At 35.6% G+C, this 72,089-nt stretch overlaps 4 protein-coding genes across 4 annotated transcripts; all 4 read right to left on the bottom strand.

Annotated features, from left to right (window-relative positions):
* Positions 1-15,882: 15,882 nt before the first annotated feature.
* Positions 15,883-27,457, bottom strand: LOC131633214 (uncharacterized). Its single transcript, XM_058903929.1, has 16 exons — positions 27,170-27,457; positions 26,835-26,902; positions 26,327-26,482; positions 25,707-25,874; positions 25,129-25,279; positions 24,631-24,710; positions 21,181-21,450; positions 20,961-21,104; positions 19,554-19,688; positions 18,883-18,981; positions 18,417-18,464; positions 17,496-17,700; positions 17,160-17,278; positions 16,781-16,849; positions 16,403-16,501; positions 15,883-16,323 (listed from the first exon to the last, which is right to left on the bottom strand). The coding sequence occupies exons 1-16, from the start codon at positions 27,288-27,290 to the stop codon at positions 16,084-16,086; spliced, it is 2,172 nt and encodes a 723-aa protein (XP_058759912.1). The 5' UTR covers positions 27,291-27,457; the 3' UTR covers positions 15,883-16,083.
* Positions 27,458-50,387: 22,930 nt separating this feature from the next.
* On the bottom strand, positions 50,388-51,789 carry LOC131607134 (uncharacterized). Its single transcript, XM_058879193.1, has 2 exons — positions 50,835-51,789; positions 50,388-50,404 (listed from the first exon to the last, which is right to left on the bottom strand). Exons 1-2 carry the CDS (start codon positions 51,787-51,789, stop codon positions 50,388-50,390), a joined length of 972 nt encoding a protein of 323 aa, XP_058735176.1.
* A 4,946-nt stretch (positions 51,790-56,735) lies between these two features.
* Positions 56,736-58,640, bottom strand: LOC131603925 (probable glycosyltransferase At5g20260). Its single transcript, XM_058876401.1, has 4 exons — positions 58,283-58,640; positions 58,027-58,196; positions 57,520-57,886; positions 56,736-57,419 (listed from the first exon to the last, which is right to left on the bottom strand). Exons 1-4 carry the CDS (start codon positions 58,481-58,483, stop codon positions 56,757-56,759), a joined length of 1,401 nt encoding a protein of 466 aa, XP_058732384.1. The 5' UTR covers positions 58,484-58,640; the 3' UTR covers positions 56,736-56,756.
* A 10,894-nt stretch (positions 58,641-69,534) lies between these two features.
* Positions 69,535-71,675, bottom strand: LOC131603918 (probable glycosyltransferase At3g42180). Its single transcript, XM_058876389.1, has 4 exons — positions 71,348-71,675; positions 71,094-71,254; positions 70,458-70,824; positions 69,535-70,318 (listed from the first exon to the last, which is right to left on the bottom strand). The coding sequence occupies exons 1-4, from the start codon at positions 71,573-71,575 to the stop codon at positions 69,650-69,652; spliced, it is 1,425 nt and encodes a 474-aa protein (XP_058732372.1). The 5' UTR covers positions 71,576-71,675; the 3' UTR covers positions 69,535-69,649.
* Between the last annotated feature and the right edge of the window lie 414 nt (positions 71,676-72,089).

The following is a 72,089-nucleotide window of genomic DNA, read 5'->3' as shown; positions in this document are numbered from 1 at the left end:
TGCAGACTTTTATGAAACAGGTTTAAACAGGACGGACATGCCGTTTGTAACCCCTAATTTTTTTGAAAGAATTTTTAAAAGGGGTATCTTAAACAATCAAACATGAAGTACAAGGACTTTTTAAGATCGTAACATGGTTGAATTAGAAAGAATTTTTTTTCTTTGATAAGCAAATGCGCCTATAAGTCTAAGAGAGGAAACTTTCAAAATTAAGTTATTATTCCCAAATCACTTTTACTCTTCTCACAAATTTTACCACTTTCTCAATTTTCTTTTGGTTAATCATTATTTTCTTTCTCCTTCTCAATCACATTTTTTTCTCTTTTCCTTTTATTTGTTTGGGCACAAAAACAACACTGACCATTTCTTAAAATAAGTAAAGCAGGATATAATATTTGTTTTTTTTTTAATATAAAAACTAAACTCAGAAGATAAGTATTCTGTGGAAAATATAATCTTTGACTCTGAATATTTTTTCTTGACTGGAACCTTAAAGTTCATTATGAGATTATTTTATATAGTCATTCAAATTTCAAATAGTTCTAGAAAATAACAAGTTTGGACGAGATATATCTCCAACAAGTGGCTGAAAAAAGTGGTAACATTTTCTACGAAGTGTGGTGATATCCATTAATCATATTGTACTGATGGTGATAGTTTTAGGTGGCTATAAGTTCCTCAATAAGTAAGTACCTTTAGGATTACTCAATCAAGATGAAAAATAAATAAATAAATAGCTTAAATAAAACTCCACAATAACACCAGCTAGCTGATTATTGATTAAGTCCAAATAATTAATTAGAGATTAGTGTATTATATTCCTAGTTTATTGATTACATATATGTATTAAAATGGGGTTAACAACTTTTAAAAAATTCATTAGTTAAAGTGGTGGGAAGGTCCTTTTGAACGCACTCAGAAAATGATTGCCACCATGCATGCACTAAGATTAATTATATTTTTGAACATTAAAAAAAATAATGAAATGAATCAAAGTTTGTTGTGGTTTTTGAATATGAGAGTATGATTTGGATGCTTATGAAACTCGTGAAGAGAATAAGTATTTCTCACACTCGTTTATTGAGAGAGCATCAAATTAAGTAATGTAATGATGAGTTTGGGATTCACCTACCTATAGTCTTGCTAAGTAATCACAATATAAATTAACTAATATTTTAAGCACATGCTATCATGATTTCACTTATACTCTATTCTTTACAAAAGTTATTTTATAAAGTGTTTAGTTCAAGAACGATAAATAGCTAATGATGAAGCGAAATAAGACTAAGTGTAATGAGCGAGGTTTCGGTTTAATTGGGCGGTTTATATCCGTAAAATTTGCACTCTGACACCCAAATTATTAATTGAATGAAAAGTAATATGAGTGTGAGAAAAAATAAACTACTTGAGTCTTGGCGAGTGAAGAGCTTTATATACGAAAAACAATTAGAATCGGCCCGGCATGAAATGCGAAGAATTCTTCGATTAAATTTGACAGGGGGTAATTATTGGAGGAAGACAACCGGGTGTTAGCCCTCTTCCTGCAGGATCACCCGATCTTTAACAATCAGCATATTTGTCTTTGGAACGAGCCTTCTCGCAATTCAGCATCTCCGTCATTGGTCCTAAGCTTGGCCTGAACAATTTCCCCCAAGGTTTACCATTGCGTAGCAGTACGGAGACCTCTGATTATTGGGTCGCTTTCATCCTCTACCTTAGTGCATCTAATTGACTTTTTGCTCTAGTAGAAGTGGAAAACATGTGGTGAGTGAGAGTAATTGACCTTGAGAACAAGCACATTAAATGCCAGTCTTGTCATTAAACGCTTTCGTGGGATTGCTCCTGTCTGTGGCCCTAGATTCTTGTGATAGGGCGTAGTTCTGTCATTTAGAGTGCTCGAGCGCACTCCGGTGTCATATCATTGCGATTTCAAGGCAAATCCACCGGTTCAATTTTGCGTGCTTATCTTCCTTTAGTTTAGACTGTGGATCGGCGTACTTTGCACAATTATAAAGGTTGTTTCCTCTTGTAAGATATGTTTCCATATTTTCTGTTTAATCTATCTCCCCCCCCCCCCCCCTCTCTCCCCCCATTTCTTATAGGTGTTGTACACTATTCTTTTAACAATTACTCAAGAATGAATATTTTGTAGGGGAAATTGGCCACTTTTAAGGAATGCATGTTATATTGTACTTGTAATTATATTTTTCCATGAATATTTTTTAACTTCCTTTTACGATGAGTGATATTTTCTTCCTTCGCATGATCTTCGATTCTTTACTTGAATGATTTTATTTCATCATATCCTCTTGATTGATTTCATTTTATCATATATTTTTGAATGATTTATTTCATCATATAGTCTTGAATGATGTTATTTCATCAGAAATCTTGAATGATTTTATTTCATAATATATAGTCTTGAATGATTTTATTTTATCATAGCTTTGGTGTGATTGGCCTATGTTAGAACAAGAATTGTTCTGATCAATATTCTTAGTTTTGATGATAACAATGTATATGAATTTTGTATAAGACAATGTGGTACTCTAATCCTATGCATTTTCCATTTCAGGAAATATATAAAGAGTATGCACAAAATCAGCGTAAGAAGCACTGACTCAGAAGGTTCAGTATGCAACATCAGAACATGCTCTCGCAAGACATGAGAAGATGGTCAAGAAGAATCAGAACATGGTCTATTGAAGCATCAGAAGAACTTGAGATCAGAAGCAGAAGCACCGAAGTTCTTATGGTATCACGCTAGAAGCACTTCAAAGTCAGAAGACAAGAAGATGCTCTGCACCAAGCTGTATGACTTTGATTAATTCAAACGTTGTATCTACAAAGATCGGATCAGAAGCAAGTACAAGATGGCAGGCTACGCTAACTGACAAAAGGAACGTTAGAAGCTATTAAAGGCAAAGTCAGTTAATGCAGGAAAAGCAAGGCTCGAGGTAGTTGACAAAAGAGTGAAACATTAAATGCAATGCTGTACGGATCACGCAACGCATTAAATGCTCCCAACGGTCATCTTCTCAAAACTCCTATAAATAGAAGTTCTGATGAGAAGCTGAATACAACTCTTGTGCAAAATACAGAAACGCTGTCAAATTCAAAAGCTCTCAAACTTCATCCTCAACCTCACTTCATTACTGTTGTAATATCTTAGTGAGATTAAGCTCAGAACTTAAGAGAAATATCACAGTTGTGATTATAGCTTATTAAGAAGCATTGTAATACTCTTATAAGAATTTGTTTACATTCATTTGTAAAGGAACTAGAGAAGATCAAGTTGTGATCGGATTCTCTAGAAGTCTTAAAGGGTATCTAAGCATTGATTTCCTAGAGTGATCAGGTTGTGATCAGAATACTCTAGAAGACTTGGAGGGTATCTAAGTGGAAAACCATTGTAATCAAGATTGATTAGTGGATTAAATCCTCAGGTGAGGTAAATCACTCTAAGGGGGTGAACTGGAGTAGTTTCGTTAACAACGAACCAGGATAAAAATCATTGTGCAATTGTTTTTATCTTAAGAGTTTTTAAAGTCACACTTATTCAACCCCCCCCCCCCCCTTTCTAAGTGTTTTTCTATCCTTCAGCCTAAACTTTGGCCCGCATTGACCATGTTGAGAGATGAACTTTGCTTTGATGTCCCTTTGGCGGAGTTCGTCAGAGAGCCACAATAAGTAAGAATAATCTTCATCAAATACTGGAGAATGAAACTCTTTATATGTCCTCGGACCAGGATGCATAAGCAATATGCGGTATGGATTCGTCCGCACATAGGGTTGCCCATCTGCGGGCCTAGGCCAGAGACGCTTACGAAGAGGACTCTCATCTCAAACATATTTTAACTCAGGAATGGAGGCTAACATTTCCTCCCTTCCCTAATAAGGAGATGACATAGTTTCATCTACCACGACATGATTATTTGGAGAAAATCAGACCTCATCTCTAGTGCGAGGAGATATAGTTTGCAAGATTTGTCTGACGATCGGGCCATAGGGGGTCCCGCCAGGAGTATATGAGGTAGAAACTCCCCGGATAAAAGGCATGTTCAAAACTACGACCAAAGTGGCAAAAGCCCGAATATCCTTCCTTAACCATCATGTGAGGTCTTAAGTCTTTATGTCATCTCCAAAAATAAGGGAGATGTTTGAAGAAGTATAGGGGAAAAAAGGGGAATAAAATCCTTGGGTCACTCACCAAAGATTATCTTCCTTTCCTCCTCAGGTTTAGCGACCACCAGCTAGTGGGTTTGTATGCACTTCTTCAACCGAGTTCTGGAGGCCATGTAATATGGAACAATTTCCCCGACATAACTAAAATCCTGATAAAAGGACACCAACCAAGTTTTCAAGTATAATTCCTTCTCATACACGTCTTCTTCCCGGTAGAGCTACACCCCGAATCCAAGTTAAGAAGTGATTTTGAATCCAATATTTATGAAAAATGTATGCACATGTAGAGAAGGCGTTAGGCTCCAAGTAGCAGACCTTTGCATGAGTCTCATTGCTAAGAGGGCCAACCAAGAAGAATAGATCATTGAATTGCTTCACACTATCAGAGTAAGTCTCAAAATATTTAACACTTTGTCTCAGAGTAAATAGACCAAAACCATTTGAAAACTTAACATTACTTTGTACCTTGAAGAGGTGGAAAAACAATGTCATAGTCCTTGTTTTCACACCAGTGTTGAAAAACTTTGATGAACACCCAACTCAAAAGGATGAACTACATGGGAGCGATAAGACGATGGTTCAAGACACCAACTTCTAATACGTTTACGAGAAGACGATAACCCATGAGAGAGAATAGGCACTCATTGAATGGAATAACACACCCACTATACTGACTACACATCCTTTGATCCTCATTTAGGGGAAACACACCTCAATATTCTAATGGAGCAATGTTGATTACCACTTAAGTGAAAGCGTCGCCGCGAGAGAAGATACAAGAAACCTCTGATATTTATGAATTTACTTAAACTCTTGAAATGTTGTTATTGGTCTTCTTGGTCAAGATTGATGTAATAACCATGATTAAGTACATTAAGAAACTAATGTGGGTGTGTAGAAGGTGACAAAAACAAACTCAAATGTTCACCGTCCTTAAAACCCTAAAAATGGGTAGAACAAAGGCAAAAGCATAAGGCTCGGATATTAAAACTCAATAGCAGAATAGAAAATCAGATACACAAAGATGAAACCAACAAGCAAAATCTTCTGAGTCTGAATCGACGTTTGCACAAGAATATATCTAGAGAGAAATGAAAGGAACAAAAACATTTTCCTATGCAAAGTCAATAATAGTCAAAAGGGGCAAATACTACACTCTTAGAGTCTTATATGCTTCCTTGGAACGTTGAGGATTGTTTGATCGCTTTACACTATCAACGGTGAAAATTCAACCAAAACATTTCAAAAGACAATCAAACACCATAAATAAAGGAAGAACATTATCACTGACTAGGGTAAGGATACATGTCATCCATTCCTAGCGTCACGTAGTACCTCGTGGGGGTAGTATTTAATATGCTTATTCCCAAGGATGAGAAAGTCCCATCGAAGGTTTGACTTTTATGACTCTGTGGCCGTATAAGGACTCCCATCACAAACCCTCGCACTACAGAAAAGAGACAACGGCTTAGGGGCAACTATTATTAATCGCAGGTAAGGTCCAAAAGCGTATATATATATATATATATATATATATATATATATATATATATATATATATATATATATATATATATATATTGCTTAATTACTATTATAGTAAATAGTGAATATAATCTAAGATATTAAATTGATTTTTTATCATCTTCATATATTGAATTAAAGAAGAAAAATATTTAGTATTAGAGGTGAGCAGAGTCGGTGGGATGTGAAGCTATTATGTGATGGATGCAAGCTGGCAGACAACAATTGGCCATTTTGTGAAATGAACAGCATAAATAAAGATAGTGAAACAAACCAACCAGCTATTTAAGTTCTAATAATTGCAATTCAATCCTTGATTATGCTTTGTAAACAAATCAAATTTATATTTTGCACGTGTTAAGTGCTTGAAAGTTGAAAGTTGAAACTAGCCAATATAACACACAAGCCACACAACATGTCTTAGGTTGAGAATAAAGGCAATTAGAAACATTCTTAATATATGCAGACAACTTGGATTTTTAGTTAATCTGATTATGATATGTTAAATTCATCCAACAAAGAGATCAATATTGACCCCTAATTTAGCATTGTATCTTGTCATATTTATTGTCCAAAAACAATCAATATCACATAAATAGAGTCGTTAGCCTCGTCAAGCATGTAGATTATTAAATTAAAGAGAACAAAGTGAGGTAAGAACTACTATTAAAGTATACAATAATTGAGAAACGAATATTTTGAACATTAAATTTAGAAAGCAAGTGGAACTTGATAAAGTTTGGGAGTGTGAAAAGTAGTCAAAAACAAGTGGAACCTGATAATTCACTATTTTTACTGGTATTTCTCAATTTGATTATCAACAAAAATATTTATCAATCCACCACTATATATAAGTAATTAATAATATAATGAGTAGTCGTCTGAATTTGCACCATAGTAATTTATATAGCTCGGTCCTTGTTTTGAAGGGAAGAAATGAGAGAAACATGAATGTCGCGAAATGGAGGATACATGTCATATTTATGACATTACATATTTTAACTATTGCGAAGAATTACACACCACTTACAAAAATTAAAAAATAAGATTAGATTATGCAGGCCATGAATTTCACAAGCAAAATTAGTTTCATCTATAAATACTTCACTTGTATATTTCATAAAATATATACTCAATCAATCAAAATTAGTCTATTTTCACAAATTTATAATTTATCTTTGGATTTAATATTTTACTTATGCGATTCTTTATTTAGTAACTCACTGATAATTACCTTCATACTTAACACTCTTTGCAATCGTTTAAAGCATAAAGAGAATCACTATCGAGAGTTATTAACCGATCACTATATTAACTTTTATATTTGAGCATAAATTTAAAATGCTAGCAACATGAACCAATGGTTAACTTCAACATTAGAGGCCAAACTTTCATTTATCACAAGAATAACTTTTACGTGGTATTTTTTTTCCTTCAAACTCCATTTAAAATTTGGTAGCAGGGCCGGTCATGAGGAGGAGCAACAAGCTCCTTAGCACAGGGCCACAAAATTTGTAGCGCCCCATAATTTTATTTAGAGTGTTGTGAGCAATCCAATTGTAAAATTACAAGAGACAATTCATAGTATTCTGGAAATGAATATGTAGAGACAATTTAGAATACCTTTAATATTTACAACATACTTTAATTCACATGGAACTATATTGGTGGCCTATTTTATTTATAGCTTCCTATATTTACAACATACTGTAATCCACATAGGACTATATAGGTGGCCTATTTTATTTATACCTTACTTTTACTATGTTTTAATATTTATGAATGTGAAACTTTGTACACTATTAAAGCTGGTCTTCAACAATTAATTCTTTTTGTGTACAAGTGTTTTATGAAGTTTAATCAAAACATAACCATTTTCTCAACATAAAACAATACATTACAATACATTTCATTGTTAATTATTTAATGAATGTCACACAATACACAATATGGTGGTTGCAAGAGAAGTGTGGACAATAAAATAAGAAGAATTAGTTAACAAATTTTCTTAAAAAAATGTTCGAAAGAGGGCTCGTTTTAAATAATTAGAAATAAAAATAAAATTTTATTTATGATTTAAATAATACTTTAAGTATTTTGGTAGTTAATATATAATTTTATTTTTTTATAAGTCATTTTTAATTATTAAAATTGTATTTTTTTATTTAAGCCTATTTTTTTAATTAGAACTGGGTCACCACATTAATTGGGCCGGCCCTGTTTGGTAGACATGGAAATGTGTTTCCATAATCAATTATATTCACCTACATCATAAGTTACAACAATCAACTTGATGAATTTGACACAACAAATTGATGAATTGCTTGCAGACCTCTTTGAAAGATTAATAGAGAAAACAACAAAATGTTTTATCCAAATTCCCTGACGCTAAGAACGATTCGATAAATATATCTTCAACTAAGAGAGAAATTAGTAAGTCAAACTTGTCATAACTTCAATGAATTAGCTTCAGAAAATACCAACATTTGACTATATGAATGTGATTTCATAGAACAATTAATGTTTGAATGTTTTTATTCAAAACTAATTGGGCGGGTGGATTGGAAAAGTGACAATAAGTTTGACTTCCAATTTGTTTTTGACTAGCAACACATTGCCCACTATATAGCATACTCTCTTTTGTCAATATAATTGACTAAATATATTTATTATTTAATATAGAGATGTTCATGGGTGCGGATCAACACAGGAATCCGAATCCGTTGATCTAATTCATTGATGTGACATTACTAATTTTTTATTATTATTATTATTATTATTTTAAAAAGAAATATAAAATTATTAACTCATTACTAACCTTAATTTTTTCAAAAAAGCTTTATTCTCCATCAATAATACTACTAGATTAATGAGTTTATGTAATTCTAAAACTAAATGTTATTTTGTTATTTTCTTTTGTATCATTTTCAACTTACGTATTTTATAAAAATAATGTATCTCGGAGAATTTTATACTATTATCCACTATTATGTCATGTTGATGAATATTATTAAATATTATATGACGTGTTTCATCCATTTTGTATGTTAGAAATAAATATAAATGTATTTAATTTTGTTACAATATTTTTAAATTAAAAAAAACTATTATTTTTTAATTTGAAACACAACCCACGAATCCAACTCAACCCAACCCATAAATGAATGTGTCGGTTCAGATTAATTTTGATAATGAAATTGCGGGTTGGACGGCGAACTCAACTCATTTAAGTTTGAACGGATTGAATAACGGGTTAGGTCAAACCCGGTCCAACCCAACCCACATACACCCCTAATTTAATATATCTAAAAAAGAATAAAAGAATAAATAATAAAGACCAGATAAAATATATAACACACTCCCCCAAATTTTCTCTGATTAAAAGATTATATCCTTGATATGCATTGTAAATGTAAAAAATTGTACACCAGTGGATCACAATCATTCATAATAAATACTTTAGATGCAATAAATATGATTAATTGTCGGTGTAAAAACTTCTTACATTGTTACAATCAATTAAATTCTATTCATTATTTATTAAGCACATATCCATAAGTGATATTAATAAGTGATATTAATAGTAAAAAATAAATATTGTAAAACATTTTCATGTCACTTATAAAATATTTTCAAATATCATCATAAAATTTTATTAATAAAACATACAAAAAAAATTATTTTAAAAAATTATAAATCATTTTCGCGGTATTTATAAAAATATCCTTATTTAATTTTTTTGCCACCACATTAAAATTGTGGTTATTTAGTCTTTGTATAATAAAGTTCTTAATTTTATTATTAAAATAATACAACCCTCATATTTTATCAGACTTACCAAATCTCTCTCCATTCTCTAGTTTTTTCTCTTTCTCGCTTCTTTCTTCAAAAAAAAAAATCTATTATTAATATATATATTTTTATATACAAAAAATGATATTTATGATCGAAATATTTTTTAGTAAAAAATGGTATATGAGAAAAATTTATTCAAAAAATCTATTATTGATATAAAATTTTTTATATACAAAAATTTAATATTGATCCAAATATTTTTGTAAATGATGCCTAAATAAAATAGTATTTGTATAAGGAAAAAAATCTATTATTTATGAAAAATGGTATTTATGATCCAAATATTTTTTATTAAAAAATGATATACGAGAAAAAATCTACTATTGATCTAAATATTTTTATATAAGAAATTTATTATTGATCCAAATATTTATGTAAATGATACCTAAACAAAATGAAGTTTGTATAGGGAAAAAATCTATTAATGATTTAAATATTTTTATATACGAGAAATGATATTTATGATCAGCTATTTTTGATCCAAAAATGGTATACGGAAAAAAATCTACTATTGATCTAAATATTTTTATATACGAAATTTACTATTGATCCAAATATTTTTTATAAATGATACCTAAACAAAAATGAAGTTTGTATACAGAAAAAAATTATTATTGATCTAAATATTTTTATATACGAGAAATGGTATTTATGATCAAATATTTTTTATCCAAAAATGGTATACGAGAAAAAGTATATTATTGATATAAATATTTTTATATACGAATATTTAATATTGATCCAAATATTTTTGTAAATGATACCTAAACAAAAGTAATATTTGTATACGGAAAAAAATCTATTATTTACGAAAAATGATATTTATGATCCAAATATTTTTTATTCAAAAACGGTATACGGGAAAAAATCTACTATTAATCTAAATATTTTTATATACGAAATTTACTATTGATCCAAATATTTTTGTAAATGATACCTAACCAAAAATGAAGTCTATATACGGGGAAAAATCTATTATTAATTTAAATATTTTTATATACGATAAATGATATTTATGATCAACTATTTTTTATCCAAAAATGGTATACGAAAATAAATCTACTATTGATCTAAATATTTTTATATACGAAACTTACTATTGATCCAAATATTTATACCTAAACAAAAATGAAGTCTGTATACAGAAAAAAAATCTATTATTGATCTAAACATTTTTATATACGAAAATTTAATATTGATCCAAATATTTTTGTAAATGATACCTAAAAAATAATAATATTTGTATACGAAAAAAATCTATTATTTACGAAAAATTATATTTATGATTCAAATATTTTTTATTCAAAAATAGTATACGAGAAAAAAATCTAATATTGATCTAAATATTTTTATATACGAAATTTACTATTGATCCAAATATTTTTGTAAATGATACCTAAAGAAAAATGAAGTCTGTATATGGAAAAAAATGTATTATTGATCTAAATATTTTTATATACGAAAAATGGTATTTATGATCAAATGTTTTTCATCCAAAAATGGTATGCATGAGAAACTTATTATTGATCTAAATATTTTTATATAGAAAAATTTTAATATTGATCATCTAAATATTTTTGTAATTGTTACCTAAACAAAAATAATATTTGTATACGGAAAAAAATCTATTATTTACAAAAAATGGTATTTATACTCCAAATATTTTTTATTCAAAAATGGTATATGAGAAAAAAATCTACTATTGATCTAAATATTTTTATATACGAAATTTACAATTGATCCAAATATTTTTGTAAATGATATCTAAACAAAAATGAATTATGTATACAGGAAAGAAAATCTATTATTGATCTAAATATTTTTATATACGAGAAATGGTATTCATGATCAAATATTTTTGATTCAAAAATGGTATACGGGAAAAAATCTATTGTTAACCTAAATATTTTTATATACGAAATAATCAATTATTTATCTAAATATTATTTGTTTTCTTTTTTAACATTTTATTTATAATAAATGATGTATCCAAATGCGCGTAACAGAACAAAATATGTGCCTATGCACGAATTTGTTACTAGTTAATAGTAAAAAATAAATACGGTAAAACATTTTCATGTCACTTATAATATATTTTCAAATATCATCATAAAAAATTTATTAATAAAAGATACAAAAAATTATTTTAAAAAATTATATATCATTTTCACACGCTCTTTGAAAAACTTATAAAATAGGTGTTTATTCCATAATCTAAAATAATTTATAGTATACCATGTTCTTATTGGATATAATTTTTTATTGAAAAAAATAAGTTAAGTATTTTGTTATTTTCATAAAAATTGAATATTTATGAAAGTTTTTCTTTAATTTATTATTTAATAAAAATTGAATATCTCATCATCTATGGATATAAACTATTTGTCCTAAATCTTGAAAGTATCTTTTTAAAGAATTATAACTGGTGATAAATTTAGGAAATTTCTTTGGCCACCTCCCAACTTTCTAGCCCACCTCTGGTGAAAAACCCAAACTACCCCTGACTTCGGAAATGCATCTCTGAAATGCAAGAAAAAGGTGTTTTCGGAGATGCATCTCCGAAAGCGCCTTTTTTTTGAAAAAATTGTCTTGTTTCGGAAGTTCATTTCCGAAAACAGCATTTCAGAAATGAACTTCCGAAATAATGCGCGTTTTGCAGATTAAGCAAAACAGCCCCCCTCCCCCAATTCATTTACCCTAATCTTCTTCCAAACTCAAACTCTTTGCAAAAGCAAGTGTGAAGTATCAGAGGTTGCCAAACTCTTCTTCCAAACTCAACCAAACTCATCTCAAACACTAATTGGTAAGTTTATCATTTTTTTTCAATTTTTAGATCCATTATACATTACTATATTAGGGTGTTTAGAAACTGAAAAAATCACATTAAGATAGGTTGGTACTGATATTAGGTTGTTTAGTAGGCATAAAAGTAGTTTTGGTTTAGGTTTTTGGGGTCTGCCATTGGAGGTTGCAGAGAAGTTCTGCGCAGGGGTGTTTCGGAAGTTCATTTCCGAAAACACCTCCATCCCAGTTTTCGGAAATGAACTTCCGAATTGTATCAGAAGTGCAATTTTTTTATTTTTTTCTTTTGTATCGCATATTAATCGATTTCAATTGTTTACAGGAACATGTCAGGCAACCAACCAGCACGCATCAGACAGGGTAGGGAGACCCAGACTGCGTCGGCTAGACGCGAGCGGGCGGCGGCGCAGCTGGCGTCGACCCAGGGACGGGGGAAGGGTCGGGGACGCCGTGTGCGAGTTCCCGTGGACGTGGGAGAGGGTACCTCTTCATCTGGATCTAGGAGTCGGCTGGCTCGGGTATCTTCTTCCCGCCAGTGAGAGGAGGAGGAGGTGGCAGTTCCATACCTTGAGCCGGAGGGGGTACCGGATGTTGACCCTCCACCTGGGGAGGAGGATGAGCAGGAGGACAGCTACCCGGGAGGGCCCATTGACACTTCCGTGCTGATATCCTACCGCGACCACGTCGCTAAGCGTATTTGGGAGGGAGAGGTATTTTTTTTAATTTAACCGTTTATAATTTAGACGTTTATTCAATTTTTCTTAACGGTCTATTTAACATATGCTTTTATTTGTTTTTTTTGTAACAGGAGAGAGATCCTTTGAAAATGGTGAACCATACCCGAAAGATTTTCCGTCTGTTTAAACCAACAGCTGAGTGGTTTAACGACGCGGTGCAAGGTTCAGGGCTTAGCGGGCTCTGCATGACGGGGTACACCACCATCAGCCACGGCATGCAGGGGGCATTTATGGAGCACTGGCACAAGGAGACGTCTTCTTTCCACTTGCCGGTTGGGGAGATGACGATCACCTTGCATGATGTGCAGTGTCTTCTCCACCTACCCATCAGGGGGCCGCTGTTGACCCACTCCCGGATCCAGAGGGTCGAAGCCATTGAGTGGATGGTGCTCTATTTGGGCATGGAGCCCGAAGTTGCTGATTTTGAGTGCGCCACGACATCTGGGCCTCATATCCGGTTCATCACACTGAGCCGCTACTTCGAGCACCACCTGGTGGCGGCGACCGAGACTGAGGCTGAGGGTGACGAGCTATTTACACAGTATTACCGCGGCTGCGCTCTCCGGTGCTGGTACATGCATGTGGTAGGCGCTGCATGCTTTGTGGACAAGAGTGCAAGGTACGTTGACGTGACCTACCTCCGCTACTTCATGGACCTGGATACCGTTCACCAGTGGAACTGGGGGGCAGCTACTCTGGCATACCTCTACCAGAAGCTGAATGAGGCCTCCAACTGGAGGACGAGGCAGTTGGTCGGATCCTGCACACTACTCACGGTACGTTTCATTTTAATTGTTTCGTATTTATTTATGTTTCGTATTTGTGTTTCGTATTTACTTATGTTTCGTATTTATTTATGTTTCAGAGTTGGATCATCTCCTACTTCTCCCGCATCCACGACTTCCACATCGATCCTGCGTACGTTGACGCCATGCCCAGGGCCGCCAGATACGTTCTCCAGAGGGGGAACAATACGGTGGGACCATACCGTGGGTACCTGGACCGCACGATGCACGACGACATCACCTGGAGGTCGTTCAGCGACTACACTCAGATTGTCCCCTTTGACGGCATATCTCTATATTCTGGCTGGTTGGCATGCGAGACTACCATCATGGTCTGGTATCTCCGTGAGCGGTGCATGCGGCAGTTCGGATTCGTGCAAATGATACCTAGGTCACCCTTCGAGGCTGCTCCCGACACAGTGACCAGAGTGCAGCTCACTGCCATGTGGGCCGATTGGGAGCATCATGTGGTACCGGAGGAGTACCGTCTCATGCGGGTCACCCAGGACTGGCACAGTGTGGAGGGGTACGTCACATGGTTCTACTGGGTGTCTCATCCTCTCTTGACACCCGACGCTCTCGGCGCTCCTAGGCCAGCACACGAGGAGATCCTGGAGAACCAGCAGGCCGAGGATGACCACACCATTGATCTCCTGCCGATCTGCCAGCGGATAGAGATGCTTGGGCGGGACACGTTGGATCGAGGTGTCGTTCATCAGGGCGGTCCAGAGGCAGTCGCCGTGATGGAGATGATCGTCACTGATGCGGGCCGTGCGGCGGCATACAGGCGGCAGAGGAGGGCCCAGGGTGAGAGGGTTAGGCACACCCAGTAGTGGTCGGGTTTATTTATTTTTTGTTTTCGGATTGTATCTTTAGCACACTATTTTTATTTGGATTTGGATCGACTTGTATATATTACTTTTTTATCATATTAGCTTTTTCTGTTTATATGTCATTTATTTTATTTCCCGGTTTCCTTTAATTAAAAATAAGAGACTGTTAAGAAAAACATTAAAAAAAAACCAGTTTCTGCATAATTCGGAAGTTCATTTCCGAAACCCCCCAAAATCTGAAAAAAGGTGTTTTCGGAAGTTCATCTCCGAAAACACCCCCCATGAGGTGTTTTCGGAGATGCACTTCCGAATTGTGGAATTTTTTTTTAAAAAAAAGCGCTTCGGAAGTTCATTTCCGAAGCAAGGGTAATTTGGGTTTTTCGCTGGGGGTGACCCCCATAGGGAGGTGGCTAAAGAAAAAACCTAAATTTATCTTAAAATTATTTTAAGTATGCTTTTTTTTACTCAATATTTTAAGTATGCTGTGTTATATAGAATATTATAAATTTATTTCATATTTTATTCAATTAATTTCTCACATTCCCTACCTCTTTTTAATATAATTTTATCTATTTATATTTCAATTGTGTTATTTAATTAATAACATGTACATTACTTTTAAATATTTTTCTTTATTTTACATTTATAATAATAAACCACTAATAATTAATATAAGCAGTTGAATAAAAAATTTATTATTCTTATTTTATTTAACACCTGTTTTAAATCTATTAAAAAATTAAATGTGACCAACATTGTAAAATTGATAAAATAAATCATATTAGTAAAACAATTTTATTATATCATACTAATTCATCACACATGTTTTGTGCATGATAAATTTAAAGCACTTTGATAGCTTATCTTATGTTGGAGATGATTGAAGTCCATCTAAACAATAAAAGAAGTTTCAATGTTCAATTGTGGTGGCTAAAAAGAAGCGTTGACTAAAAAGAAGCCAATCAAAATTCCAAAGAATGATCCCTTGACTCATGACCATGCTTTGCTGACCCATGTTATTGTAACTTGTGAGAGACTGTTCATCATTATGTCAGATTTTAGCTGACAGGTTTTAACATCTCAATTGAGCACTAAGTCTCTGTTTGGATGGAGAGATTATGAAGAGAAGGAATGAGAGAAAAATGTTTCTTGCTTTCCAGGTTCAGCCACGGAAGGAAAATTACTATATTTTTTGGAAAATTACTATATTAATTTCCCCTAAAAGTTACAATATCAAATCTATTATTAATAATCCACAAAATTTGTTTGAAAAGAATACTAGTGTTTTACAACTGCAAATGCCAAATAAGTCATTCGCTCCTAACACCCTATAATTGTTTCAAAATTGGTTGAGTCTTGCCATCAAGATCGCTTCACAATAGCAGTTGCAAAGAAAGGATGATGGCATAACGTGAAAGAAATCTTCATCGATGGATCGGCTGATCCTAGCCGGGAAATTACTGTCAAGGCAATGTTGTTGCGTTCTGCTACTTGCTCTATTCTCCCGAGCTCAGCCATCATGTCAGGATCGTTGGCGAAACTACTTTTCAGCTCTTTTGCCATCTTTTGCGCTACCTTGAAGTAATCACACATAGCTAGGGTCTGAAGGAGAAATAAACCGATAAATGTCTGTTTCTTAAAATAAATAAAAAACACGCAATAGTTTCCAGAGAATACTCACAGAGAAGTTAGCCTGGGAAGTTGATTCCTTATATGTCTGATATGAGATGCTTTCAGGAAGACAAGCTTTCAGCAAAAGCTCAAATTGCTGGATAAATATCTGGACAAAATATCTATACGTGAATTCATATGCACATGAAAAGCTTGATTCATGGATGTGTAAGAATGTAACCCCTAAATCTGATAGGTTACTGAATGGTTCAAATCTGATAGGTTACTGAATGTACTAGAAACTTTTCAACCCCTAAATCATTCACTGGATATTCCAGCACTAGAAATCCAGCGCTGAATTTTTGTTTTTACCAAACACCATTTGAAACATTTGAACGAAGTTTTTAATACATTTGAAAACTGTATGCGGCAAAACAGAAAACTTTACCTCGTGTTCTGTACTGAAAGGGCTTTGCGGTGGAACAATTTTGCACTCATTCCTCAAAGCAGCTAGCATCTAGAAAAATAATTGAATTGTTGCAGAATGTAAGTACACTAAATTGAATCAAATAACAAAGCAGGAAAAATATTTAGTTTAAAGCAAATAATGATATAAACAAAGTCGATGTAGTCATATTAACTTTAAGTAAAAGAAAAAGGCTTGTCGATATGGCAAAATAGGGTTCAGTTATCACCTACAGAATACTAAACTCTACCTCTAGAACTGGCACATACAACAAGAAATTTCAAGCCACTGATGTATTAAATCACAATTCCTAGAAGAAATGGTTAAGTCAACATCATTGAGGAAACATATGCAGTATTACCATGCCTAAACCTTCAGCTAGATATATTTGGCTCTGAAGAAACTTAACAGCATCTGAGATCTGATAATTCATTCCCCCGTCTTTTAAAGAATCTCTTTTTTTCTTCGTCTTCTTTTTACCTAACCAACAAGTAGCATAGATACATGTTGAAGTCAGCAACACCATAACATAAGCTAATTTATTCTCTTCAAAGTCATACAGCTAAAAGCATAATTACAATACTACATAGTAATACTACACTGAAAATTTGTATGTAAAACATACAGTAGAGAATTTCCTCACACACCAACCCTTTGCTTAATTAAAAAACTCATGATAAACTACCGTAACACATACCAGCGCCACTGCTCATTGCTATCCGGAGATGCTTCTTCTCTGCAAGATTGATCAACACGATGTAAATATACCAGTAGACCATGCAATAATCATGGTCAGCATAGAGTTCCAATTCAAATCCCACAGTGAGAAATCGAAAAGCTATCCAATAAGTTTGCTCTTCCAACCACACGAGAATATGTTGGAATATTTTGAAACCTAAATTCTGCCAGAATAGAGCAATATTGTTACAGTGATAGCAGCTAACAAAAAACCAACCAATTTAAGCCCGCAAATAAAATGTTTGCTTCAACACTCTTGAAAAAAAAAACCCGCTTTGTGTGAATACTCAATACTGTGATTTGTAGCATGTAGGAAATGGCCTGTGTTTAGTAATGTAGGAAAAATTCACAATAAATGCTAATTGATATGATTTGCTAATTCTAACCCTAATAATAAATTATAATACTAATACTGCATTTGTTTCTTTTTAAATGTCGATTTTTAAGAAAAAAAGTTCAAATGTATTTTTCATTTTCTAGTTTAAGGTTTCATTAACTACTTTTTGCCAATTGCACTCTAACCTTACCAATATTTGCACTTACATTTATGAAGAGAGGGAGTAAATGGGTGAATGAGCCAATGAGAGGTATGGGTATAATTTGAAATTTCCTTATTAATCAAAGCTCTTTCTTGATTTGTACAAAACAACCTTATAATACATGAATATTGGAACAGAGGGAGTAGTTTCTGGGTATTATTTTCCTCCCTCAATCCCTGAAGGACAAATCCTATGACTTCAATGCATGTATAGGAATCAGATTAATCATAATTCCTTTAAACCCTTCACCCGTTGTATCACTTCTCAAACTCATGTGATAACTAACTTCTTTATAAGCACCAGTTTCAGACAAACAATAGGTAAAAATCATAAGTAAAAACCTCGTTGTTTGAAGTATTTCCAAACTCCTTTTTGAAAGCTAGCTCCAGCTGCAGAATGGAATGCAGGATTAGGTAAATCTTGATTGGTGCAAAATGAATTTCTTGGCAATCATTCAATATATCAACTCACATTAAATATATAAAGTAATTCTACACCAAATATATAGTGATTCAATAATCAAACCGAGACAAAATGCTGCAATTGCATTCCCCAAATAAGAAACAAGTTTCTCCCAGAATAAGATAGGGCAAATTAAAAAATATATCCCAAGTATTATAACTTCAGACGCTTGTGCCAAAAAGATATATAAGAATTACGAAGCATTCATGAAAATCTTCCTAAAATCTAATTCAATTTCTTTAACAGATAAGGTGTTATGTATAATAGAATGTAACAAAGTCTAGAGTGAAGCTGGTTACTGTAAAACCAAAAAACAAAAACAAAAAAAACAAGCAAAGGACACACCTGAACATGGATGACACGCAAGTCTTGTAGCATTTTCCCCAGCTTACGCCTTTGCCATGCGGCATTTGTACAGATAATTTTGAGTAAATTGATCACCATCTGCATCCATAATATTGAACAGATTATAAAGTGCCTAACTAAAATCAAATGAGTTGTATAGCATTTTCTTATAGAAAAGAATTCATATTTGAATGATACTATCCTCCAGTCAAAATCTAGGTTGATTAATTACAAGAATAATTGAGCCCATTTGTTTCTGTTTTAGTATTAAAAATCCCTTAAATGTTTTTTTTTTAAACTTTCTAAAACTTTTTAGTGTGCTGTTTAAGCTTCTAAAGAATATCAAAACTTCTGATTATTTAGATAATCTACTTTGAGCAGCTTCTGAAAATGTGGTAATCAGAACTGCTTTTAAAAGTTAAAGTGGATTTTAATAAATGTAATCAAACAAAAAATTAGCTTCCGCTTAATATAAATCTCCAAAAACTAAACTATAATTTACACAATCTTAAAATCGACATTTTAAAAGCTTAAACAAAAGGCAGTAATTGAGCCAATTTCAGATTACTCATAAGATGTTGCATATCTCTACAAGTTCAGGAACACATGCAAAAGAGTAAAACACATATAGGATACAAATATGACATATCAAATGACTTTAATTTCACTACCTGTTCAAGTTGAACCATAAGCTGATTTTTCTGAAATTCATGATTCTCTGCGACTTCGGGTAATCCAGCAGCTCTAGTAATCATAGAAAACATAGGGTACCGACCAAAGAGTTTCCCGTTCTGGACCAGCAGAAGCTGATATGATAACAGGATTTAATACGTCAAGCTTGGAGAACAGAGTTCAATATAATAGAAGTAAATTTTTATTACCATGCATGTCAAGCATGCCAATCAGATGTATAAGAGAACAATATGTTGTTTTGTGTGCCTCTAGCATTCCGTTTTATAAGAAATCTGGTGCTTAGCCGGGGATGATGGTTTCCTTAGGCTATGTTTGGGAGTTTAGGAGGGGATTGGAAGGACTTTGGGAAAAATAAAGGAATGGTAGTCCTCTAACTTGAATGTGGGTTTCTTTTTCTCCAAAATGCAAAATCTGCCTAATTTGGAGGAACTCAAAAAATGAATCCGAGGGGGAAATAACTAATTGCTGAGCTGGAAGGTGTGAAGAGTGGGTAGGGGAAATGAGGCACGGGTGCGACTGGCTAATGGCTATTAAAGGAAAGATTAGGAGGGAGAGAAATGTTGGTTGGAATTCTGTTAGAAATTGGGAGAGACTGGGCCTCTTGAATTGCCTTAGTATCTTTTTTTTTTTTTTTTGACAAATGCCTTAGTATCTTTTATTCTCTGTATTTTTCATTTCTTCCCTGTAATAGAATACCAGGACTGCTATCAATTTGATAGACAGACCCGGAATTTCCCTTTTGAACCATAATACAAACACTTTAAAGTTACTATTTCATAGGCAACTATCAGACATGATAAAAAAAAGTGAAAATATATATTATATTATTATCAATTAAAATTGTTAAATCATCAGTTATGTCAGACACAGTTAATAACCAACATAAAGTTACATAAGAAAACCAAAGTAGCCTGGTAAAACAATACCCCCGCAATGCATGGGATTCAATGAAAGGTCGAGGTAGTCTGGTAATAACCTACACAAAATTACTAACGAAAATCAAGATAGCCTGGTAAAAGTAAAACAATGCCCCCGCAATGCATGGGATTCAATGAAGGGTCAGATATATTGGGTTTATAGAAGAATACAATATTACATTTGAGAAAGGTTGATCCCATAACATATAATGAAGAAAATTTGTCATATTATTTTCAACACATTAAATGAGGTAGTGGTACAAGGAAAGAAATTTAATGTTCATTTAAAAAACACCCAAGTTTCTCTTCCTAGGGTTGTCTCATAAGAGGCAGCAGTTAGAGAAAGAAAAATCTCCTTTACAAATATTTTATAATTAAATTGCTCGTATATATAAAAAATTTATAAAAATAGTTAATAAGAAATAAGAGACCACTCATCAAATCAAACAGAATCATTATAAGATTAACCTGAAGATGAGCTCTTGAAATCAAATCAGGTTGAGATTTCTGGAATTTAACCACAAAGAGCAAGGCAGCCTCCAACGATGGATCCAATGGGTAAGAACATATAACGTCTAGATCATGAAAGAGTTTCACAAAATATTCGAGAGCCTGGAAGATATAAACTAGAAACGTTGTAATATGGAATTAAGTTTCATACACTAAAAGTAACCCTCTAAAAACATACCTTTTCTAAACCAAATATTTTGATTGCCCGCGGCGGTGTTGGAGCTGATAATCTAGAATTTAAACTAGCATCAAAGCCAATAGGTTGACAACCAGATGCAGTTGTATTTTCTACATTGTGTTCAGACATTTCCGGAGCACTGGCTCTAAGAAATTCTGAAGATTTCCGAATGTGACCAATCTCTGAAATACATGAAGCTATGTGTTCTCTTGCCAACTCCAAACCTCCTCCTTGGGGTCGTTTCATAGACATCAAAAGATGGTAAAAATGCTGAAGGAAAATAAAATGTAGTGATTTCAGTCGCAATAATAGTGCTTAGTTGACAAGAAAAGGATGAGACTGAATATTAATGAAAGGTAAACTGTCAAAAGATCAAAGTACTCTGACTTACTAGTTAGTTCGTGGGAGGAGTATTAATGAAGAGGAATGGAAGAGACAGTAGGGGAGGGAAAATAACACTAAACAACCCTTCTCTGTTTGCTTTATAGCAGGGCGGGTAGAAAATTAATTTACTATTATGAAAATCAAAATAAATCAATGAATTTGCTGATGCAAAATGAAGAAGGGGATAAAGCAACATCCTAGGCTGCGTCTTTTCAGAATTAATGGACCAGCTGAAAATGAGGAAAAAGCTAGAAAATAAGTGGTTTTTTTCTCTTCAAATAATTTGTTATACCAGTGGTTGTTTTTTTCAAAAATAGTCCTATGTAGCAGGAAAAACCGTGCTAGGAACACTATCTAACACACTTTTTTATTGGGTGAAACTCATGTGGATCCAAAACGATGGAAATGTGTCCCAATCCACGTAAAGTGGTGGGATCGACATAGAATTTACCCAATAAATCAGTGTGTGTTAGAGAGTGCTGAAAAGAGAATGATCCCAATTCCCGGCACTCTTCAAACCTTAAATGAATGATCAGATGTAAAGAAGCTTTTAGAAAAGTGAAAAATAAGTGTGAAAGAACATGTCAAGGTTTCTAGGAATCAATAAGTGAGAGCAATTTTGAAATTAAAAAATTACACGAGGATAGTTTAGTCCACGGCTCCACGCGATTCAAAGATTTGAAGCCTTTTTCATAAGAGGGGTTTTGAAACTATCTTTTAGAATTAGGTTCTTATCTTAGCATAACTTAAACTATCTTTTAGAATTAGGTTCTTATCTTCGCATAACTTAAACTATCTTTTAGAATTAGGTTCTTACCTTAGCGTAACTTCAACTATCTCGTCAGATTAATTTCCATATAACCATATTTTTCTGTAATTATCATTGTCCATTCTCCTGTTTAATTAGGATTTCAGTCTTGTATTAGTATAAATAAAGGCTAGTGTTTGGTATGTGTCGAATCATAAATCATATACCATACAAATTTTTGAATATTTATTTTTTCCATTCTTTCTTCATCCAAAACCTTATCAACATAATAACATCGACAACAACGGCAATAATAATGAGAGAAATATGAAGCACAAGTATGCACTGGGTTACGGTTGCTCATACCTAACACAAACAGTACACATCTTTTCTTTTATGTTTAGAGTTGGGTAATGTAGCATGGTTCAATCGAGTCCAGCTTGGACACGGCAGTGAGAATGACCGGGTTTAATAACACAACAAATCAAGACTCATAACTGACCAGGGCTAATTAATTTAAATTTAAGTTTATTTCATTCTTTTACTGGACTGGGAGGACAACAACTGAACATTCTACCATTCATGACATTAACTCAGGCGGCAACTACTTCTCCATTTTTTGATTCTCTATCTCACCTTCCGTTGAGATGTCGCGGGTAATTTTTTCACCTTTTGTTGTCTTTTTCTCCTTAAATTTGTCTATTTAGTATAACACTGTTTGGTTTGGCTTTTCACTTTAGCTTTCTGTGAGATTGTGGTGAGAACCTTTTTGGCCAAAATAGAAATAGTATTATTATAGTAGTGGTGAAAATAGATTTCTTTTTAAATGCATAATAATAACAATAATAATATGGGCAACGGCATTTGGCTTTTCAGCTTTCTACAATGTTGCAACTGTGGTTTTTTATTTGGCTTTTGGACTATATATATATATATATATATATATATATATATATATATATATATATATATATATATATATATATATATATATATATATATATATATATATATATATATATATATATATATATATATATATATATATATATATATATATATATATATATATATATTCCTACTGATACAACCATTTTGTAGTAATAGTGAAATTAGAAGTGACACGAGCAATTTTGCCACAACCCTTGACTTAGATATGAGGAAAAAGCAATGCAAGTTGGGCTTGCAACATTTTAATCTCCCTTGAGTTATATGATACACAGTTTATATTTTATATTGACGTGCTCATACCTATACCGTACCCAAACATATACATCTCAGAATATTAAAGGTTCTATTAGAATTTGGGTTGGACATAACTCAATTAGAATTGCTTCCAGTTATAAGTATATTTTCATGTCATATCTCATTCGATGTGGGACTATTAACACGCCCTCTCACACTAAACACTGTTGAACTTGGTGCATGGATATAAGTGGTGTGTGGCCTGATAGAAGAAACTTAATAGCAGGTGGCCAAACAGATTCTGGATAGGCTATCATACCATCTTAAGTTTTTATATTGAGCCCAACTCATTTTTTCAAAATCAGCCTAACTCATTTAGTAGTAATAGTGAAACTAGAAGTGACAGCAAGCAATTTTGCCACATCTTTAACTAACATATGAGGGCAATTAGGGGTTGCAACATTTTAATCTCCCTTGAGTTATATGATACACACATGCATCTCAAAATATAGAGGGTTCAATTAAAATTTAGGTTGGGTCTAACTCAATCTTACAAAACCAGCTTGCAAGAAAAGGAATGTTTCCACTTGTAATCATATTTTCAAGTCATATCTTATCCGATGAGGGATTGTTAATACGCCGCCTCACACAAACGTTATTAGACTTCGTGCGTGAATATAAATGGTCTTTTGCCCGATAACGGAAACCTGATAGCAGAGGACCGGACAGGTCTTGGATAGCCTAGGCTCTGATGTCATCTTAACTTTTTATATTGGGTCTAACTCAACCTTACAAAACTGGCTTGTAAAGTGAGGATTGCTCCCACTTATAAACATATTTTTAGGTCATATCTCATACGATGTGTGACTCAAGTTTCAAAGAGCATCAGGAAAAGCCGAGAAGAGTATTATTCGTTCACTGTACCAAAACACAAAATTATGCTAATCACGGAAAGTCAAGGGCTGTAGGCTAATTTAATAACATGTACCATCTTATCTTTGACATTTGCAGATTGATTAAATATATTGCAAAATGGCACACCTATGTCTAATTATAAACTATACAAGAATGTAATTCTCCATTATTTGCAAGTTTGTATAGCTTTATAGAGAGAGTAATCATAGGAAAAAAACCTTACGAAAACGTAATCGGCATAGCAGCGCTTTGCAGTATCCTTCTTCCAGATCAGGATTATTTTGAAGTGGCTCTATATCTGCAACGAAATAGCTCACAACTCAATCAAAGCATGTGGATATGTTGCCCACCCTTTTGTGATTGGGGAGAAAGACAGAACAATTGTGTATGACAAGCATAAAGACTATAATAACTAGCATCATAAATTATGATCAATAAATGGAATGTCAAATACGCATATCTCAATTACACATGGTTGAATTAAATTCAACAAAGGAAGGAAACCAGGTAATTTAAGAATGACATGAAGCCTGCCACAACAGGTATTTGTAACCCTTTCAAACATGAGAATATCAACACTCTAATTAACTTCAAAGTTCAATATTTTATTCTACACAATTATCACTATTCACTCACTTATGCAAAACTAGCAAATTACAATAATATCATGATATAAGACCTCACCAGAGCATGTTGAGGTTTCAACAAGCAATTACCTTCTGACATTCTTCTTTTTGATGATGAAGTTTTAGAAGCACGCAATTGACGACATATCGTTTCTTCAACAGCATTTAACAACGGTAAACACCTTTCCTTTCCATCTCCACTCAGAGGAAGTCCATATGCCATGACAAATAAATCTTCTTCCTGACACAAATAAATATCACCACTATTTAGTGAAAAATATAGAGACATTGGTTCGTTCAAATATACAGCTTATAGAAAAATGCATATAGAATAGAACATATGTTAGGAGATCAAACAACTAAGGCTTCATATCTATATGCCCGTCCACTTAGAGGAAGGCTGCATGTCAGCATAAATTTCTAGTGACACATAATATAAAAAAGCTTAAGATCCATATAAATAAATGATGAAATAAAAAATCCTAACATTCTATGTAATTTAGTGAATGGAAACAATTCAATAAACAGTCAACTTCTCCAAAAAGATGAAAAACTGGTACTTATTTGACGCAACAGAAGAAAAAAAAAGTGAAAACTCCAACATGCGAGAGCAAAAAAATGATTCTACAAAACAGAGATAAAAATAAAGAACAGTTGGAATACATTACTTCATGTGTCCGTGCATCTGCAACAACTGAAAGAACTGCTTTGCAGGTTGCACGCATGATTTGGCAATAAGAGTGTAACAGGGCATGCGATGATGTCCTTTCAGGCCGTAAGAGATAGAGGCAAGAATAGACAGTTTGTGCCAGCGAATGACCCTTGTGCCATGTTGCCTGAAATATCAAATGATCACTAGATAAAAACAACAAAAAAACACAAAATTAAGACTTGTCCAGTACAGACAAAGATATTGAAACCAAACATATATTGCTAATTGTGCATCTTCAAAACTGTCTTTATACATTTAGTTTGTCATTTGACTGAAATATTCTACTTATTTGGATAAATCTTAATATTTTTCCAAGGGGAAATAAATCAGGCTTTGTTAAGCAAAGGGTAGATTTTGATGTACTCGGCACTAAAATACAAAGCACATTTATCTACATAAAAAATAGAGGAGAGACCATAGAGTGTCATATCAAGATAGTGAATTCGTCAAACTCATGCATACTGAGGATGTTTCTCTATACTTCAGAGAGAAACAAAGGTATCTTTCAGTCCTTGAAAAAATCTAGAAACTAGTTGTAAGAAAACATAGAAAACAGAGGCAACAAGGTGAAAATACCTCACATGCTAGTAGATGGTCCATGATGTCAATTATGCATCGAACATCAGTAGTTTTATCAGCACTAATAGGAACCGGAGCAGCACCATTCTCAATGGCTTCATCAAGAGAGTAGTAAGTAGAAGCCATACCAGAGTCCATTTTCGGATCCATTATCTAAAAAAATCAAAAAATATATATAATCCATACGAATCAACGTTACACAAAACAGTTGTAAAAACAACCAACATCTTCTCTACATATTTCTTATGCATAGTCGTAAGCTATGAAGCATAGACACCGGAAACACGACAACGACAGTGACACGCCGAGACCAATAATAATTTGAAAAAATAATAAATTAAACTTAATCACGAGTGTCGGTATCAGTTCCGGACACAGACACAAATACACTTTTTTCACAGATGTCGATGCTACAAAGATACTAAGTTAACCTAACTATAAAAGGATTATACAGAAAACTAAAAGCCTCTCACTGAAAGTGGAGTGAGAAAAATAAAAACAATACCTCCAAAGCAGACATGGCAGCATAGAGATTGAAATTGTCTCCATGGATGAGGTCTCCCTCTTGAAGATCTGCAACACAAAAATCTAATTCAAAAAAACCACAACTAATTGACCACAATATCATTCTAATTTGCAAAACACACTGTAAAATCATCTTCACAGAAAGTATCTAATATCCCAAACCAAGAACTTGAAAATCAGTATTTAATTATGAAGTTGAAAACGAAAACGAAAGCATTGCGATTCGCATTTGCAGTATTTGTAAACTGCAGCATTAAAAGGAAGGTTAAAAGACGGAAAATCCTTGGTAAAGGGAAAAGAGAGAAAGGACTGGACCTTGACAAGCGGCATGGAGGAGAGGCGAAACATCGGCCCAAACGGAGTTATCGCCGGAGGGAATACGTGGCCGGAGTTGAACGGGGGTTTGTGGTTCGTTGGCGCGATCCAAGGCCGCCATGGCTTTGAAGCTTGCCTTACTGTCCACTCTAGGTGGAGAGGAGTGAGTTTAATTTTTGAGGTTTTGCGTTCGAGAGCGCTGTGTAACTGTGTTGTGGTTTATGACTCTTTCTCTCTCTTCTGGTTTCGGCGTTCTGTGAGAGTTACCTGTAACATCATGTTGTCTTCCATTTTTGTACTTGGAATAAATTACTAATTATTTTAATTTGTCTTTTTTTCTAAGAAAAAATATAAAATATTTTTTTGGGGTAAAGAAAACATTGTACATTGATATAATTTAGAGAGGCTTATGAGAATGGGCAAGGGGCCTTTTATCTTTTTGAATTGCTTTTGCATTCGTTCGAGTGCCTTTATTTTCGTTTGAGTCTCTAGATTTCTAGTTCATGACATTTGGTCTTGTGATAGGTCAACATACGTTGTGTGAGAAGTTATGAGATTTAACTGTACCTTCTAGATTTCAAGAAAATGGTCACTCATACTTATGGTGGTTGTGGAATTAAAGGGGTCTTGGTTCAATCCTCTAGACTATAAATACATGGTCATCATCATACTAAAAGGGGATTGATCTCTAACAAAAAGAAATCACTTATATAGAGTTTCTTACTTCATCGTGTGAGTTAGCTCTAACCCATAACAAACCCTAAAAGTCGCTGACAACCCTTACGTGATAGGGGTTGTCACGCACATTGTACTTTTATCTAATATAATTGACACCCACAGTGAGTTCCTAGTAAAATCAACCTAGGTCACCCTCACTTCGCTCAACCAGAGTATTGTCTTTGCGCTCACCTTTCATCATGGTGAACAATAAGACAATTGTTGTCATAGCAAATATACGCATCGCTTTGGAAGACATTTGGCCTCAAAATCAAACTATGGAAGACAATGTTCACCATATCTAACAATGCCAACATGCGATTGAATGATGGATGAACTTGAGGAATTGGATCCCCAACCTCTATCGGACAAAATATGTGAGACATTCATCCTAGGGAACTTCAAGTTGTCGTCGTTGGTTAAGATTGACGGACGCAACGACTCGTATGAGTGTGTTGCACCCCAAAATTTGCCCTCTTTATTTGAGCTATAAGTTATCCAAGACGTTTATTTTGTCGTTCAAAAAGGGAAGAAAAATAATAAAGAGTTTTCATGGCTTTAAGGAGATATGGTGTGAAATGTGGTTTATACAGTGGAAATACGAGAAAATTCACAAGTCTTATTTGGAAGGTGATATGAGCTTGGTTCCCGCGAGACCAATACCGTTTTGACGTTATCTACAACTTTCGTGTTTGGCTCATAAACCAATTTCATGAGGAAGGTTGTCGAATTTGCAAATTACTAGAGTGTTCACAGTGAAAAATGGTGCTGAATGTAGGTTTTCGAACCTTAGAAAATTCGTATCTCATGATCCGTTTGTCGGATTCGCTCGAAAATTTAACCGGAGCTCCGTGCCATTATTCTCGAGATTTCATACGTTCGGGCCGTCGATCAATTATGCACTGAAAATTTCCAGCATTTTGAAGAACATCGTAATCTTTTGGTGAAAAGTGTATTTTCGGGTATGTCGCGACAAATTTGAAAATTCATAACTTCTTCAATTTATATCGTACGAAGTCCATTCCGGCATAATTCTCTTGGAAATTTCGTTAGCTTCGATTCTTCGTCATACATGCTTGTTCAGATTTCAAGTCGAGGATGGAGTTTTATCGACTTCTTTGAGCGGTACGCACAAAATTATGCACAGTCGCGCCACATGAATCGACATTTCTCGTCATTCAAACGCGCGTAATTTCTTCATCGCTTATCGGATTGAGACGATTCTCGCGGCTACGAGTCACAAATTTGGTCATCTTCGGGTTGACGTTGGTCTCGTTTCGGAACTTCACACCGAGTCACATTTCCTCGAAAACAAGCAAAAAAGAGATAATCAAGGGCATTTTGGACATTTCACCACTCATACTATATAAGTCATTTTTCTTCACATTCTCTCATAATTTTTCAATTCACCAAAAATCTTCATAAACACATTCTCTTAATTGTCTCTCAATTTCCAAAGATCAAAAATTACAAAAATACACAAAAAGCTTCATCAATCTTCATGGATATTCATTGATCTTCATCGAATTCAAGAACAACATGCATTGAAGAATCAAGATCTTGATCTGAATTTCTACTCCCTCTCTTATCTCTCGCGCGCATCTCCTCTTCTCACTCTCTCCGGATTCGTAACTTCGACTTCGCTTCATGTTCGCATTCGTGTCGTGTTCGTGTTCGCGCGTCGGTTTAGATCTTCATCCGGTAAGCTTTCGGATCTTGAATTAAGTGCTTAATCGTTGATCATTATATGAATTCGAATCTAGATTCGTGTTTTGTTATTGTTGATTGATGATGATTGATCGGTGAACTTGCATGTTGATAATTGAATTGGTGGTGATCATGTGAATTTTGAATAGATTTAATGGTTTTTGTTAATAATTGATGATTGTTGACGATTGATCATTACTCTTGTGCCTTAGATCTATGAATTGGTGATAATTTTATGTGCATAATTGATTGGATCCATTGTTGTGACTTGTTATGTGCCTTAAGTGTTTGTGTTAATGCATGCATGAACTTGTGGATCGATAATTGATGTTGATAGTATGCAATGCATGAGAATTGAGGCTTAGTTGTGGTTGTTTAATGCTCTTAATGCTGTGCAAATTGAGACAAATTCGTGCTTGATTATATCTCTTGGTGGATGCATGATTGAAGGGCTCTTGGATATTGATATTGCTGTTTTTTTGCTTCTGGTGCTGATGTAACCGGTTACCTGATTGATGTAACCGGTTACATGACTTGTTTTTGACCATGTTACGTCACTGCCAGTGATGTAACCGGTTACATGACCCTTTTTCTCAAAAAAAAAAAGTTTCTGCTAGTGATATAACCGGTTACCTGATTCATGTAACCGGTTACATGACCCTGTTTTCCAAAAAAATAGTTTCTTCCAGTGATGTAACCGGTTACCTGATTCATGTAACCGGTTACAGGCTTTTTTTTAGTTTTTTTTCAACTTCTTTTTGTCGTATCTCTCGCATCATTTTGAGTCACCGATCAACGCTTATTACTTGAGTGTTCCGCTTTATTTGCAGACACAAACTCATTCACTCGTGTCGTGTTCTCACCTTGGAGACACGTTTCTTTTACTTTATATCTCTCGCTCGCGGGATCCCTAGTTTCTTGCTTTCTTCGCTGCAGTTTACGGATCATAATCCGTTCGGTATTGATACCGTTTCATTTTATCTTTCTCGCACTTTACCGCTTTTTGCATCATTCTTTAACATGAGAAGTAGGACTTAGGCATTCATCTGGCCAAGCCCTCGAAAGAGGCTCTGTTTTTGTTTGTGTGTTTATATTTGTGCTTTGCGGCAGGGAGTCACGGTGTAACAAGACCTTTAAAGGAACTCCGTTAAGTCCTCATGGAAGGCATGCGGAACGGGTTAGCAATCAACCCCCGCCCAGTCTCATCGAGTCCGTTCGGTAAGCGCACGCTACGTGTTGCTCGCTTCTTAACTAGCACAAGATCTTGTTATTGAGTATGTCAGGAAAAGGGCTTATGCAATCGGACCCCCGCATTTCCTATAGCTCATGTTGATCGACGTTGACGCTCGGTGTCCGCACGCACCGATCATTTTTGCGAGGTCTAATGCTTGGTTGACTCAGGTGATCCGCTCCCCTTGGCTATAGCAGGACCGCTTTTCTACTACTCGGCCAGTGCCAGTAGGTTGTTTGCTTTACGAGCGAGACTCGTTTGTGTAATATTCTTGTGTGTGTTTTCGCTTTCTCCCCGTAGGTTGCTAGTTTAGTTTAGACTTGTATCCTTTTTATGATAACATAAGTGGCAAGCTTTCCCCCCTTAGCTTAGGTCTTCCTCATGCATTCTTTAAAACACAAACCACACTCTTTGATTTTCTTTTCTTAAGAGTTTGTTATTTCCGCTCCATTCCCAAGCATAAGCCTTCAAAGGTCGAGCAGCGGAGTGCGAATGTAACTCGTTCACTTAAAAAACACAAAACAAACAGAAATTAGTTAGCCGAGTTACGGTACCTCTGATTCCTCAAAAAGGATACGTAGGAAGCGGGGTAGGGCCCGTGCGAGTATAACTCTTTCTTTTCCCTACATTTTGCATGCATTTTAGTCCAGATTAGCGCAGTTTGTTTACACACCCATAGTTTTAGACACAAGCGTGGATACCATCGAGTACGATGGGCGCGTGGGGTGCTAATACCTCCCCCTCGCGTAACCGACTCCCTTACCCTCTTCTTTGGTCGTGAGACCGTTTTTTTGTTTTGTGGTTTGCTGGCATTCCCTTCCTTTTCAGGATAAATATGTTAGTGGCGACTCTGTTGATTTTCGCGGTAGCGACAGAGTGTAACAGCTCGATTTTATTTCTATATTTAATTATTAGGTGTTTTATTAATTTAATTATTATTTATGTGGTAATTATTTATTTGTTATATTTTGGTGATTAATTGAATATGGGTGATATTTAATTAAGTAAGTGATTATGTGAATACTAATAGATATCTAATAATGGGCCTAATTAACTAGAATGAGAGTTGGGTGGGTTAAGCCAAATGAAAAAATAAAGATAGTAAGGGTTATGTGAGAAAACCTAGAATTAGAGAATAGAAGGAAAAGAGGCTAGAGAGAAGAGAAGAGAAAAAAAGAAGAGGAAGAGAAGAGGGAAGTAGATTCTTGAAGAGGAAGGACTAGAAATTCAAGGTAAGTGTTAGAATCCAAGTTAATATAGGTTTATATAATTGGGTAATGTTTGTGTGTTGCTATGTGCATAATCTCTATTCTTGCAATTTGTCATACCCCAAAATTTGCCAATGCTATTTTTCATGCACAAAACCAAATCATAAGACAAAGCTCCAAAACACAGTCTCCCACACAGAAGTTCTAAACTAGGGTTTGATTTATTCAAAGGAAAATCAGTGAATCAGGGGCTCCAAAGCATCTCATATGGCTCAATACATTTCACACTATCTCTATGACAAGTATCAAAGCTCATTTCAAAGAATTGGACACTCAATTGTTTAGAAAGTCAACAGTCGACTCTCAAGGGCAAAACAATCATTTCAAGTCAAAATACAGTCAAAGTTCAAGATATTTGGTCAACAACATCCTCATAACCCTAAAATCATCATTTGATCAAGGGTTGATCATGATGATGCAAGGAAAGATCAGAGAAGTCAAAAGTCAAAAGCTACTATTTTGGGCATGAACTGAAAAAGTCAACCAAACTTTGAAAATTCACCAAATATTCATACTTCATCAGAAAAATTCCCACCAAAGCTCATTTTAAAGGGAATTCATTCCTCTATCCAATGGTCCAAGAATCAGAGCTCATAGGTCAATGATTTAAGAGATATGGCTTCATACATTACAGGTCCTTCTAAAGGATCGCAAAAAGTCATTTTTTCTCAAAGCTCATAACTTGAGCATGGTAAACTCAATTGAGATGAAACCAAAAGGAGTGTTTAAAGGACTCTTTGAGCTTTCTAAAAAGTATGAGAACACCTTCATATGATTAAAAATGAGAGAGTTATAGCTTGCACAAGTTGGGCAATTTTGAGGAAATGCACTCAGCACAAAATGAAGAATCTTGGGTTTTTGAATCAATGGACCTAAAATATGGACCTCAAATATTTCTATGGGCTTTAAAATGATCTTTAAATTAATTATTTTAGATTTATAATATTTATCTTATTTATTTGAATTTTCATTCATTTAAATATTAATAAATCAAATATAAATATGAGATAATTAATTTTAATCATGGGATTTATTTTCCAATCATATCCAATGTCCCAAAGTCAAATAATTGATTAAAATTTTCGTGAAAGCTTGATTGGCAAGAGAATGAACCAAAAATAGAAGGATTTTATCAAATTTCCAAATGATTGAAAACACAAATATCCAAGCCCATTCTTTTAACCTAATTGTCTCCTAATATATATCTAATGATAATACAAGGAGCAGGGGGACGAAAAAATACAGCCAAGAAACCCTAGCCAAAATCTTCAAATTTACAAGAAACTAGGGCAATTCGTGAAATAATTTGCAGCCATTCTCAGGTCAGTCCAGCCATCCATTCATGTTCCCAAGATGATATATGGTAAGTTGGAATCAAGGTATGAGTTCTGTAACCTTCAAAACATTCGTATCAAATCCACATGTTCATGCATACTTTTCTGATTTTTATAACTCATGATTCTTTGCGTTTTGCTTCAAGTTAACCGTGTGTATAAGTTCATGGCGATGTTTAGAGAAGCTTGGAACACTGAACATGATGCTTTAACGTGGGGAACCAAAGACGCCATGGTTAGGGCTCCAAGGATGGGAACTTTCGTTTTCCATGGTCAAGACCTTATACGTCCAAAACGACGACGCCATCGTGTCCGTGACATCCTAAATAGTGGATCTGGTTTCTTTATTGCGTCGTTTGCCATTGATTTTTGCAGGTGGCGATTCGTCCCTTATTCGCATAAGAAAACGCAACAAAATTCGAAGCTAAGAGCGTGGGAAATTCCGCAGGTATGGAGAATGAAGATGATGAACAGTAATTATGACTTCTTGACCACACGTGGAATGATGCTACAGGCCGGTCAACGATCCAAGTTCTCTCTCTCGGTGCTATTGGTTGGTCACAAACGATGCCACACTCTCTCTCCCTTTGATTGGATCTGCATGAACATGAGGGACCCACTTCTGACCTTTTGTTTTACTTTGAATATTTCCACCAATTTTATTATTTATTTATTTTTTATGATTTATCAACAGCGAATTGACATAGCAGGAGTGGCCAGGAGGAGATGTGCGTGACGTACAAGACTGGGGTTCGATCCCCAGGTTCACAATTTTATTTTTCAATTAAACAGGATGTTGATCCATTGTGTGCTGCGCGTATGCCATCACAACGCACCCTCAGATCACCACCACAGGATCCTTGCTGTCCCAGATCCAACGTCCACCAACCAGCGGCGCACCATGTACCCTCACAAATCATCCACACTGGATCAAAGCTAAAGCTAAGTAATTTTTAATTAATTATTTATCCTTTTATTACATATTTTTTTTATTTATTTTCTTTTCTTTTCCTTTCTACCTTATTTATATTAATAAAATTATCTTTTAATTAAATATTTTATTTATTAAAATGACTATTTAACTTATTTAATCGAACGTTCGATTATTTTTTATGATATATATTAATTTAGTCACTTTACATGTTTAACCCATGACTGTAAACCCTGATTTTATATTTTAACATGGTAACTAATCACTGTATTAACTGTTGAACCCTAAATAAGGGTTTACGAAGAAAATGCCCTACACTAAAAACCTTTTTTTTTTTTTCGCATTCCTTTTCAGGATTAATCAAAAATCTTCCGACTACGCGCCACGCCCTTCATAAAGCTAAGTTTTCTAATTTTTTCTGTTTAAATATTATTTTATTTTTATTTTATTTTATTTTGTTTTGCCTTTTAATAGGGTTTGCCTCGAATAGTCAATACACTCACTGCTTTCTTTTTTTTTCTGTCAACTCCTTAATGGTCAGAGTCAATGCTTCAGCCTTCAAGCCAAACCTCTGCCCCCTCGACCTTCATCAATCAAAGCCAAAGGTTTGTCAAACTGCCAAAGCTACTAACATTGGTAATCCTAAACCCTGTTTTCATTATTACTTATGTCAAACCCTTTTAAGGGATCCGCTGGTTTCATTGTCCCCTTCCCCATATTATTATGTAACTGTTTCCTGGTTGTATTGTTTGGCCTTGAAGGCACTTAAACTGTTATATTATTTTACTGCGTGGTTAGTAATCTTAGGGAGTGCAAGCCTTGAATTAACATAGATCACTAATTATAAGATAATATATATGAATTGAACCACCTGATTGTGCCACACACTCACCTTTAGGGTAATCCCTCAGGTTGCCTTGTTGCCTTATTGTTGCCTTGTTGCCTTCAAGTGTACTAAATAGTCAAGTCCCTCGATTCCGAGGATACCTAAAGCAAAACAAATGTTGCCCTAAGTTCATTATCATCATCAATGATGTCCCTCGAAGATGTCCCTCGAAGTTGCCTCGGTAAAGACATGATGATTGTCCCAATTGCTAAGGTATCCTCGCATGATGCCTAAAAAGATTAATGACTATTATATCCTTCCCTTAGACTACCTGCCCTCTTTATGGTAGGGACAGTCTTATGGCGAACGATAATTCGATGACCCTTCAAATCCAATTGAAAGGCTTCCCGCCCTCTTATGGCGTGGATAGATCCTTTCGCCTCGAAAAGCTAAAAGAACATTTTTTTAAACTTAGGGTAAGTTGCTAGTAATTGCTTGCTCCATTCAAATCAAAATTCAAAATTCAAATTAAAACTCCTTTCCCGCTACTTTTCAAATACTTTTCAAAAGACTACGCTTATTTACAAGCTAAAGTTCTTCTTCAAAGCTTTTACTTTTCGCACCTCCTATTTCGAAACAATTTCAAACCAGGCTACGCTTATTTACAAACTAAAGTCTTTAACGAAATCTTTTACTATTTACACACTGCTCTTTTCAAACAATTCAAACAAACAAAGTGAGCTGAGCAATTAAGAGCCCATGGATAACCATGGATGCAAAGGGTGCCTTACACCTTCCCTTTGTATAACTTACCCCCCGAACTCAAAATCTTTTTAAAAGGTCTTTTTCTGTTCTTTTAGCCTTTCTTAATTGGATAAAATAAAAGTCGGTGGCGACTCTTGCTTACCGCAACATTTCGATATAAAAGTCAGTTCACCGTATTACAGAACTGGCGACTCTGCTGGGGACGCTTTCGATTAAAAGAGGGGTTACCTTAGAGTTTAGGATTCACTTTAATTGTTTGATTTGTCTGCTTTATATTTCAAAGGCTGTTATGGGTATTTACTTGTGTGAAAGATCCTAACCCGGATCTGAGAACCTTAGGTAAATGGCATGAGACCAAGGAGACTGCACAGCGTATACTGATGTGGTTGATCTGGTGGCCATCGTTAGTGTGACACATTTGTTTGTCCTGGTGTTCCTTGGGATCCGACTCGAGGAAACACTTGGCTGCTGCGTGGTGTCATTAAGCACTAATTTGCCCTAGAACCCTAGTTGAACTTGGCCTTGGCCTATTAGAAAGTAGCGAGATGGCTGGCTTTGGTTCCGACCGAAGTTGGTTGATACTCGAAGCTACACTCATATGGACTGGACTTTCAGGACCTTTTCGGTTGGCGATTCGATTGCCGAACTGAAATAAGCGCCTTCGAGAAAGGTCAATGATATGAGCTCCCTAGAACCCGATCTTTATATAGGACAGGTTGAACCAACTAAACTTCAGTGGGGAGGGTACTTACCTACGAACTTCACGCAAGCCTCTAAACCTAAGGGCACTTGTGTGACTTGTTTGCGTTTGCTACTAACCTTTGTCCCCTTGCAGGTTTTGTTAAAGGACTCACTCGTCCTTACTATCTTACGTTTTACCTATCGTATTACATTCGCATAACATCATGACATCATAACATCATGACATCATAACATCATAACATTGCATGGTAACTAACCCTTTCAAGGATCTGAAGGATTTAGGGCGCACAATTTCAGGTACTCTTGTCAAGGACTAAATTCCTAATCAAGGGGCAAGAGGATTTACTTTCCTCCGGCCACATACCTTCCAATTCAGAGACTCAGTACCTATCAAGGGGCAAGAGGATTTATTTTCCTCTAGCCATGTACCTTCAAATTCACAGGTATCCCGAATTAGAGGCGATGACCCACTCGATATGGTGAGCTTGATTCTCAAAGAATGACGTTCAAGGACGAAAGCCAAGATTCTTCAGACGAAGTTGCGACCGGTTTTAATTTCTAATGTTGCTAACTAAATGCCTAAAGATCCTTGAAAATATTGCATTTGCATTCATAACATCGCATAACAGGTCTCTCACAACAGGTATCTCATCCTCCCTTGTTGTTTACTTCAGCATAAATGGATTTCGAGCAATCAGTCAAACACCTCCAGGCTCGGAATACCCGATCCCAGACTTTGATTCTGAACTCACCCAAGGGGCAAGAAGAATCGAAGGCACTCCTATTCTTGGGATACAATTACAATACGAGATGCGTTTATTATTCAAACAATCCGGGTTATGGTGTAAAGGATGGTAGACCGTTGAAGCGTGCCATTAAAGATTTAATCATGACACTCAAATCAGAAAAGACCACGACAATGAAGTCACGACAACTGAGTCACGACAACAAAATCACGACAACTGAGTCACGATAATGGAATCACGACAACTGAGTCACGATAATGGAATCATGACAACGAAGTCACGACAACTGAGTCACGATAATGGAATCATGACAACTGAGTCACGATAATGGAATCACGACAACAAAGTCACGACAACTGAGTCACGATAATGGAATCACGACAACTAAGTCACAACAATCAATTCACTCATATGATCCAGATGCTCAGGGCAATCGAGCCAACAAATTCTAACACCTACTATAAACCCAATGCGAGGTGCGCGTACCATTCCAACAGTCTTGGACATTACACAAACAATTGCTGGACATTAAAGAATAAGATTCAAGATCTGATCAATGACGGAGAAATCAAATCCAACCCTCCTGAAACCCCTGTGGTGATCACCGCTCCTATGCCTAGTCATGACAAGATTGATTGACGTCTCGACGGACGAACTTTTGGATCATTAGATCTACTTTCATTTGCAAGTTCTTTCCTGTTTGTTTAAACATTCGACTCATGATAGACATTATCTGTTTTAATAATCATCATCAGTGCATTGCATATATTTGTCTTGAATAAATTATTTCGCTATCACTCATTTTAAATTATGTCTCTACTTTGCATATGTTTTGTGATATTCAACTCCTATTAAAGCTGTACACCTTTTAAGGGAGGATGACGAAAACGATACCGCAACCTCATACAGTATGCTTTTGAGCGGACTATGCTGACGATGTACAGGCATTGTTTCAATTCCTAAATAGTGGAGATATAAGGATGATAATCCCTCGTCAACCCCTTTGAGCCTAAGAAGTAGAAGTTTCTTTCTGGTACTAATTAAAACCCTTGATCATAACCTGGTGCAGGGTAGTTCTCAGTTAATTTGATCGTGCATTCTATTTTAAGAGAATTATTCAGTACACCTTTCAACAAAGGTTTCAATCACAAACGCTCATCCGCACACATCAAAGAAGTGTTGGAGATGTCAATCAAAAGACAATGATGGTTCGTCAATCATCAAACAAGACAGTCAATACCTTTCAAAAAGAAAAAAAAATGAAAAAACATATATACAAAGAAAAGCCTGCTAATTCAAAAAATCAAAAGATAACTTAGGCAAAAATCAAGGCATCCCGCTGACTGTAAGCTCAAAATAGACAGTTCAGGCAAAAGTTAGGGATATCAAAAAGATGAAAAAAAAGAGAATTCAATAAATTCCCGAACAACACAATGTTGTGACTACCAAAAGGAAGAAGTGACTGCCATCTCAAAAGTTCTCTTTGCTTGTGAACCATCATCATTATCAAAGGTGCAAATCCAAAAGTCTCTTGGAACCTGAATGCATAAGTGGAATTAACTGAGCATAGGAATGAAGATCATCACGAAGAGGGGTGGGTACAATAAAATTTTGAGCCTTTATCCTTTGTTTCTTAAACCGTGAACCAAGCCACGTTACAACCCTCGAAAGTCCTAACTGAAGCATGGTTAGTTCGAAAGCATACTGCCGCCAAAAAGGTATCCTGACTCCTTAAGGTTTACCAAAATGCTGAGTGGATATTTCATCTTTACAAACATCACGTTGTTACAAATATCATGTTTTTACAAATATCACGCTCTTACATCTCCTGTTTTAATGTTTTTTCAAAACTCAAGACAAATGTATGCATTGCATCTCATGAATTCATTATTAAACATATTCTGCTACATAATCTCAAATGTTAGCATCAGAAAGAATTTGCACAGGGTACAACTAAATGACTAGAAGTTATCCTGATAGACAAGATTACTCCGAGAAGCAATGTCTCCTACGTATACAAGGGGCATGGCACGTTTGCTCAATCAATCTGGGGCAATCAAGTCAAGATTCCAAGAATCTCTCAAATGCCAAACAATCAAAAGCATGTATCCCAAGTGGATTTCAAACTATTTCCCGATCAATCTGGGGCAATCAAGTCAAGATTCCGAGAATCTCTCAAGAATGCCAAAATAATCAGGGGCATGCATCCAAGTAAATCTGAATCTATTTCCAATCAACATGGGGCATTGTCATGGGCCTACGATTACGAGGGGCATGACGCCCATAGTGCACATCTCATAAAGTCCTCGCGAGGCGAATCTTTCCAAAGTCCCTGCTAGCAGGGGCAAATCTATGCAAATACAGTTGGGCATCTTGATCAATACTCAATGGTGTGTCCTAATCAAATCCAAGGACGGTAGTTACTATAATACTGGGGGCAACATTCAAGACATCCACGTCTTCCCACAAAGCTGATTTCGCAAGATCATATCCCCACAGAGTAATCACTAAAAAGATATCTTCAAATACTCTTGTCCCGACAAAGACAGGGCTCCTCAACAGAGTTTATATCTTCAACACTATCGATTCTCCAACACTTTGCTTTTCTCCGACAAGGCTTACCAATGTCTTTTATCTCCAGTCAGGGTACATCAAGTTACTGGTCATCCCCAAGCAAATCATAAATCCCCAACTGAGCACCTTCAAGATAAGATCAAACATCAAAATTACAATGACGTGGAGATCCACCTTCTCAATCAAGATGTGTCCAAATAGCATAAATCATAGCCATACGTCTGCATACACGTTCGTACATAATACATAAAGCATAGCGACAAGTGCGTACATAACATGCTAGGATCTCATTTATTTTGAGAATCCCGTCACATAAACGCATTACATGCATCATGACATTGCATAAAAATTAACCTTACCTTTTCCAGAATGCAGGTACAGACAAATGAACGAATTCTCCAACTTTCCAAGATCTAATTCAGTTACTACGAACGGTACTGACACGGTCAACGCTCAGAGATCTAATTCTATCATCACGAACGGTGTAGACACGATCAATGACCAATCAAGTCTAATTCAGTTACTACGAACGGTGCTGACACGACAAGAGAGTCTAATTCTATCATCACGAACGATGTAGACACGATTATCTCTCCAAGATCTAATTCAGATATTACGAACGGTACTGACACGATCAAATATCAGAGGTCTAATTCTATCATCACGAACGGTGTAGACACGATCACTGACGTCCACAGTCTAATTCAGTTACTACGAACGGTGCTGACACGACAAGATAGTCTAATTCTATCATCACGAACGATGTAGACACGATTATCTCTCCAAGATCTAATTCAGATATTACGAACGGTACTGACACGATCAACGCGCAAACAACATTTCTCAAACTTCAACTACCGGATGGCATCTTTAAAGCCCATCTCCGACAAAAGTCCCTACTTCAACTAGGGCAAATTTCTTGGTATTCTAGTGTTCAATCATCTTCCACCTTCAGATACCGACTGGCATACAAACCACTCTACATCTTCAGGTTTAAGATAATTGAACAGGGGCAGCTGTCATACCCCAAAATTTGCCAATGCTATTTTTCATGCACAAAACCAAATCATAAGACAAAGCTCCAAAACACAGTCTCCCACACAGAAGTTCTAAACTAGGGTTTGATTTATTCAAAGGAAAATCAGTGAATCAGGGGCTCCAAAGCATCTCATATGGCTCAATACATTTCACACTATCTCTATGACAAGTATCAAAGCTCATTTCAAAGAATTGGACACTCAATTGTTTAGAAAGTCAACAGTCGACTCTCAAGGGCAAAACAATCATTTCAAGTCAAAATACAGTCAAAGTTCAAGATATTTGGTCAACAACATCCTCATAACCCTAAAATCATCATTTGATCAAGGGTTGATCATGATGATGCAAGGAAAGATCAGAGAAGTCAAAAGTCAAAAGCTACTATTTTGGGCATGAACTGAAAAAGTCAACCAAACTTTGAAAATTCACCAAATATTCATACTTCATCAGAAAAATTCCCACCAAAGCTCATTTTAAAGGGAATTCATTCCTCTATCCAATGGTCCAAGAATCAGAGCTCATAGGTCAATGATTTAAGAGATATGGCTTCATACATTACAGGTCCTTCTAAAGGATCGCAAAAAGTCATTTTTTCTCAAAGCTCATAACTTGAGCATGGTAAACTCAATTGAGATGAAACCAAAAGGAGTGTTTAAAGGACTCTTTGAGCTTTCTAAAAAGTATGAGAACACCTTCATATGATTAAAAATGAGAGAGTTATAGCTTGCACAAGTTGGGCAATTTTGAGGAAATGCACTCAGCACAAAATGAAGAATCTTGGGTTTTTGAATCAATGGACCTAAAATATGGACCTCAAATATTTCTATGGGCTTTAAAATGATCTTTAAATTAATTATTTTAGATTTATAATATTTATCTTATTTATTTGAATTTTCATTCATTTAAATATTAATAAATCAAATATAAATATGAGATAATTAATTTTAATCATGGGATTTATTTTCCAATCATATCCAATGTCCCAAAGTCAAATAATTGATTAAAATTTTCGTGAAAGCTTGATTGGCAAGAGAATGAACCAAAAATAGAAGGATTTTATCAAATTTCCAAATGATTGAAAACACAAATATCCAAGCCCATTCTTTTAACCTAATTGTCTCCTAATATATATCTAATGATAATACAAGGAGCAGGGGGACGAAAAAATACAGCCAAGAAACCCTAGCCAAAATCTTCAAATTTACAAGAAACTAGGGCAATTCGTGAAATAATTTGCAGCCATTCTCAGGTCAGTCCAGCCATCCATTCATGTTCCCAAGATGATATATGGTAAGTTGGAATCAAGGTATGAGTTCTGTAACCTTCAAAACATTCGTATCAAATCCACATGTTCATGCATACTTTTCTGATTTTTATAACTCATGATTCTTTGCGTTTTGCTTCAAGTTAACCGTGTGTATAAGTTCATGGCGATGTTTAGAGAAGCTTGGAACACTGAACATGATGCTTTAACGTGGGGAACCAAAGACGCCATGGTTAGGGCTCCAAGGATGGGAACTTTCGTTTTCCATGGTCAAGACCTTATACGTCCAAAACGACGACGCCATCGTGTCCGTGACATCCTAAATAGTGGATCTGGTTTCTTTATTGCGTCGTTTGCCATTGATTTTTGCAGGTGGCGATTCGTCCCTTATTCGCATAAGAAAACGCAACAAAATTCGAAGCTAAGAGCGTGGGAAATTCCGCAGGTATGGAGAATGAAGATGATGAACAGTAATTATGACTTCTTGACCACACGTGGAATGATGCTACAGGCCGGTCAACGATCCAAGTTCTCTCTCTCGGTGCTATTGGTTGGTCACAAACGATGCCACACTCTCTCTCCCTTTGATTGGATCTGCATGAACATGAGGGACCCACTTCTGACCTTTTGTTTTACTTTGAATATTTCCACCAATTTTATTATTTATTTATTTTTTATGATTTATCAACAGCGAATTGACATAGCAGGAGTGGCCAGGAGGAGATGTGCGTGACGTACAAGACTGGGGTTCGATCCCCAGGTTCACAATTTTATTTTTCAATTAAACAGGATGTTGATCCATTGTGTGCTGCGCGTATGCCATCACAACGCACCCTCAGATCACCACCACAGGATCCTTGCTGTCCCAGATCCAACGTCCACCAACCAGCGGCGCACCATGTACCCTCACAAATCATCCACACTGGATCAAAGCTAAAGCTAAGTAATTTTTAATTAATTATTTATCCTTTTATTACATATTTTTTTTATTTATTTTCTTTTCTTTTCCTTTCTACCTTATTTATATTAATAAAATTATCTTTTAATTAAATATTTTATTTATTAAAATGACTATTTAACTTATTTAATCGAACGTTCGATTATTTTTTATGATATATATTAATTTAGTCACTTTACATGTTTAACCCATGACTGTAAACCCTGATTTTATATTTTAACATGGTAACTAATCACTGTATTAACTGTTGAACCCTAAATAAGGGTTTACGAAGAAAATGCCCTACACTAAAAACCTTTTTTTTTTTTTCGCATTCCTTTTCAGGATTAATCAAAAATCTTCCGACTACGCGCCACGCCCTTCATAAAGCTAAGTTTTCTAATTTTTTCTGTTTAAATATTATTTTATTTTTATTTTATTTTATTTTGTTTTGCCTTTTAATAGGGTTTGCCTCGAATAGTCAATACACTCACTGCTTTCTTTTTTTTTCTGTCAACTCCTTAATGGTCAGAGTCAATGCTTCAGCCTTCAAGCCAAACCTCTGCCCCCTCGACCTTCATCAATCAAAGCCAAAGGTTTGTCAAACTGCCAAAGCTACTAACATTGGTAATCCTAAACCCTGTTTTCATTATTACTTATGTCAAACCCTTTTAAGGGATCCGCTGGTTTCATTGTCCCCTTCCCCATATTATTATGTAACTGTTTCCTGGTTGTATTGTTTGGCCTTGAAGGCACTTAAACTGTTATATTATTTTACTGCGTGGTTAGTAATCTTAGGGAGTGCAAGCCTTGAATTAACATAGATCACTAATTATAAGATAATATATATGAATTGAACCACCTGATTGTGCCACACACTCACCTTTAGGGTAATCCCTCAGGTTGCCTTGTTGCCTTATTGTTGCCTTGTTGCCTTCAAGTGTACTAAATAGTCAAGTCCCTCGATTCCGAGGATACCTAAAGCAAAACAAATGTTGCCCTAAGTTCATTATCATCATCAATGATGTCCCTCGAAGATGTCCCTCGAAGTTGCCTCGGTAAAGACATGATGATTGTCCCAATTGCTAAGGTATCCTCGCATGATGCCTAAAAAGATTAATGACTATTATATCCTTCCCTTAGACTACCTGCCCTCTTTATGGTAGGGACAGTCTTATGGCGAACGATAATTCGATGACCCTTCAAATCCAATTGAAAGGCTTCCCGCCCTCTTATGGCGTGGATAGATCCTTTCGCCTCGAAAAGCTAAAAGAACATTTTTTTAAACTTAGGGTAAGTTGCTAGTAATTGCTTGCTCCATTCAAATCAAAATTCAAAATTCAAATTAAAACTCCTTTCCCGCTACTTTTCAAATACTTTTCAAAAGACTACGCTTATTTACAAGCTAAAGTTCTTCTTCAAAGCTTTTACTTTTCGCACCTCCTATTTCGAAACAATTTCAAACCAGGCTACGCTTATTTACAAACTAAAGTCTTTAACGAAATCTTTTACTATTTACACACTGCTCTTTTCAAACAATTCAAACAAACAAAGTGAGCTGAGCAATTAAGAGCCCATGGATAACCATGGATGCAAAGGGTGCCTTACACCTTCCCTTTGTATAACTTACCCCCCGAACTCAAAATCTTTTTAAAAGGTCTTTTTCTGTTCTTTTAGCCTTTCTTAATTGGATAAAATAAAAGTCGGTGGCGACTCTTGCTTACCGCAACATTTCGATATAAAAGTCAGTTCACCGTATTACACAATTTCATGATCTGGGAAAGTTAGGATTGTGTAGAAATCCATGAAATTGATGTGAGTTATATGTTCAATAACATGTATTGTGTTGCTATAGACTGTTGTTGATGTTTGATTGAGGTCCCATAGTCTGAACAGGGTTCTAAACGTGATTTGGGGAAATTTTCGTAGTATGGGTTGATAAATGAGGTTAAGCATTGATACATAATGTGTAAGTTCATGAAAATAGATTCTGGAATAGTATATGTGTTGATACATGAGGTTATGCATTGATACAAACTTTGTAATTTCATGAAAACAGAATCTGGAATAATGTATGTGTTGATACATACACGCATGCATCGATACATGCTATTTTGAAAAATCAAATTTGTGAATCATGAGTCGACACATGAGGTTTCGCGTCAATACATACTGTTATGAAAATGATATTTTATAAGAATTTGTTTTGGGCATAACTTTTGATATGTAACTCTGTTTTATGCGTCGTTCGAATGGTTAGAAAGCTAATGTAATTATCTATACGATATGATAGAATTGATTGGCACTTGATTGATTAATTATGATGTTGTTGTGTGAAATAACATGTAATTGTCTTATGTGCGTCATGTTTTGGTATGTGGTGAATAACAATTGTTGGCATGATATGTGGTAAGATATTCATGATGAATGTGATTGAATATATGATTGTTATTGTGCCTTGTTGTAATTGATAATTGGTATGTGAATCTCGTACAATTGGTGAATAGTTCAATGTGTGAATTATTGTGGTATGTGGTATGTTAAGATTAGTTTGGATAATCTTAATTGTATAGGTGTTAAGGTAATTGTACATGCATTCATGGTTGGCTTTGAAATATAGGCGGTGAAACTTTCGGTTCACATGGTTGACTTTGATCGGAAATAGAGGTGGTGAAGCTTTGAATTCACATGTTGGCTTGGATTCTAGAGGTAGAATCGGAAGCGATGAAACTTGGGTTCACATGTTGGATTTGTTCTTGTCCGGATCGGAAGCGTGACATGGATTCTAGATATTGAATCGGAAAGCGGTGAAACTTTGGGTTCACATTTGGTACCACATGCATGAAGTCACATGGTTTTGCAATTCGAGTCACATTTGGAGTTATGTGATAATTGATTTATATGCAATATGTGATAATTTATTATTGGTGATGTATTGATACATGATTGGTAATTGTGTTATGTGTTATAAATGGTGAATTTCTATTCTTATAATATTTATGAATGATTACTTGTTATATGAATTGTTAAGCCATGTTGTGTAGATACCATGAGAAGTGTGTGATGAATTCTTGGAATATAATTGTTGTTGTTATACATTTCCCATATTTTGTTTATCTATAATAATTTGAATTATCACCCTTCTGTTTTAATGTTACCCTTTGTTGGTAACGTGCAGGTTCAGACGTGTAGTAGCTTGTTCGTGGTTTAGCCTAAGAGCTTCCGAGTTTGTTGTTTGATTAGGTAGTGAGTCATATGCTCTGATCATGTAACACTCGGGGGGTTTCTTTAGACTTATGCTTATGTTTGGATATTGTTATTTTCTATGTTTTGTTGGATATTTTGGATGTATTTGTTTGATATCTTGGATATGTTGTTTAAAGACTATGTAGCCTAGATTGTGAATTTCAAGTAACATGGTTGTTAATGTTACTTTGGAATTGGTAGATAAATATAGTATGAGATATATAAATTGAATTTATGTGATAGCAAATCATGTTGTTTTCTCTGCAAGCGTTTGTACAATGTGATTAGTGCATATTATGAATCTTGGATGTTTGTTTTAGGTTTTCATGTTAATGAAAATAACATGTGACGCTCTTTTTCCTTTATGCATGATTACTTTGTGAATTGTATGTTATAATTTGGGGTTAGAAAAAGGGTGTTACATTAGTGGTATCAGAGCATGGTCGGCCAGTTGGCCAGGTTATTAATGAGTTTATTCCTTTTGGTATGTGACATGTGTGTGAAACACTATCGATACTCGGTGTGTTTCTAGCTGTTTGCTTGCTTAGGTGGGATTGAAACAAGTGGAGGAGAAGGTTATGCTTCTCTGAGATAGTTCAAGTGTGAACGGTTGGTTCGGTGTGTCGTGAATTGCATGAGTGCAATTGTTGGCGAGACTATTTTGTTTCTCGGTTTTGCAGGAAGTGTGGATTCAAGACTCTTGTTTGTTAGCTATGGTGCTTTAGGTGGTTTTGAGCACAAGTTTGAAGGGAACGCTGATGTGGTTGGGTAATGATGGTTTATGCTACCATCATGGTTTTCACCTACCTTTTGACAAATTGAGGAACTAATCACCCTTAATCTCTTGTTGATAGTAGACGAGATCGTGTTGGATGAGATAGACTTGTCTTGCCAGCTTGTTAGTATGTAAAGTAAATGAGTTTGTGCAAGATGGTGCAATGTTGTTTATGTTGTTGGCAACTTTGGATGTTCATGAGAAGAGAGCGATTAAAGAATTGCCAATAGTTCGTGATTTTGTCGAGGTATTTCCTGAGGATGTAAGTGATTTACCGCTGGAACATGAAGTGGGGTTTGCAATTGATTTAGTTCCTAAAACTAGTCCTGTATCGATAGCTCCATATCGGATGTTAGCTTCTGAGTTGAAATAGTTGAAGAGTCAACTTGGGGATTTACTTGAGAAGAAGTTTATTCGTCCGAGTGTGTCTCCATGCAGTGCACCTGTTTTGTTGGTTAAGAAGAATGAAGGTTCTATGAGATTTTATGTTGATTATAGACAACTGAACAAAATGACTATTAAGAACTAGTATCCACTTCTGAGGATTTATGATTTGATGGATCAGTTAGTGGGTGCTCGTGTATTCAGTAAGATTGATTTGGGATCTGGGTATCATCAGATTCATGTGAAGGCTGAGGATTCTGTTATACCTTTTGGTGTGACAAATGCACCTGGTGTGTTTATGGAGTATATGAATAGAATTGTTCATGAATATCTTGATAAGTTTGTGGTTATGTTTATCGATGGTATTTTGATTTATTCTAAAAGTGAAGATGATCATGCTGAGTATTTAAGGATTGTTTTATCGGTGTTGAAAGATAAGAGGTTGTATACAAAAACTTCCAAAGTGTGAATTTTGGTTGAAGGAAGTGAGTTTCCTTGGGCATGTGATTTCGAGTGGAGGTATTTCCGTTAATCCGTCGAAGATTGAGGATGTATCTCAATGGGAAGCTCCTAAGTTTGTTTCTTAGATTAGAAGTTTTCTTGGTTTGGCTGGTTATTATAGGAAGTTCATTGAAGGATTTTCTAAGTTATCTTTGTCGTTGACACAATTGACTAGGAAAGGTCAAGCTTTTATTTGGACTTCTCAATATGAAACGAATTTTCAAGAACTTAAGAGGAGGTTGACTACGTCTCCTATTTTAATTTTGCCAGATCCGTTAGAACCGTTTGTCATGTATTATGATGCTTCTTTGATGGGTTTGGGAGGTGTTTTGATGCAAAAAGGGCAAGTGGTAGCTTATGCTTCAAGGCAACTTAAAATTCATAAGAGGAGTTATTTGACGCATGATTTAGAGTTGGTCGCCGTTGTATTTGTTTTGAAACTTTGGAGGCATTATTTGTTTGGATCGAGATTCGATGTGTATAGTGACCACAAGAGTTTGAGGTATTTGTTTGATCAGAAAGAGTTGAATATTAGGGAAAGAAGATGGTTGGAATTCTTGAAAGATTATGATTTTGGTTTGAACTACCATCCTGGAAAAGTGAATGTTGTAGCCAATGCATTGAGTAGGAAATCATTGCATATGTATATGTTGATGACCAGAGAATTGGAATTGTTGGAATAATTTCGAGATTTGAGTTTGGTTTGTGAAGCGACTTCTTCATGTGTTAAGCTTGGTATGTTGAAGCTTACTTGTGGTATTCATGATGAGATTAGAGAAGGTTGGAAATTGGATTTGAAATTGGTTGACATAATGATATTGATTAATCAAGGAAAAGGTGGTGATTTTTGGGTTATTGAAAATGGTGTCATAAGATGTCGTTATAGAGTTTGTATTCCTGATGTTGCGGATTTGAGAAAAAGGATTCTTGAGGAAGGATATAGATGTGGTTTGAGTATTCATCTTGGTGCTACTGAGATGTATCAAGATTTGAAGAAATTACTTTGGTAGCAAGGTATGAAGAAAGATATAGCGGAATTTGTTTATTCATGTTTGATTTGTCAGAAGTCAAAAATTCAACATCAAAAGCCGCCTGGTTTGATGCAACCGTTGTCTATTCCCGAGTGGATGTGGGATAACATTTTTATGGATTTTATTTCGGGTTTGCCGAGAACGTCAAGTAATTATGAAGCGATTTGGGTCATCGTGGATAGATTGACAAAATTTGCTCATTTTATTTCGATGAGGATGGATTATTCGATGGAGAGACTTGTGAAGCTATACATCGAGAGGATTGTTTGTTTCCATGGTATTTCGTTGAGTATTGTTTTGGATAGAGATCCGAGGTTTACTTCTAGATTTTGGAAAGGTTTGCAGAGTGCTTTGGGATTAGAAGAGAAAGTACTTGAGGGTTGAATGAAGGATAAGTACCTGGGGTTGGTTACTCGAGGTAATTTTCGAGGACGGAAATCTTTAATTGGGGGAGAGTTGTAACAGCCCGATTTTATTTCCGTATTTAATTATTAGTTGTTTTATTTATTTAATTATTATTTATGTGGTAATTATTTATTTGTTGTATTTTGGTGATGAATTGAATATGGGTGATATTTAATTAAGTAAGTGATTATGTGAATACTAGTAGATATCTAATAATGAGCCTAATTAACTAGAATGAGAGTTGGCTGAGTTAAGCCCAAATGACAAAATAAAGATAGTAAGGGTTATGTGAGAAAACTTAAAATTAAAGAATAGAAAGAAAAGAGGCTATAGAGAAGAGAAGAGAAAGAAGAGAAGAATAAGAAGAAGAAGAAGAAGAGAAGAGGGAAGTAGATTCTTGAAGAGGAGGGACTAGAAATTCAAGGTAAGGGTTAGAATCCAAGTTAATATAGGTTTATATGATTGGGTAATGTTTGTGTGTTGCTATGTGCCTAATCTCTATTCTTGCAATTTCATGATTTGGGAATGTTAGGATTGTGTAGAAATCCATGAAATTGATGTGAGTTATATGTTCAATAACATGTATTGTGTTGCTATAGATTGTTGTTGATGTTTGATCGAGGTCCCATAGTCTGAATAGGGTTCTGAACGTGATTTGGGGAAATTTTCGTAATATGTGTTGATACATGAGGTTATGCATTGATACATACTGTGTAATTTCATGAAAATAGATTCTGGAAAAGTATATGTGTTGATACATGAGGTTATTCATTGATACATACTGTGTAATTTCATGAAAATAGATTTTGGAATAGTATATGTGTTGATACATGAGGTTATGCATTGATACATACTGTGTAATTTCATGAAAATAAATTATGGAATAGTATATGTGTTAATACATGAGGTTATGCATTGATACATACTGTGTAATTTCATGAAAACAGAATCTGGAATAGTGTATGTGTTGATACATACACGCATGCATCGATACATGCTGTTTTGAAAAATCAAATTTGTGAATCATGAGTCGACACATGAGGTTTCGCGTCGATACATACTGTTATGAAAACGATATTTTTATAAGAAACTGTTTTGGACATAACTTTTGATCCGTAACTCCATTTTATGCGACGTTCGAAGCGTTAGGAAGCTAATGTAATTATCTATACGATATGGTAGAATTGATTCGCACTTGATTGATTCGCACTTCCTTGGTCTTCTGGTCTTCTGGACAACTTTCCAATGGCATTCATCCACAACCAAGTCGTCTTTTTGTATACTAGCACTATGCTTGTTGTTATCAGGTTGCAACTGTTGCTCTCTGCAGCCTTCCTTGTAATGGCCAAACCTCCCACACTTGAAGCATAAAAGGTGTAAACCTTCATATTCAACGCGGTATTTCCTTTCATTAATTTTGAAATGAGGAAGCAGAGGCTTGGAAATATCGATTTCAATACAAACTCGAGCATAATTTCCTCTCCCTTGCATAAGAGTATTCTTATCAACCTTGATTGTTTTGCCCAGACTGTTCCCCATGAAAGTCAGTATTTTTGGATCGTAATACTCCATCGGCAATCCTGAGATTCTAACCCAGACTGCAACCTTCTCTATAGAATCACTCTCAGGATGAAAATTTGGTTTCCATTCTTTGACAGTTAAGTAGTGATCATATATAAACCATGGCCCATTAGTAATTGCTGCATTTCTATCATCATCATTTGTGAAAGTCACAATGAAATAATCGTTACTCAAGTCAATGATGTTGATGATCCCTTTTCGAACCCACAATTGCTTTAGACGAGTCTCGAGGACCTTATAGCCTATTCTTCTGCCCATTAATTTGACTATGATCCCTTTCTTCCATGGCCTGTGTATCTTACTCTCCTCATACGCCGAAAAGATGAATTTAGGGCATGGATACATTCCATCAAAATGCTCCTCCACTCTCATATTCTTCTTACCCATAATTGTCATCTCTTGATCCTCATCTTCCCCATCAGTTTCAGCTTCATCCTCCAACTCCTCAAGATTCTTCCCCATGACCATGTCCTTATACGACACAATATTCACCACACCTTGCCCATCCTCTTGTCCCCCATGCCTTTGTGATAACTCTCCATCTTTCATCAAGACATCCTCCACACCATCCTTGATCTTTCTTGTACTTCGCTCCTTCAAATCTTCCTCCTCCTTGTTCTTCGCATGCAGTTCTTCACTTTGCCCTAGCAGAGCCATCTTGTTTCTATTAATTTAGAATTTTAATAATTAGTGAAACTTTTTAACGTTATGTTTAAATATTACAATATTTCAATGTTTCAATGGTTATTAATTAGTTTTTGTGCGCGAATTGAATGGAAACCTTGCAAATATAACTTAAAACTAATTAAATATAAATAAATGAGTTAATCATAATTAAAATAATGATGGGTTAAGCTAACTTATGCCTTTGGGATACAAGTTAAGAAATGTAGAAACTTTGTCTTGAAAAAAACAATACAAATTTTTTATTTATTTTTATTTTCACCAATACACAATTTCTAAAAAATTATTTCTTCAATTAGTTGATAACTTATGTCCAAAGGTTCAAGGGCGCAAGTTAACATTACCCAATAATAAAGATTATTATAACCATATTAAAGACCAAATAAATGGAAGCATGGTAGTCTATAAGTATGGTCTAAATATTAAAATGCATGATATTATTTTTCCTCACAAACATACTTTTCTAAAATCATTATACTAATAAAATCATTTATTTTCTTAAAATCAACATCTGTTTCTAAAGAAAACATGTTAACTAATGTATTAACAACTTGACAATTTTTCATGTCACACAATTGTTATTTTATTTTAACCTTTTTCAGCCAACACATAAAATCTTACAATTATAATTCAATTTGTATGTATAATAATTTAGAATGCAATTAAATCAACATAGTTCTAAGTGTTGTTTTAATAGTTAAAGTTGTTTTAATTTTAAATAAAAAATAAAAATTTTTATCAAAAAGCCCGCGGGTAAAACCCGTCTGCCCCGCCTCGGCCCACTTTTTTAAGCAGGTTAGGCGAGGCAGGCCAACTTAAAGTACCAAACCGATAACCTCAGCCCAGCCTGCCAAAATGGTGGGTTAAACAGGCCGGTCCGGCGGGTCCGACCCGTTTTGCCACCCCTAAAAGTAGTGTTGAAAAACTTTATCTTAGTAGTTTGAAAAATAAAATGATTTGCGAGACGGAAATAGTTTTCGACGTATAAAGAGATTATACTTATAGATTGAAATTTGCACAGAACGACCTAAACAATCCACAGAGTAATCAAGATTGAATTACAGAATTCACAAAATATGTAAACTAATGCAATGCATTGAATATATAACAAAATTGCACAAGATGTGTATTTTTATGTTAATATTACGTGGATTATACAATCACAATTTTCAGCTTAATTTTCAATAAGACAAACTTAAAGTTTTGATTCCAACAAAACCCATGCTTTTACAAATAAATCGCTAGAAAAGAAAATCCTAATTGCATGCAATTCTAGAAAGTAGTAAATAATAACTTAACATGTGAATGATGCGATTCTACAAAATTAAGAGAGAGATGATAGTGCACAATGCACTTTGGAGAGAGAAAGAATGAAAGGTAATTGAGAATTGTTATTATTAAAAGTTGTAAAAACAAATTTACAAATATGTGTATATATAAAAATGTGCAGCTTGTTTATTAAGTAACTAATATAACAAATCCTAACTAACTTGGACTTGGGTTTTAGTTACTTAACTTGGATTATACTCTCAACGTAGCCCTTTATAATCCAAATTACTAAGCACATGCTAAACATAATCGATCTGAACTACTCCAAATTTTTTTCTCAATGTTAGGAATCACCCTTTGGTGAAAATATGGTCCAAATGTGATTCACTTGAGCAATATCTCACTTCAAGTTCACCTTGATTTACCTCCTCTCTTAGAAGTAAAATCTAATTTTTATGTGCTTACTCCTTCCATGCAGAACTAGATTCTTTGCAGGATTTATGACTGACTTTTTGTCGATCTACAACACTAGAGGTTTCTTCACTTTGACGTTCATCTCTTTCAGCACAAATTCGATCAAAATTGCTTGACACACAACATATGATCCTGATATGTACTCAATTTCACACAATGATAATGCCACCACATGCTACTTTCTCGAGCACCATGAGATTGGGGCACCAAATACTCGAAAGAAGTAACCACTTGTGCTTCTTCGATCTTCCTTATCTCCACACTAATCAACATATAAATAACAAGTAATCATAGCTTATTTGCTTTCAGAATCTCGTGGAAACAGAGTGCCACTATTTATCGATCCTTTTAGGTATCTAAGGATTCTTCTTGCAACCTTCATGTGTGACACTCTTGGTTCACTCATGTATCTGTTCACCAATTCGATTGAGAAATCTATATCCAGTCTTCTATTGCACATATACCTTAGAGATGATACAATTTGTTTTAACAAAGTTACATCGACTTTGTCCTTTTCTCCATGCTTCTTAAGTTTCAGTTTTGGTTTGAATGATGAGGATGCAATATTCACATCATCTACTCTGAATCTCTTGAGTATCTCTTTGACAAACTTCTTTTGATGCAGCACCGTATCTTACTTAGTAATTTGAAATTCCATGCATAGGAAATACGACAAGTTTCCCAGATCCGACATTTCAAATTCTCTCTTCACAAGCTCTTTGAACTCCGACAAGTTCTCCACTCTATTTCCAGTGACCAGCAAGTCATCCACATATAAGCAAATAATGGTTATATTTTGTGCCATGACCTGCACATAAACACCATATTTAGATTTGCATTTGATGAATTCCAATTCGACTAAGTATGAATCAATCTTCTTGTTCCATACCCTAGGTGCCTATTTGAGATCAGATAGTGTTTTGTTCCACTTGTATACTTTCCTTGCTTCCTCCTGTATCACAAACCCAGAAGGTTGTGTGACATATACCTCTTCACCTAAAGGACCATTCAAAAATATTGATTTCATATCTAAGTGAAATGTCGACCAACCTTGCTTGCATGCTAAGGCTACCATCAATCTGACAATCTCCAATCTTGCTACTGGTGCATATACATCAGAGTAATTGAGTCCTGCTCTCTGAAGAATTCCTCGAGCTACTAATCTTTCCTTATGTTTGCTATCGACCCATCATCATTGTGCTTTAACTTGAACCCCTATATCACTTTGATAGCTTTTGTGCGTGTTGGCAATTCGACTAACTTCATGTGTTGTTTCTTTCGACCACTTGTAACTATTCAACCATAGATGACTTTCACTATTTATTATTTAAAGCCTTGCTATAGTTGATTGGTTCAGCACCTGCAAGTAACTAAAAATGAACTAATTCTCCATCTGTTGTGACTTCATCATCACCAACCACTTCACAGGCTTGAAGTCTTGCTAGAAGAATTCTGGTTCTTTATGGTCTTTGGCTTGTGCTAGCCACACCCTCTTCAACTTCCAATGTGCCTGGAATGTCAGCAACTGCGTATCATTAGTTTCGTCGATGCATAACTCATCAAAGGTTTGTTAATTGTATCACCAAAATTCCAATCCAAAGTAGAATTTTCATCAATCACGATATCCTGACTCATCATGATCTTTTCATTAATTGGACCTCCAATTTTAGGATATACTACCAGAATCATAGGTTCACTTTTATCATCAAGCTTTCTTCTTCTCACATTAGGGATATGCTTGTAACACCGTTGTAAGGGAACCACCGTTGTCGAGAATGTGGTTTGTGTTTTAAGTGTGATGAACAATTATCTAGGAACCACTATTGTAAAGGAAGAATGCTCTTACTCATTATATATGAAGATTTAAAAATCCAGTTATAGTAACGTGAGGAGAATGAACTCATATGAGACCCAATTGAACAAGCAAATCAACCTGAACCGACCTAGTTAGCCTAATTCGATCTTCACACCATGATGAGTACACACCACAATAGTCGTTGGATCTACCCACCAAGAACCAATTCATGTTTTAGTAGATGGAGGGAGCTCACTCAATTTTCTTCCGGTAAAAGTTAAAGGTGAGAAAAGCACCAGAAGAGGTTGAATTGTGTTAATTTTTTCTTTCTTTTCAAAAACCCTCTTATCAGATTCTGAACACAAGGTCTAGAATCTGATACAAATATGATTGTTTGCAGTGGATAAGGTAAGTTTAGGGTTAGAGAGTCAAGGAAAGAGAGACACAAGTGATATATCCTGATTTCTCCCACAAATTATGAGTAGTCCAGTCCCCTTGCACTTACAAGGAATTTCACTGTAATCACAACTGATTACAATTGCTCAAGCACACAAGCAAGAGACTTCCAATACTAAAGACACAAGTAAGAGACTTCTAATGCACAAGCACACACGCAAGAGACTTCAGATGCTCAAGCACACAAGCAAGAGACTTCAAGTACTCAAGCACACAAGAGACTTCAGGTGCTTATGCACATCTTCGTGCACGGCAAGTCGTCTCAATGGATACACTTCATTTCCTAGCCAGAAGTACATTAAAACACTTTTGTGCATTCTGCTACGGGTACCTCACAGTTTCAGACCTTGTTTGTAGGTATGGCAAATAAATCTGGCATCACCCGAACCCGCCCCGAATTTAACGGAAAAAAAATTCAATTTAATTGAAGACGAAGACGAATGCGGAGAAAACCCAATTTTTAGTTATGGAGACGGAGGGCGGGGGATTATCATGAAGTCAACAAAGCTAAGAAATTTTGTTCTTAGTAAATGCTGACATCATGAGTTAGTTACGATCCTTATTAAGAGGATTTAGTATTAGCCAATAGAATCCTAAAATAATTGATTATATATTGTATTGTACTTGCTTTATGAAAATTATCAATGAATTAGCATCCTCTCTCTTCTTATTTCTCATGAGTCCTCTCTAAATTATATAAGAGAACAAGCCTTTCCATATCATTATGTTAGAACGTATGTAAATTGATTTGAAATAGTTATGTTAAAAGTAATCTGTGGCAATGTTTAGCACCTCTAGCCCTTTTATGTGAATTTTATTTTTTGTCGATGTAATGAAAGAAAAACAAAATAAAAATGTAGCAGCAACAGACGACAAGTGTATGTATGTTAGTGTATTGCAGCTTATAATGAAAACATAAACTAAGTTTATGTATAATCATTTATGGTTAAATAATTAACTCAAAATTTAATCTTCTGAGCCAAACAGAATGGAGTATCATATGTATCAAATCAAATGGCTTTGCAGGTCTATTTATCTCAAAATGCTTTCTCACAAGTCTCACATTTGAATACAAAACTCTATACTTATCTTCTGTAACATTCTGTAAAATACTCTTAATTTCTGGTATTCTACCAACTTCAATTCCCATAGAAAATTGACTCCAATTAAGCACATCACTAAAAGGCAAAGAGTAATTCTCACAAATTATCACAGGTACACACCCTGCATAAATTGCTTCCACCACTCTTGGACTTGCCACTTCATGTCCACTAGGACACAAACAGAACTTGCTTTGGCCCATTAATTTTGTATAGTCTTTACCTTTTGGAAGATACTCGTTCACTTGAACTTCTTGGTCCTTTTCCTTCCATTGCTTCAACAATTTTTTTCTAATCTTGCCGTGTGCCCCGCCAGCAAAAAATGCTAATATCGTTCGATTAGTAGTATGTTTCAAAGTTTTAGGCAGGCTAAGCTTTCCGACAGGTAAATTCAATTGAGGGATGGATACGTCTCGATTAGGCCAAAATCCTTCTGAAGTGTTGGCATTGCATAGTGCTCTAATGAAGTACTTGAAGAGTTTCGGATTAGCATCCGAAACTCTTGGTCCCTATAAAATGATAACAGATATCTCAGCGGATCTTAAACCAGACTCTCATACCATGTTTCTCAACGGATCTTAAAATTGAAAGATGAAAGTGTGAACTTACCCAATCATGGCATGAAAGAAGAAAATGGTCAGCACCTTGGCTTCTATTCCAATAAGGATACTTGTTTGCAACAATGTTGATATAATCTTCGACCAAAACTTGTAATCGTTGAGGATCATAATCTAATCTCGATCTTCTAGGCTTGTAAACGTAGCGAATGACCTTAGAGACACTGATGGGAAGAAAGAAGACATGGGCCTGATCAGGATGAGTAGCCTTGAATGGACTTTTGTTACTTGTGTCCATTTCATCAATGAATTGGCCTTCTATGGAATATTTGTTGTTTACAGGTCCATCATGTACTAATGGTAGTTCTCCTTCATTGTAGACCCATACCTTGAATCTCTTCACCATTTCTATATGGCTTCTGTTTTAGCAGACACATAATTAGTCTTCAAAACAGTATAAATAGTGACTATCTGGTCTATAAAACACGCATACAGACACTGATACATCGACACTGGTAACGATTTGAAAAATTGTTATAGTTCTAGTGTTCTACTTAACTGGTGAAAAGAATGTGGATTCAAGTAAATGGATCCTTTTGGGACAAAATTTTGTTTGATGGTGCTTGTGTATTTCTTGGATCGAATTGCTTGATGAATTGATGCTCGTGCTTGTGCTAAACCTTGTTCAATCTTTTGCAAACTAGTTTTATTCTTTCTACCATGGCCAAACTAAAAACACAAAAGTTCAAAAAACATGTTAGAATAATGAGAAGTTGAGCTCAAAGATTGAATAGTTAGTGAATAATAATTAGTACCTTAATCCATGGTTGAATTGTATTAGTGTAGCCTCCATTATTTGAAGAGATCAAGAGAAATTCATGACGTGATTTCTCTTGTGGTAAAGAAGTTGAATGAATATTATGATCTTCATTTGAAGGAGTGAAGAAAACAAGAAAGAAGTTGAGGAAGAACACTAGAATGATCCAAGTGGATATTGAAGATTTGAAAACTTTCATTACTTCATTTCAAAACTAGAAAATCTGTCCCAAGACAAGGTGTCTCGGCATCACCAACCACCTTGTATAAAATAACTTTAGTTGTTATTTAGTAATAATTTCTTTTATTGATGTTTTTTTTTGGTGTTAGTTTTATTGATGTTATGATAATTGAGGACTTGACTTCGTACCAAATAATTAAAAGTTTTATGGTGATAGTATTGTATTATTGAGACACAAGATGGACCATAGAGGCAGAGTTAGACACTTGTTTACATAACTCTAACAAATAATCTTATCTTATTCAAAACAAAACAAAAGTTAATCAATTTTGTCGATAAAGTAAATCAACTATGTTTTCTAGGTTAAATAATGCGTCAGCTAGGGCCCACCTATATAGATGCTCACTGAACATGTTCACGGTGGGACCCACCAAATGAAATTAAGCATCTATACTGTATTAAACTTTGGGAAAAGAACATTTTACTAGTTATAATAATATTGAAAAACGTTACTAATGGACATTAGTTAATCATATGATAGTTACGGGCCACTCACTAAAGTTTATTTGGGCTTAATTTTTTATGATGACAACTAATTTATTTCACAAATCTAAAATAAACGATTAAGTAGATAAAAATTAGCTTCATTTCTAATGAACTCAAGCAAGTGTCAGAAAAAGACAGTATTCGATAAAGTTTGAAGTGTAAGAAAACACATTTTCAAAATGCATAAAAGTGTTCTCGTAAAAGTGAATGGCTAAATCACACACACACAAAAAGACATTTTCAAACTGATTTTTCTCAAGAAAATATCTTCTAAAATGTCTTGAGTTGTGCTAGATGAATTGGAAGCTGCAAGATTAGCTTTGCAAAATTTTGTCTTTGCCAATCAATTGGCACATTAACTTAATTGATTGGTTCAGTTCAAAATTGAGCTTTAAGCGATTAGGACATCATCTTAATGATGTGCAACAACTAGATATCTTTTCTTTCCTATTTTGAACTTATAATCGATTACTTTTGAGGTATTTAATCAATTAGTAAATATTAAAATGCATTAAAAATCAATTTCCTTTTTGAGTCAACCTCTAGCTTATAAATAGAGGTCTCTTTCCTCATTTCAAATCATCTAAAATTGTGTTTTGACACTTGTCACTCTCACTCTCTCCCTCTCTAATCATTTCTTATACTTTATCTCACTAATATTTTAGCTAAAGTGCTTATTCATGAAAGTTATTTTGTGAGTGAGAATAAGTTGTAATTCTAGAAGGGTAGAATTTTAAAATTCACTAAGAGAATTTTTTTATTGTCACCTTGGTTGAATATTATCTATTTGGGGATCTTTTGTGGGTTAGAAGCTAAACATGTAAAAATATTTGGTTTGGAGATTGTGTGATCAAATCCTTGTCTAGGTTCAAGATCATCCCGTACTAAAATCTCATAGGTTCTTGGTTAGCCCGGGGTAAAACCAAGATTAGGTTAAAGCTTTTTTCGATATTAAAAGATTAGTTAGTCCGTGATAAAACCAAGGTTTAAGGTTTGTGAGCTCAGCCCGTAATAAAGAAAATTTCTTTATAGACCTCTCAACCTTTTAGGTCACCTCTGGTGAAAAACCCAAACTACCCCTGACTTCGGAAATGTATTTCTGAAATGCAAGAAAAAGGTGTTTTCGGAGATGCATCTCCGAAAGCGCCCTTTTTTTTGAAAAAATTGTCTTATTTCGGAAGTTCATTTCCGAAAACAGCATTTCGGAAATTCATTTCCGAAATACTGCGCGTTTTGCAGATTAAGCAAAACAGCCCCCTCCCCCAATTCATTTACCCTAAATCAACTTCAAACTCAACCCCAAAGAGATTTTTCTGCAAACCACTTCCAAGGCTACATTATATTCCACATCTAGTTGCTCTACTACATTCAAAAGCCCTTCAATCTATTCAATCGGTAAGCATTTTGATTCTAAGATCTATGATTAAAATTTATATTAGGGTGTTTCCAAATAGCAAAAAATGTATTAGGTTAGGTTTGTACTGATATTTAGGATGTTTAGAATGTGTAAACATAGGTTTGAAGTTTGATTTTGGGGTCTGCCATGGAAGTTGCAGAAAACTTCTGCGCAGGGGTGTTTCGGAAGTTCATTACCGAAAACACCTCCATTCCCAGTTTCGGAAATGAACTTCCGAATTGTATCAGAAGTGCAATTTTTTTTAGTTCTTTATGTTGTCTCGCATATTAATCGATTTCAATTGTTTTCAGGAACATGTCAGACAACCTAGCACGCATCAGACAGGGTAGAGAGACCCAGACTGCATCGGCTAGACGCGAGCGGGAGGCGGCGCAGCTGGCGTCGACACAGGGACGGGGGCATGGCTGGGGACGACGTGTGCGAGTTCTCGTGGAGATGGACGAGGATACCTCTACATCTGGATCAAGGAGTCGTCTGGCTCGGGTATCTTCTTCCCGCCAGCGAGAGGAGGAGGAGGAGGAGGTGGCAGTGCCATACCACGAGGCGGAGGAGGTACCGGATGTTGACCCTCCACTCGAGGAGGAGGATGAGCAGGAGGAGGGCTTCCCGGGAGGGCCCAATGACACTTCAGTGCTGCTTACCTACCGCGATCACGTCGCTCGGCGTATCTGGGAGGGAGAGGTATTTTTTATAATTTGCCCGACTACATTATTTAACCGTTTATAATTTAGACGTTTATTCAATATTTTATTAACTGGTCTATTTAACCGGTCTATTTAACATACATTTTTATTTGTTTTTTTGTAACAGGAGAGAGAGCCGTTGAAAATGGTGAACCATGCCCGGACGATTTTCAGTCTGTTTAAACCAACTGCCGAGTGGTTTAACGACGCGGTGAGAGCTTCAGGGCTTAGTGGACTCTGCATGACGGGGTATTCCACCATCAGCCACGGCATGCAGGGGGCCTTTGTGGAGCGGTGGCACAAGGAGATGTCTTCTTTCCACTTACCGGTTGGGGAGATGACGATCACCTTGCATGATGTGTAGTGTCTTCTCCACCTGCCGATCAGGGGGGCGCTGTTGATCCACTCCCGGATCCAGAGGATCGAAGCCACAGAGTGGATGGCGCTATATTTGGGTATGGAGCCCGAAGTTGCTGACTATGAGTGCATCACGACATCTGGGACTCATATCCGGTTCACCATACTGAGCCGCTATTTCGAGCACCACCTGGTGGCGGCGGCCGAGGCCGAGGATGCAGGTGACGAGCTATTTACACATTATCACCGTGGCTGCGCTCTCCGGTGCTGGTACATGCATGTGGTAGGCGCTGCGATCTTTGTGGACAAGAGTGCGAGGTACGTCGACGTGACCTACCTCCGCTACTTCATGGACTTGACCACCGTTCACCAGTGGAATTGGGGGGCAGCTACTCTGGCATACCTATACCAGAAGTTGAATGAGGCCTCCAACTGGAGGACGAGGCAGTTGACCGGATCCTGCACACTACTCACGGTACGTTTCATTTTAATTGTTCCGTATTTATTTATGTTTCGTATTTGTGTTTCGTATTTACTTATGTTTCGTATTTATTTATGTTTCGTATTTGTGTTTCGTATTTACTTATGTTTCGTATTTATTTATGTTTCGTATTTACTTACGGTACGTTACATTATCGTTTTTGTGTTTCAGAGCTGGATCATCTCCTACTTCTCCCGGATCCACGGCTTTCACATTGATCCTCAGTACGTTGACGCCATGCCCAGGGCCGCCAGATACGTTCTCCAGAGGGGGAACAATGCGGTGGGACCATACCGTGGGTACCTGGACCGCACGATGCACGATGACGTCACCTGGAGGCCATTCAGCGACTACACTCAGGTTGTCCCCTTTGACGGCATATCTTTATATTCTGGCTGGTTGGCATGCGGGACCAACATCATGGTCCGGTATCTCCCTGAGCGGTGCATGCGACAGTTCGGATTTGTGCAGATGATACCCAGGTCACCTTTTGAGGCTGCTCCCGACACAGTGACCAGAGTGCAGCTCACTGCCATATTTGAGGATTGGGAGCATCATGTGGTACCGGAGGAGTATCGTCGCATTCGGGTCACCCAGGACTGGCACAGTGTGGAGGGGTACGTCACATGGTTCTATCGGGTGTCACATCCTCTGCTGACACCCGACGCTCCCGGCGCTCCTAGGACAGCACACGAGGAGATCCTGGAGAACCAGCAGGCCGAGGATGACCACACCATTGATCTCCTGCCGATCTGCCAGCGGATAGAGATGCTTGGGCGGGACGCGTTGGATCGAGGTGTCGTTCATCAGGGCGGTCCAGAGGCAGTCGCCGTGATGGAGATGATCGTCACTGATGCGGGCCGTGCGGCGGCATACAGGCGGCAGAGGAGGTCCCAGGGAGAGAGGGTTAGGCATACCCAGTAGTGGTCGGGTTTATTTTTTTGTTTGTTTTCGGATTGTATCTTTCGTACACTATTATTATTTGGATTTGGATCGGATCGGTTTGTATATATTACTTTTCTTATCATATTAGTATATTAGTATTTTCTGTTTATATATCGCTTATTTTATTTGCCGTCTTCCTTTAATTAAAAATACGAGGCTGTTTCCAAAAACATAAAAAAAAAACACAGTTTCTGCATAACTCAGAAGTTCATTTCCGAAACCCGCCAAAATCTGAAAAAAAGGTGTTTTCGGAAGTGCATCTCCGAAAACACCCCCCATTTGGTGTTTCTGGAGATGAACTTCCGAAGTCTGAGAAAATTTAAAAAAAAAAATACTTCGGAAGTTCATTTCCGAAGCAGGGGTAAACTGGGATTTTCGCTGGGGGTTACCCCCATAGGGAGGTGGGTAAAAAAAAACCGTAATAAAAGCTTATAAAGTTTGTTTAGAATTTTGAAACTTTCCAAGATTCTTATAGAAAGAATACTAAACGCTTCAATCCGCTGTTAGGAAGAAAAGACTCAAACTGCTCAATTCCTAGTCTTATTGTTTGGTTGGAAGTCAACCACTTTTCTTGTATAAGGGGGTTCATGAGTATTACCTACTAAAGTCTCTCAATGTTTATTGGATACTCTCAATATCAATTCTTGGGGAGAAAAGTATGTCTTTTATTTTGACAGAACCACTATAATTCTCGGCGTTTTCTCTTTTCCATTAACTTTTTTACTTTTCACAATTTTATTTTTTGGTGCTTAGCATTTAGAACTTTTCTAAAATATTATTAAACTTTGATTTTAATTCGCAAAGTTTTTCAACACCATATTTTTCTGAACCACACAATTCAGAAGTCACATGTCCAACAAAGTGATGGGGTGGTTACTGTGAACGAGTTAGTGGACATAGCCAATAAATTCGAAGATGTTTGTATTATCTTGAAGGTGAATTTTGAGAAAAAGTATGATTCAATTAGTTGGAGTTTTTTAGATTATATTCTAATCAAGTTTGGGTTTAGTGAGAAATGACAATCCTTGAAGAGAGTATGTGTGTTTTCTAGAAATCTCCCATTGTCGGTGAATTGTTGTCCGGCCAATGAAATGGAATCTTTAAGGGGTTTAATTAAGGCGACCTTTAACTCCTTTCTTTTTTTTTTTGGATGTGGAAGGTCTTTGGGGGGTTATTTAAGAAAGCGGTGGAGCCAAACCTTTTCATCAGGTTTAGGCGGGTTCTTCAGATCTAGTTTATAACCTAACTAGCTTTTTTTTGTTTTTAAAAGGACTTGCACATATTTTTCAAATACTCTGGTGATCATGCAAAGTCAACAAAAATGCACTGCTTTGAGACTTCAAGAGAATGGACTAATGAATCTTTTATGTTTAATTCAAAAGACAAAACATCTCAAGGTAATTGAGGCAAATTGTAGGAGGATGAAAGAAAGAATGAACGAATGAGGAAACTGACACGTTCAAAATAAAATGGGTGAGTATTTTTTTGTTACTAAAATTTTAAAAGAAAATAACATAGATGAAAATTAAATCTAAAACTATAAATTTTTTGAATTTTTTTCTAATTAAAAGTGATAACAATATAAACCTAATTTATCTATTTTTTGAGGTTTTCAAAAAATGCAACATAAAGGTAAAAACCATTTTAATTTATTTGAGAAAAAATTATCCCAAGATAAAATTGGGGTGCTACAAGTGGTACAGAAGAAATGGACTAAGTGAAACAACATTTGGACGATTCCTCGAACGGTAACTAGTATCCACTTCCATCTACCTTGAACTCTCTCTCTCTCTCTCTCTCTCTCTCTCTCTCTCTCTCTCTATATATATATATATATATATATATATATATATATATATATATATATATATAATTGTATTTGTAATATGCAGTGATATGGAAAAATATGATCACCCCCTCAACTTATCCATTAAGACTCTATGTATAGATTTCCTTTCTGGTCATCATTCAATGATCAAAGGACTGGCCAATTAGAGGGTTTAGCTTCCTTTGACACTAAGATATGTTTTTGATCCATCTTACATCATTTAATTGATTGACTCGTTGATTAGAGGATTTGCCATGTTCCCATGGTATTGCCCCTGCATAAAATTCGCTGATCAAATGGTGGCGTGTTTAGTGAATTACTTGAAAATCTTGTTCCTTTTGGCTTCAAGTGCATTTCTCATCGATCCTTTGTTCTAGACTTTGTTATTTTAAACCTATAATATAAATACAATGAACTTTTAGGAGAAATTCTAGTATCTATGACAATCAATATATGTTCACAAACTAAGGGTTTTATAGTTACTTCTTGTTCAAGTATGTAATTGTTGGGTTTTAAGTGTGAGTGATAAAGTTCCACATCAACTAGGAATGGAGGAAATAATAGGTTTATAAAAGAGGTGACCCATAACTCAATTAAGGTTTTGGGTGGATATGTGGCGTCAAGGTCTCCTGGAACCATGAAATTTTGGCCCATTGACACTTCTGGCGCTCCTCGAACTCCCCAAAAAGTGGTATCCAGACTGGCCAGCTCAGTGGTGGAGCGGACGTGAATCCTAGTATGGATTAAGGCTAGTGATGTGAGTGACTCACACTTGTACAAGCGCTTTGATTCATACATACTCCAGATTGGCTATAGAAGATGTGATTATGATTGTTGTGTTTATGTGAGGAGCCTTGATGATATTTCTTTTATTTTCCTATTACTTTATGTTGATGATATGTTGATTCATGCCAACCATTTGAATTTTGTAAATGGGTTGAAGACCAAGTTGGGTAAGGAGTTTGATATGAAGGACCTAGGTGCTGCAAATAAGATTCTTGGGATGAAAATTCATAGGGACAGAGGAGCTAATAAATTATGATTGTCTCAGAAAAGCTATATTGAAGGTGTTTTGAACAAATTTGACATGAGCAAAGTAAAGCATGTGAGTATTCCATTGGTGAATCATTTTAAGCTCTCTTTGAAATAATTTCCAAAGATAGACTCAAAGATTGAAGGCATGTCTAAGAGTTCTTATGCTAACGTAGTTGGTTGTTTGATGTATGCTATGGTTTGCACTAGATTAGATTTCACACAAGTAGTTAGTCAAGTGTGCAAGTTGTCCAATCTAGGGAATCATCATTGGGACGCAATCAAGTGGATCCTAAGGTACATGAATAATACAACAGATTGTGGTATCATGTTCAACATGAAACAGGGTATTCTATCAATTATGGGATATGTGGATTTTAACTATGCATGTGATCTGGACGATCGGAGGTCTTTAACCGGGTATGTATTTACTCTTGCGGGGGAATCTATATGCTGGAAATCATCAATTCAATCCATAATGGCTATGTTTACAACTAAGGTAGAATACATGGAAGTAGCCGAAGCTTCTAAGGAAGCATTTTGGCTTACAAGGTTAGTGAAAGAGTTGGGTGCTGAGCAAGGTGGAGTTAAGTTGCATTGTGATAGTCATAATGATATCTATTTGGCAAACAATCATGTGTACCATGCTAGGACCAAACATATTGATGCGAGGTTCCACAAGATCACAGAGTTGTTGGCGTCCAGATAGATATCACTTCAAAAGGTTCATACTTCAGAGAATGCAACTGATATGTTGACCAAGCCAGTCCCCAGTGACAAGTTCAAACACTATTTAGACTTCTTACATGTTTCTGAATGTTAAGCAATAGGTGTAGTTCCTCAGTTTCCAGGATGGATTTTTATGCAGGAAGTCTTCATAGGGATTTCATATTCGCCAAAGTGGAGATTATTGAATATAGCTCATATTGGTGGGATAATTATGGGTTGTTGAGATAAATATGCGTTGTCGAGAGTTTAAATCATATTATTGAGATAATTATGGGTAAAGATAATTTTTTGTTGGGGGAAACTAGGGATTAAGCTTTTAGATAAACTAAAACCTAGTACTATATATATAGAGCTTGTAATTCTGTAATCTAATAAAATTCAAAAGACATAAATAAAGGGAACTATAGCTACTCTATAGTCGCAGACGTAGACAATTTGGCTAAATTGCATGAATAAAGTTTTTCTGTGTTTCTCTCTACCCTGGTACGTATTTCTTTTCTAAAAATTGGTATCAAATGATGCTTTATTGTGGAGGTGCAAAATTTGAAGTGACTCAGTTTGGCGGAACGATCAATTTCGTTTAATGGCAAAGGAGGGTTAAAGATTTGTTAGCTCAACAAGGTTTACAAAAGGTGATTCGTGATGAGAAACTGGCAAACATCACAATCATTGATTGGCATAAGATGAAAGAGAAGGTCGTGGGTTTGATAAGATTTTTCTTTCTGGTGGCGTGATGAATCATATCTTGGACCTCACAACTATGAAGGATGTCTGGGATAAATCAGAAAATAATTACATGTCCAAAACACTCTTGAACAAATTGTTTGTGAAGTAGCGTCTCTATAGCCTCAAGATGCAATAAGGAGACAATTTGCAGACTCATATTAACACTTTCAACAACATCCGCACTAATTTGACACAACTTGATGTGAAGGTTGACGATGAGGACAAAGCCATTATTTTGGTGCGCTCTTTACCAATATCTTATGATCACTTAGTGACCACTCTGACATACGAGAAGGAAACAAAATCACATTGGATTCTATTTCTTCTACGCTTTTGCAACACGCACAATGTCGCTAAAATGTAGAGGAATGTATAGGAAGTTCAGGTGAAGGTTTGTTTGTGAAGGGAGGTCAAGACCGAGATACAGGAAAGGGTGAGGCAGTGGGTTCTAGAAAGAAAAAGAGGTTCAAATCCAAGGACAGAAAAATAGAAGAATGTTATGGTTGTAAGCAAGTTGGCCATTGAAAGAGGGATTGTCCAAACAAGTCAGGCAACTGTAGTTCAACAAATGTAATTCAGTCTGATGGTTCATGCAGTGAAGAGGATTTTCTTTGCATTTCATCTACAAAATTCACTGATGCATGGATTCTGATTCTGGGTTCTCTTACCATATGACACCGCACCGGGAGTGGTTTAACTCTTTTAAATCAAGTGATTTTGTTTTGTCAATTTAGGTGATGATAAAACTTGTACCATCACTAGAAAAGGGTAAATTAAAATTGCTTTGGATGATAGTGGCATGTGCATGTTGAGTGAGGTGCATTATGTTCTTGAATCGAGGATGAATTTGATTTCCCTGGGTACTCTTCAAGCGAATGGTTATTCATTCCGGTTAGTGGGATATAGAGACATCATGCGGATTAGAAAGGATGCAATGATAGAGACATCATGCGGATAAGAAGTTCATGCATTTCTATGAGGAGAATAAAATCCAAAGGCACTTTTCTATGTGAAGGACACCATAACAGAATGGTGTTGCAAAGAGGATGAACATGACTCTAACGGTGAAAGCAAGGTGCCTACGGTTAAATGCTGGTCTTTCAAAAGGTTTCTGGGCAGCAACACTCAATATAACTTTCTATCTAGTCAATAGATCACCACATGCTTCATTGGATGGAAAGGTTGCAGAGGAGGCGTGGACATGTAGCCTCGTTGATCTGAGTAATTTGAGGATTATTGGGTGTCCAACGTATGTGTATATTTCCGATGAGGATAGGTCTAAACTTCACCCCAAGTCAAAATAATGTATCTTTATTGGCTACAATAAATGTGTGAAGGGGTACAAAATATGGGATCCAATTAAGAGGAAGGCGGTTGTCAGTAGAGATGTTGTATTTGATGAGAAGTCGATGTTGAAACATACATATATGGAAGTTGTGCCAGATACTGAGGTAGAAAGTTTGAGTCAGGACAAGATTCAGGTGGACATTGAGGATCCATCAGTGAGTCCAAGGCAGATTGTAGCCCAACAGTAGAGTGAACTAGGCTCAGATTCAGGTGGAGTGCAAGATTCGAATAGAGTACATGACTATATATTTGTGCCTGATAGGGAGCCCCTTCGTATTACACCTCTAGTGAGATATGGGGTTTGAAGACTTAACAACATATGCTCTTCTTGCATCTTTAAGACATAATCGTTGCTTCACGAAGAGTTTGTTATTTAGCGTTTTGGACATATACTATTTCTCCAATATATCTCAAACCTCTTTCGGAGATTTCTAATTCATAATATGATACATCACCTTATCTTGTGCACACAGACACATCACTCTTTTACCCGTCTTCTTCATCTTTGCCCGATTGATTTCCTCCAAATTTGTCGGTTTTGTTTGACACATCAAATTTTGTTGAACCTAGAATTAAGAGACATTTTATATCAATTGTTAGAATAGCTCGTAACAAAATATCAAAGAAACAATAAAGCATAAACAATGAAATGTCATGTTTAGTTTCAAAATTCAACCATATATATATATATCATACTACAGACAGAGCACCGTAGTTCCGTCTTATTGATAGTAGATGAATTATAGTGTTAGACTCATTTATATAAATACTACGGCCCAAAAGACAAATATATCTCTACCTTCTAAACACTGTTCATGAACCATACTCAACTTTCTGTAAAAAAAACACTTAAATCAAATTACAGAAAACTCAATTCAATATCCAAGGCTTTCATTTTTGTTATATGAGTAGAGACGATGAATGAATATTATGAAGAGGGCACATCTAGGATCAGACCCCTCCTCTCAATTTTCTCATTTTCATAACATATTAACCACTAACAATTACTATTACAAAAACATGGGAGGCTTGAGTTACACAACCAAAAATAATTAAAAACTTCTTAAGCACTTCTATGTAGAAACAACAATTTTTTATGGTGAATCTATGAGTCTAAAATTAAGCCTTCTAAGCCAAATTGAATGAAGTATCATATGCATCACATCAAAAGGCTTAGCAGGCCTATTCATAACAAAATGCTTTTGAACTTTCCTAACATTCATATGCAACTTCATGTACTTATTTTTTGAAACATTTTGTAATATAGTCTTAATCTCTGATATTTTCTCCACAGAAATCTCCACTGAAAATTCTCTCCAATTCAACACATCATAGAAAGGCAAAGAATAATTCCTAGAAATAATCACAGGCACACAACCAGCATTAATTGCTTCCACAATTCTTGGACTGGCCACTTCATATCCACTTGGACACAAACAGAATTTGCTTAGTCCCATTAACTGTGTATAGTTTTGACCCTTTGGAAGATACTCATGAACTTGAATTTGTGTATCTTTGTCTTTCCAATGATTCAGTAACAGTTTTCTAATGTCACCATGGGCTCCCCCAGAAAAGAAGGCTAATATCGTTCGGTTTATCGGGCTTTGGCCAAGATTCGGTGGGCCTAGTTTTCCAACAGGTAAGTAGACTTCAGGAATGGATACATCTCTTTTGGGCTTGAACCCTTCAGAAGTGTTGGCATTGCATAGGACTCTTGTGAAGCTTTTGAAGAGTTCTGGATTTGCATTTGAAATTTCTGGTGCCTGCATTAGAAATTGAAAGCACATGCATATATTAAACCTTCTCAGAAGAACCAGTGTGGTAGCTCGCCTTGCACGTCCTCAAAACGGCCCTGGTTAGAAGTTAAAAGAAGTGACAAGAAAATTTGCATGGATACATTACCCAATCATGGCAAGAGAGAAGAAAATGGTCAGCACCATTGCTTCTATTCCAATAAGGATATTTATCTGCAACAACATTTATATAATCCTCTACCAATCTTTGAAGTCGGTTGCGTTTGAAATCCTTTTTGGTAACAATAGGCTTATAAACATATTGAACCACATTTGCTACACTCAAGGGAAGGAAGAAAAGGTGTGCTTCATTAGGGTTCTTAGCCTTAAAGGGACTCTTTTGGCTATTGTCTATTTCATCAATGAATTGGCCTTCAATTGCATATATGTTGTTCACTGGTCCATCATGTACTATTGGTTGTTCTCCTTCTTTGTATACCCAAATCTTTAGTCTCTTCACCATCTCCATGTGACTCCTAGTTTTCATAATATTATGAACAAAATAAAACAAGGACTTGTTAGCAACATATGTGATTGAGCTAAATGTGTATAAATAAGGTCCGATACCAAAAACCTAATAACAGATGACCCACCGGATTTCAAACCAGACTCTGATACTATGTTAATAATTAAGGTTAAGCCTAACTCAACTATATAAAACCGGCTTATAAAGTGAGGATTGCACCCCCTTATAAGCATATGTTCAGGCCATATAAGTACATGTTCAGAACCTGACAAACTTAACTGATGAAAAGCATATGGATTTCTGTAGATGGACTCTTTTGGGACAAAGATATTATGCTTCTGTGAACTACCATTGTAATTTCTTGACAGAATCGCTTTTCGAATCGAGGCTCGAGCTTCTGCTAAACTTTGTTCAACTCTATCCAAGCTAGTCATAATTTTCTGCATGCAACAAAAATGAAGAAATAGAATGAGTAAAAAGCTGGATGAACAAAACTTTGAGCAGAAACTTTTCTTCATGATTACTAGTAATACCTTAATGCTACTATTTGTTTTATGTTCAAAGCTTCTATATGCAGAGTTAGCAAGTAACTGATGATGAGGTTTAACTATTACTTGTGTTGTGTTGTTAATGTCATTTATGGTAGGAAGAAAGAAAGGAAAACCAAAGAAGGAGTTAAGATGGTATCCTTTATGGAGAAGAATGAGGAAAAAGAATGGTAGCAGCAACAAAGATGCTGTGAAGCATCGAAAGGCTTCCATGGCCTGACAGTTTCACAGGTGAAGGTTGAACGAATATGTAGCTTCATATTTAAGGTAATGAAGTCATGTGAGGATGTCTAAGAGCTAAGTTATTGTAAGACTATTCAACAAAGTTTTAAGTATTAGGTGTTCGTGAGGTTGAAGGCATGTATTATCATCCTCAAAAGTAGAGCTAGTGTAGTTGTGAATACATTCCCAACCTTGCACATGGATGAGATGTTAGGACATATATTTTTGTGCCAGTTTGAAAGGAAAATCTACTTTAGCTACTTGAGAATTGAGATACATGAAAGAGGGGTACACTCTATAGTACACATTGTTTAACATGCTCACTATTTTTTACTTGATCTTGACAAAGATTAGTAGAATTTCAAAATGAGTTTAACCGAATTTAATTTAGCAGTTAAAAAATGGTTTACTTTATAACTCAATCCTGAGTTTAATATAATTTTTTTAATTCAAATTTAACAAGTTTAAATCATTAGCTTAAATCACATAATATAAAAAGTTATAC

The sequence above is a fragment of the Vicia villosa genome, linkage group LG1 (assembly GCF_029867415.1).
Source record: "Vicia villosa cultivar HV-30 ecotype Madison, WI linkage group LG1, Vvil1.0, whole genome shotgun sequence".
Lineage (NCBI taxonomy): Eukaryota > Viridiplantae > Streptophyta > Magnoliopsida > Fabales > Fabaceae > Vicia > Vicia villosa.
The sequence above is the reverse complement of the archived record's forward strand: the minus strand, read 5'-3'. Positions and strand labels throughout refer to the sequence as shown.

Excerpts from the sequence above, each read along its gene's own strand:
- LOC131633214 (XM_058903929.1), bottom strand. The coding sequence starts at position 27,290 with ATGGCGGCCTTGGATCGCGCCAACGAACCACAAACCCCCGTTCAACTC. Across the intron at positions 17,701-18,416 it reads GAAATACTTCAAACAACGAG|AATTTAGGTTTCAAAATATT; the intron begins GTTTTTACTTAT and ends CTATTCTGGCAG. Across the intron at positions 16,324-16,402 it reads CTTCCCAGGCTAACTTCTCT|ACCCTAGCTATGTGTGATTA; the intron begins GTGAGTATTCTC and ends TTTCTCCTTCAG.
- LOC131607134 (XM_058879193.1), bottom strand. The coding sequence starts at position 51,789 with ATGGCTCTGCTAGGGCAAAGTGAAGAACTGCATGCGAAGAACAAGGAG.
- LOC131603925 (XM_058876401.1), bottom strand. The coding sequence starts at position 58,483 with ATGAAAGTTTTCAAATCTTCAATATCCACTTGGATCATTCTAGTGTTC. Across the intron at positions 58,197-58,282 it reads CAATTCAACCATGGATTAAG|TTTGGCCATGGTAGAAAGAA; the intron begins GTACTAATTATT and ends TTGTGTTTTTAG. Across the intron at positions 57,887-58,026 it reads AATCCACATTCTTTTCACCA|AAGCCATATAGAAATGGTGA; the intron begins GTTAAGTAGAAC and ends CTGCTAAAACAG.
- LOC131603918 (XM_058876389.1), bottom strand. The coding sequence starts at position 71,575 with ATGGAAGCCTTTCGATGCTTCACAGCATCTTTGTTGCTGCTACCATTC. Across the intron at positions 70,825-71,093 it reads AATCCATATGCTTTTCATCA|GAGTCACATGGAGATGGTGA; the intron begins GTTAAGTTTGTC and ends TATGAAAACTAG. Across the intron at positions 70,319-70,457 it reads TTCTCTCTTGCCATGATTGG|GCACCAGAAATTTCAAATGC; the intron begins GTAATGTATCCA and ends TTTCTAATGCAG.